Here is a 71,606-nt window from a genome sequence, read left to right on the forward strand (position 1 = left end):
CAAGCATATTTACCATGTGTAAAAGGATATGGACAAGTTTCATGAACCCCAAATGGTAGTAATTGCTCCCCCTACATATATGCTAAGAGTTTAGATTGTAGCTTGCACATATGCTTAGATAGGAAATATAGGAGTCAATGTCTACCACATGATGCTAAGGTATAAAAGATGGACCTTTGAAGCGTGATACCAATCGGAGTGCACCAATATACCATCCTTAGCACCATGGTTAGCTCAATACCACTTAGAAATATTTGGAAGTGAAATCACTAGATATCCTATACATGCTAGTTTTTCATTTCATCATTCAAACCTACAACTAGCATACATCACACAAGCATGGATGTTTAAATTTAATACTTGTGCCATGCAAGCAAACATATGAAATGCACATTCAAATGCACCAAACAAGTTTATGAGCTTGCTCCCCCTACTTGTGTGCTCAAAATTTTAGTTGATCCCTTGTGCCATGCAAGCAAACATATGAAATACACATTCAAATGCACCAAACAAGTTCATGAGCTTGCTCCCCCTACTTGTATGCTCAAAATTTTAGTTGATCCATTTCCTTTGTCATATCTCTCCCCCTATGTCATATATCAAGATATCTTTATGTTTCTCTCCCTTTATGATACTTCTCCCCTTTTCACTATTTTTACTACTATCTTTGTTTCTCTCCCCCTTTGTCATCAATGACCACAAAGGTTCTGAATATAGATAGTATTACTTGTGGGGTCAAGATTATCAATATCAATTAATGGGGTGAGGATCATTTTCCCAAATTTGGTCTAATCTAGATTATTTGCCAAAGATATGTAACTCGGTTTGATCCAAGGACAAGCTTCTTCACACCTCCAAATAAGGGTTATCTTGTACCATGTTGAGTTAAATACTTAGAGCTCATTTTCTAGATCAAACACTAGGTTTACAAGCCCATAAACATGTCATATGCTACCACTAGATCAAAATAAGCATAGAAGCAATAGTGATACCATATAGACATCAAAATCATTTGATTTTCATGAATGAGCCTAATAAAATAGAACCACTTGAAAGGTCCTAATAAAATTGAAAATATGATTAGATGCACTAATCATGTCCTTAGCAAAGATGTATGTCATGCCAATCAACTTTTACCTTAGATTGCTCGAAGGAGAGGCATGTTATGTGAGTGGGGGGTGCATCAACACATATTTGAGAAATCCAATATGTTCAACTCATTCCTTAGCTTGCAAAACCTTTTCTCATCCAATGGCTTGGTGAATATATCGGCAAGTTGATCTTCGGTGCCTACACTCTCAATGCAAATGTCCTCTTTTTGTTGGTGATCTCTTATGAAATGGTGGCGGACATCAATGTGCTTTGTTCTTACATGTTGAACCGGATTGTTGGTTAACTTGATTGCACTCTCATTGTCACATAGCAATGGCACTTTCTTGAACTTGATTCCAAAGTCACTCAAAGTGGCCTTCATCCAAAGTATTTGTGCACAACAACTACCGGCGGATATGTATTCGGCTTCGGCGGTTGATAATGCAACACTATTTTGCTTCTTTGATGACTATGAAATAAGTGATCTTCCCAATAATTGACAAGTGCCCGAGGTGCTCTTCCTTTTAACCTTGTATCCCGCATAATCCGAGTCGGAGTAACCAACTAGCTCAAACTTTACTCCTTTGGGATACCACAAACCTACATTTGGTGTATGCTTCAAGTACCTCAATATTCTCTTTATAGCCTTCAAATGACTTTCTCTTGGTGAGGCTTAAATCTTGCACACATGCATACACTAAATATGACATCCAGCCTTGATGCGGTCACATAGAGTAGGCTTCCAATCATAGACTGATATAATTTTTGATCCACCATATTTCCACTTGCATCACTATCCAAGTTGCCATTGGTTCCCATTGGTGTGCTAATGACTTTGCTATCAATCATGCCAAACTTCTTGATCATGTCCTTGATATACTTGCCTTGACATACAAATGTACCATTCTTCAATTGCTTGATTTGAAGACTAAGGAAGTAACTTAACTCTCCAATCATGGACATCTCAAACTCATTAGCCATCATCTTTCCAAACTCATCACAAAAGTCTTGATTGGTTGATCCAAATATGATGTTATCTACATAGATTTGCAATACAAATAGATCTTTTCCAATCTTCTTGATGAAAAGAGTGGTGTCAACCTTGCCTATTGTGAACCCTTTAGAGAGTAGGAAATCTCTCAATCTCTCATACCATGCTCTAGGTGCTTGCTTCAAGCCATACAATGCCTTCTTCAATTTGTACACATGGTTGGGCTTCTTGTCATCTTCAAAACCGGGAGGTTGCTCAACATATACTTCTTCATTGATGTAGCCATTGAGAAATGCACTCTTAACATTCATTTGATATAGCTTGATGTTGTGGGCACAAGCATAGGCTAGCAAGATTTTAATTGCTTCCAATCTAGCAACCGGGGCATATGTTTCTCCAAAGTCAAGACCTTCAACTTGTGTATATCCTTGTGCTACCAATCTTGCTTTGTTCCTTACTACTATCCCATCTTGATCTTGCTTGTTTCTAAAGACCCATTTGGTTCCAATCACATTATGTCCCTTTGGTCTCTCTACTAATTCCCATATATTGATTTCTTGTGAAGTTATTCAATTCTTCATGCATAGCATTCACCCAATCAACATCCTTCAATGCTTCATCTATCTTATTTGGTTCAATAGATGACACAAATGAGAAGTGTTCGCAAAATGATGTCAATCTTGATCTTGTTTGTACACCTCTAGAAATATCATCAATGATAGTATCCAATGGATGATCCCTTGCAACATTGGTTGATTGGAGGATTGGAACTTGATTGCTTACACTTGCTTGATCATTGGGTTGAGATGATGTACTAGCCACTTGATCTTGTTCATTGTCATGAGAGCCACTTGCACTAACTTGATTTGTATCATCTTGCACATTTGAGTTAGAGAGCACTTGCACTTGATCATCTTCATCATCATTTACTTGCCTAGGTCTCAATTCACCAACATCCATGTTCTTCATAGCATTTGAAAGTTGAATGCCTCTAACATCTTCTAAGTTCTCATTCTTTTCTTATGAACCCTTGGTTTCATCAAATTCAACATCATGAACTTCCTCAAGAGTACCACTATCCAAATTCCAAATTCTATATGCTTTGCTTGTGGTGGAATAGCCAAGTAGGAATCCTTCATCACATTTCTTGTCAAACTTGCCCAATCTTATGCCTTTCTTCAAGATATAGCATTTGCAACCAAAGACCCAAAAATATGCAATGTTGGGCTTTCTACCATTCAAGAGCTCATATGGTGTCTTCTCTTTCAATCGGTGATAATAGAGGCGATTGCTACAATAGCAAGCCGTGTTGATAGCTTTAGGCCCAAAAGGTTTGACTTACATTGCACTCACTAAGCATAGACATTGCCATATCAATGAGTGTTCTATTCTTCCTCTCAATAAGGCCATTTGATTGAGGTATATACTTGGCCGAGAATTGATATCTAATTCCAAATTCATCACACAACTCATCAATTCTAGTGTTCTTGAACTCACTATCATTGTTACTTCTAACTCTCTTAATGGTTGTTTCAAACTCATTGTGAATGCCTTTGACAAATGATTTGAATGTTGCAAATACATCACTTTTGTCCACTAGAAAGAATACCCAAGTGTATCTAGTATAATCATCCACTATCATAAAACCATATTTGTTTCCACCAATACTAGTGTATTGTGTTGGCCCAAACAAATCCATGTGCAATAACTCAAATGCTTTACTAGTGTTCATCATACTTTTCTTAGGATGGGTGTTTCCAACTTGTTTGCCTGGCTTGACAAGAGCTACAAAGCTTATCCTTTTCAAACACAACATCTTTCAAGCCTTTAACTAAGTCATGCTTAATCAATCTATTCAATTGTTTCATTCCAACATGACCAAGCCTTCTATGGCATAACCAACCCATGCTAGACTTAGTGAACAAGCATGTAGATAATCTAGCTTCACTGACATTGAAATCAACCAAGTATAGATTCTCATATCTAAAGCCTTTGAAGATCAAGTTAGAGCCATCTACACTTATGATCTCTACATCATCTACCCCAAATATAAATTTGAATCCAAGATCACACAATTGTGTCACGGATAGCAAATTAAAGTTCAAGCTCTCTACTAGCAATATATTGGATATGCTTATGTCATTAGTTATTGCAATCTTACCAAGCCCTTTGACCTTGCCTTTGCCATTATCATCAAATGTGATACTATCATAACCATCATTGCCATTGGTGTTGATTGAGTTGAACATTCTTGCATCACCAGTCATGTGTTGAGTGCACCCACTATCAAGAACCCAATGCCTTTCTCTGGCTTTGTAATTGACCTACAAAAGAAGATTAATTCTTTTTAGGTACCCAAACTTGCTTAGGTCCTTGAAGGTTAGTCACTAGGCTCTTTGGTACCCAAATGGCTTTCTTCTTTGAGCCTATCCATGGTTTACCAAGGAACTTAGCCTTTACACCATTTGTACCCCTAGTAAGCATATAGCATGAATCAAGCTTAATGGAGTATACATTAGCATTTTTGCTCTTGTTTTTGCATTCTTGCTATTTGTGATCAACTTACTTGCAACTAGTGCAAAACCGACCATTGTTCTTTATAAAACTAGTCTTGTGAGGAGCAAAGGTCGCCTTGCCTTTTTTGGAGGTATAGCCCAATCTCTCTTTATAGAGAGAAGCTCTTTGGCTACCCAAGCACATAAGCAAGCGGTCCTCACCACCATAAGCCTTAGCTAAGGTGTGAGTGAGCTTAGTGACCTCCTTCTTGAGGTTCTCATTCTCAATCACTAGTGAGGCATCACAAGTGAGACCATCACTATTAGATGAGGTAGAAGTGGAAGTGCTACAAGAAGGGTTAGTGAGAGCAACAATGATAGGCATAGATAGTGATTCATCAATTATATCACAAGTTAAACCTACATTGCAAGTTTCAACATGCTTCTTTTTATTTTGCTCTTTAAGCGAAGAAGAATGAGCTTTTTCAAGCTTTTTATGAGCTTTGCCAAGCTTCTCATGGGCTTCCTCTAGCTTCTCATGAGTTGCTTTGAGCTCATCAAGGGCTTGCTTAAGGGCTTTTACCTCCTTATTCAAGCTCTTGCATTCCCTTCTCTTAATGTCAAAGTGTTCTTTAGCATCTTCTAGCATGTCAAATAATTCATCCTTAGTAGGTTCATCATCATCACTATCACTATCATTTTCATTTTCATGTTCATTATCATCAACATGTTCTTTATCACTTTCATTATCACAAGATTGTACCTTAGTGGCTTTAGCCATGAAGCATGATGAAGATTCAAAGAGGGAAGGCTTCTCATTGATAGCAATGCTTGCAAGAACCTTCTTCTTGGTTATCTTGTTATCATCACTATCATCATCATCATCACTTGAGGAACCATCACTATCCCAAGTGACTACATATGAACCACCCTTCTTCTTCTTGAATGCCATCTTGTCCTTCTTATTTTTCTTTTCCTTCTTGTCCTTCTTCTTGTTCTTCTTGTTGTCATCATTATTGTCGCTATTGTATAGGCATTGAGCAACAAGATGATCTTTGCTTCCACTACTTGAAGCACCTTCTTGACTCTTCTTTGTTCTTGAATGAAGATTTCTTTCTTCTTGCATGGTAGCCCTTCTTCACCATGAACTTGCCAAATCTTTTGACAAAGAGAGCGATTATCTCATCATCATCATCATCCCAAGATTCATCTTCTTCACTTGATATTTCTTGCTTTGCTTTGCCCTTGAATGATGTGGCTTTGAATGCCATGCTCTTCTTCTTGTCATCATTCTTCTCATCTTTCTTCTCCCTCTTTTCTTCCTTCTCATCATCATCTCTATAAGCATCATCGGTCATGATATCTCTCAAGATTTGGTTTGGTGTCATTGTGTTCAAACCTGTCCTCACTAGTAAGGTGACCAACATGCCAAATCTTGCGGGCAAACATCTCAAGAACTTATTGGAGAAGTCCTTGTCCTCTATCTTCTCACCAAGTGCTTTGAGATCATTGACAATCACTTCCATCTGATGGAATATGTCCGGCACACTCTCATCTTCCTTCATCTTAAAGCTTGCAAACTTCTCTTTGAGAATATATGCCTTTACACCCTTCATAGCTTGAGTACCCTCAAATGAGTCTTCCAATTTCTTCCAAGCTTCATGAGCCATCTCAATATTCTTGATTTGCTCAAATGTTCTCACATCAATTGCATCATGAATGGCACTTAGAGCAATGTCATTATTTTGGAGAAGCACTTCTTCGGCCGCGGTGGGATTCTTCGGATCTTCAATCTCAATTTTTGTTTCCACCACCTTCCAAACCTTCCTATTGATTGACTTGATATAAGTTGTCATTTTGGCCTTCCAATAGGGATAGTTGGAGCCATCAAATTGGGGTGGCTTCTTAGTATTGTTGATTTGAGCCATTTTAACACCGAAGGTTGTTAAGCCTCAAATAACGATGACCTCGGCTCTGATACCACTTGAAAGGTCCTAATGGCTAGAGGGGGGGTGAATATCCTAATAAAAATTTCTACAACAACACTTAATAAAACAGTTAGACAATTATGAGGCGAAGCAAGTGTTGCGCTAGCCTACTCAAAATGCAAGCCACCTACCACAATTCTAGTTTAGATAGTATCTATTCACACAATAGCTATGACACTACCCTATGTTAGTGTGCTCTCAAAGGCTAACTAAAGAGCCACACCAACCAACCAAGCAAGCTCTCTCAACTAGTTACACTAAAGAGCTTGTTAACTAGTTTGCGATAAAGTAAAGAGAGTGATCAAGAAGATTATACCGCCGTGAAGATGAATGAACCAATCAATCACAAGGATGAATAACAATGAAGACCAATCACCTCGGAATCAATGATGAACACAATGATTTTTTACCGAGGTTCACTTGCTTGCCTGCAAGCTAGTCCTCGTTGTGGCGATTCACTCACTTGGAGGTTCACGCGCTAATTGGCTTCACACGCCAAACCCTCAATAGGGTGCCACACAACCAACACAAGATGAGGATCACATAAGCCATGAGCAATCCACTAGAGTACCTTTTGGCGCTCCGCTGGGAAAAGGTCAAGAACCCCTCACAATCACCATGATCGGAGCCAGAGACAATCACCACCCTCCGCTCAACGATCCTCGCTGCTCTAAGCCGTCTAGGTGGCGGCAACCACCAAGAGTAACAAGAGAAATCCATAGTGAAACACGAACACCAAGTGCCTCTAGATGCAAACACTCAAGCAATATACTTGGATTCACTCCCAATCTCACAAAGATGATGAATCAATGATGGAGATGAGTGGGAGGACTTTGGCTAAGCTCAAAAGGTTGTTATGTCAATGAAAAATGGCCAAAGATATGAGCCATAGTCGGCCATGGGGCTTAAATAGAAGACCCCACGAAATAGAGTCGTTATACCCCTTCATTGGGCATAACGCGGGCTGACCGGACGCTACAGTCCAACTGACCGGACACAGCACCAGACGCACCAGACGCGAATACCGGACGCGTCCGATCGCTATACCGGACGTGTCTGGTAGCTGCTAGACCGCCACGTGTCCCACTATTGCCTCCAACGGCTCTCTGACACGACGACCGACCGCTCAGCACGAAATGACCGGACGCACAGCCGCTGAAGTCCGGTCAAGTCCAGTGAGCCTCTAGGGCCGACTGGTCGCGTCTGTTAGAAACTGACCGGACGCTGAGCCTCAGCAGTCCGATCGAGTAAAATAAGTACCCTTGCCCGACCGGACACGTCCAGTGGTACCGGACCGGACGCTACCAGTGTCCGATTGGCTGCTCTACCTGTATACTGCCTTTTCTGATTCACACCGGACGTGTCCAGTGTGGCGACCGGACGCGTCCGGTCACTGAGTCTATCACCAAAATACCAGACGTGTCCGGTAACCATACCGGACGCGTCCGGTCACTCTGTAACCAGCGCGACTAACTCCTCTTCGACTCTATCTTCTTCACCCTTGCTCAAATGTACCAACCACCAAGTGTATCACCTTGTGCACATATGTTAGCATATTTTCACAAACATTTTCAAGGGTGTTAGCACTCCACTAGATCCTAAATGCATATGCAATGAGTTAGAGCATGTAGTGGCACTTTGATAACCGCATTCCGATACGAGTTTCACCCCTCTTAATAGTACGGCTATCAAACCTAAATGTGATCACACTCTCTAAGTGTTTTGATCACCAAAACAAAATATGTCCTATGGTTTATACGTTTGCCTTGAGCTTTTTGTTTATCTCTTTCTTCTTTCCAAGTCCAAGCACTTGATCATCATTATGATATCATCATCATCATGCTATGATCTTCATTTGCTTCATCACTTGGAGTGTGCTACCTATCTCATGATCACTTGATAAACTAGGTTAGCACTTAGGGTTTCATCAATTCACCAAAACCAAACTAGAGCTTTCAGCTGTCCTGGTCATACCAGACATGTCCGGTAGGCCAATGGCTAGTTTTCAAAAGCCTTGAGGGTTGAGAGTTCCGACGTGAGTCGGGAGTTCCGACGGTCGGAAGTTCCGGCATGAGTCGGGAGTCCCGACACCTCACATACTTTAACTGAGTTATATATTTTTCAAATTTACTGAGGGTCGGGAGTTCCAACGTGAGTCGGGAGTTCCGACTAGTCGGGAGGTCCGGCATTCATCGGGAGTTCCAAAGCCTCACAACTTCACTGTAACTTAGTTACTGTTAGCGCAGTGTAAGTCATACCGGACGTGTCCGGTATTGCATCAGCTATAAAACGGCTAGTTTTTCCAAGGAGGCTATAAATACCCCCAAGCCTCCACCTTTGGAGGCTGCTGATTCTGCTGATACACATACACGTTTTTGAGCCTTGCCAACTCTCACAACCCTCTCTTAGTGAGTGATTGATCAAATTTGCCTAAACCAAATTGTGGGTTGAGTGAAATTCAAAAAGAGAGCAATCCAACCACTTGAGCACTTGTGCATATTGTCAATCTCGTGATTAGCATTTGTTACTCTTGGACTCTTTGGTCCTAGAAGGTTAGGCATCGCCGGAGAGCACCCGAGAGATTGTGGTGTGCCTCGGAAAGTTTGTAACGGTCGATTCCGCCGCCTCGGAATCATCTAGTGGAAGGAGGAAAAGGAGTTGAAAAAGACTCCGGCTAGAGTGACATTCGTGGTATCCTCTAGTGCTGACCTTCGCTGGGTCACCCGCAGCCCCCTCAACGGAGAGTAGAACTCGAACGAGTTCCGAACTTCGGTAAAACAAATATCGTGTCTCAATTTGCATTTCATTTGATATTTGTGTTGCTCTAGCTCTTGTGCAGGTTCTTTGTGTTTACTGTCATCTCCAGTAGATACCTGCAGTTTGGTTTAAAGATAGAAATCGAAGGGAGCAAGTATGGGGCCGCTCTGCAGAAATCGTGTATACCGGACACGTCCGGTATTAGAGCTCAGTGCTGATTTTATTTGATCCTTGCGCTAATCGTTGTGTTGCAGGATTGTGGCTCCTAGATTTATTTAGTATCTTTTACATACTCTGTGGCTAACTTGTGAGGGGTGGTACTACTCTTTATTTGGAGTTTCCTATTTTGAAAACTCCCTTTACTAATTGTTTCCGCATTTAAAGGTGTTACTTTTCTCTAGGCGGCATCCTAGGTCCTTTCAGTTCCTAGCATCCTCAAATTATTTTTTAAATACACTAAAAGTGCCAACATTAGGTAGCAACAAATTCTTACTTATGTCGTTGTGCAAACATTGGAACGAGCTCACCACCTGGTCTTTTTATTTTTATGGGCGTATCCATAGGTATCATATCATCATCAGAAGCCCGAGAGAGACGGATTGAAGTAACAATGGGAGGAGAGAGAGAGCGGCTGATGCGGCCTGCAATTCATGTGTTTCGCACGAGCACGAGTCGCGTGGTGACACGTGGCCACATGGGACCCTCTATTGTTAGCCACAACAAAGAAGGGAGGGGGCACGTTGCGGAGACCGGTGTTAGTCCATGCCATTTGACAGGCTCCACGACTAGGCACTTTTCACCACAGGCTTATGTTCCGAACAAAGAGCGAATATCATTTTCATTGCCGGTTCTTTTTTTCATGGCTGTGTCTAATAGACACGTATTTTATTAAGAAGAAGTAGAAGTTTCAGTACAAGAAAGCCAACGGTAATCCAAGGATTACCACTAAACTCACAGAACAGCAAGACCAATAGGAAAAAGCAGGGGCCTCAGCCACAACCCCAAACAAAGCAGACTAAGCCTGAAAGACAAAGACATCGATGCAACGGTTGTCCACACAGAAAACATTGATGGCAAAAACCAATTATGTACTTCCTCCGTTTCAAATTACAGTTCATTTGACTTTTTTTTTACACTAAATTTAATCACCCGTTTTATTCAAAAATTTGTGCAAACCAAGAACGAAAATAAAAGCGAGACGGAGAAGCGGCAAGCGTCGGTGCGAGTGCGATGCTGGTGGATGGGAAACGCGGCTGCGTGGCTTGGCTTGGCTCTCGGCTCTGGGAATGGGAAGCAAACGCGTCTCCACCGGCGGCCGGGGCCGTCTGAAACGAGACGGCAAGGCCGAGCGCACGGCTGGTGCGGTACGGTGGGCGTGTGCGCTTTGCAAGTTGGAAGTTGCAACTAAACGCGGCAGGCCAGGGACCTGCAGTGCAGCTGCGCCGTCCCTTCTTCCTCCCTTTCCCATCGTTTCATTTCCAATTTCCATCCCCTGCAACTGCAACTGCAATCCCATCACAGAAACAAATAGCCTGTTCGGCTGGCTGATCAGCCGGCTTATTCTGTTTTTTTAGTCGGAGCACACGTTCAGTATAAACAGTAAAAATCCAGTTTAGCCCAACACTCTCGTCTCGTTGACCCTGAGTTCCAAGTCCTGTCTCTGCAATGGTGGTCAAGGTCGCCAGTGCGCTGACCGACAATACCTCATGCCTGCAGCTGCCACTAGTAGCTGCGGTCAATGGCAGCCCCCTGCGCGTTCACACGCACGCCTGCCTGCCAACTGCCATGTGCCATCGATATCCCGCCGCGTTCGCCAACCACTACTAGTATGTGCCTGCCTGCCATCAGCCTCTGCACTCTCCAGTCTCCATCGCTGCTGCTGCTTCCTCACTCGCAGCTGCATTGCCATTGCCACTGCTGTGCTGCCTACGCTACGCCTAGTCCATTACGGTTCCATGGACGCGCCCACGACGTCCTCGCCCTTCCCGGGCACGAGCTTCGTCATCCTCTCCGTCTCCATCATCGGCATCCTCGCCACCTCGCTCCTGCTCCTGGCCTACTACCTCTTCCTCACCCGCTGTGGCCTCCTCTTCTTCTGGCGCCCGGGCGGCACGCACGGCGACGGCCCCCACCACCGCCACCGCCACGTCGTCGTCACCGTGCACGAGCCCGCGCCGCCGCGCCGGAGCGGCCTGGAGGAGGCGGCCATCCGCCGGATCCCCACGTTCCGGTACCGCCACGGCCACCTCGTGCTGGCGGTGGCGGAGGCCAAGCAGGCCGGCTCCGAGTGCGCTGTGTGCCTCGCCGACTTCCGCGACGGCGAGAGGCTCCGCGTGCTGCCTCCCTGCCTCCACGCCTTCCACATCGACTGCATCGACGCCTGGCTCCAGTCCGCCGCCAGCTGCCCGCTCTGCAGGGCCGCCGTCTCCGACCCCGCCGCTATTCAGTGCTACCACCACCTCGACGTCCCGGTCCCGGTCCCAGCCCCGCGCGCCGCCACCGACGACATTGCCATAGATGTTATCAGTACTGTCATCTCCCCATCAGCCGCCGACGACGAACCAGCGGCTGCGCCTTCTCATGAGACCGCGCACCGGAACAGCAGCTGCCGCAGCTGCAGCATGGGAGGAGGAGGAGACGGCTGCTTCTTGCCCATGCGACGGTCGCTGTCCATGGACTCCAGCACCGACAAGCGCTTCTACCTCGCGCTGCAGAGCATCCTGCGGCAGAGTTCCGGCGGCTCCTCAGCTGTCACCGCAGAAGAAGAGGGCGGCAAAGCGGAGAGCAGCGATGCCGCCGCCGACACTGGCCCACCATCGTCGAGGAGGCTGCGCAGGTCCTTCTTCTCGTTCAGCCAGAGCAGGGGATCCCGAAGTGCCGTCCTGCCGCTCTGAACTCTGAATTGGCGGCATCGTCCCCACAATTCAACCGATTCTTCAACTCTTCTTTTTTTTCCTTGATTAACCTGTAGCTAGATACTATACTTGCTTGACAACATATGGTGTCTTTGGTTCGCGTTCAAATCGAAGCCGATCGTTGAAACCTGGCTAAGGGGGTGTTTCGCTGTCCATTCTAAATTTTAGTGGTTGTCATATCGAATATTTGGATATATATATGGTCTATTAAATATAGACTAATTACGAAACTAATTACATAGTCTGTGACTAATTTGCGAGACGAATCTTTTAAGCCTAATTAATCCATAATCTAACAATATTTTGATATAGTAACATATGCTAATGACGGATTAATTAGGTTTGAAAAATCGTCTCGTGGAGTACTGACGGATTATATAATTTATTTTTTTATTAATATCCGAACACACCATATAATATTCTCTCTACATACCTCCTAAATTTTAGTCACTGGATCCAAACAGCCCCTAAGCTTAGTGTGTTTTGGTTAGCTGATTTGGCTTACACTCACCCCTTTCTAAAGGGGGTATGTTCACCTCCTTCGAAACATTCCATCGGACAGGTGTGGTGCATGGTGGTGGCATGGCGCACGCAAGCAAGCTAGCTAGCTAGCGAGCCCCACACCTGAACCATGGACTTCAACGATGGAGAAGGCCACGGGCACGGCAAGGCTCGGGGAAGAACCACCACCGCGCGTTCGCTGGAGAGGACCCCGCCACCACGCCGCATGCCCCATCCGCGCCCTTTGCCTGCGCTTGGCTGCTCGTGCTGCTTGCCATGGCCGTTGCGCTCGGCTGCTGCTGCTGCTTGCCATGGCCGCGCGCGCACCAAGGAGGAGCTCCGCCCACGGCTCGACTGCACCTGGGACCCCACCTCCGACCGTGCCAAGAAGCACGGCAGAGCACCTCCCCTGCTCGAGTCACGAAGTGGAAGCGCGGAGTGGGGGCGCGGAGAAGGAGCGGCGGGGAGGAGGGGGCCGGGGCGGGGGTCTGCTCGGCCGAGCTCCGGTTGTCTTCTCGAGCACCGGCAGCGAGATTTGCAGTGCCGGGGCGGGATTCTGCTCGGGATTTGCAGGGGGAGGGGGACGCCGCTGCCGGGGATGGGGGAGGGTCTGCCGCCGCTGGGGATGGGGGGGGGGGGGGGGAGCAGTGCCGCCGCCGGGGAAGGGGGAGCAGGGCCACCGCTGGTTCCGTCGCGGTGGCTGCAGAACGGAGGGGTGAGCGCGCAGGTGCGGGTGAGATGGGAGGTGAGGAGAAGGGGGACCGGTGCCTGTCCAAAGCCAGGCTCCATAAAAATGACGTTCAATCTTGGCCGGGCTAAAGAGATACGGATGATCAGCTCTAACAAGATTTTAGCCTACTTTGGAGCAACCAAACAGACCAAAATTGACTCCAGAAAGCCAAATTAGACGTTAGCCACCTAAGGGCATGTACAGCGCGTCGGTTTGCGTCGTCTGCATCGTCCGATTTTTACAGAAAGAACCCTCGTGCGTAGCTTCCAAGGCGAGGCCGTCGTCTCGCGAGACGACAACAACGGGCTCGTGCTCCCAGGTATACTCGTCGTAAGACGCCGCGCTGTACATAGGGTGTCGTCTCTAGGCGACGAGTTGCGGGATCCACTGCGGCACTCAGGCCACCACGCGCGGGAGTCGCTGGGCCGTCGGTCTCGAGCGTCGCTGGCCGCCACACGCGAGCGCCGCCGGGCAGCGGCAGGCGTTGTCAGGCCACCACATGCGGGGGTCGCCGGGCCGCCGGTCGCGAGCGCCGCCGGCGCTGCTCTGCTCCGGTGTGCTTGGGTTGGCCATCCGACGCTCTGTAGAAGTACGGAAATTTGTTGCTGCAGATCGACATGCTGTAGAAGTATGCCGCTGTTCGGCTGGCTGGTACTGGCCAGTACACTCATGCAGGCACTGTTCACATAAACAGTGTCTTTAAGTCAGAACGGTATTTTTCTATCATAATAATTTAGTTGGAACAATATTTTAGCTTATTTTTTAGCCAGTCGAACAGCTTAATGGAGAATTTTATTTTTTAATCATTTTTTATTCAACATTTTAATAATAACCGTTCAAAAAAAAATCAGATCTAACCCCTTTGTCGCACCCGTCGTGCTGGCGTGACCAAACAACGTTGTCACGTCAACGCATGTGACGTGGCATCATTCGCCATGTTCAACAGCGTTTCTGACGTGGAAAAGTCTTGTCACGCCACGCTGGCGTCACAGTATTGTTTTATCGCGCCACGGAGAGTGGCGTGGCAAGACTGAATTTTTGAAAAATCATAACTCTTCGATACGACATTGGATGAAGATGATTTTTATATGAAAATTATAGACCACGATGAGATCTACAACTTTTAAGTTTTAAGTTTTTTTTCCGTTTGAGGACGTTAAGATGCTCAAAAAATAATATAAAATTTCAGCATCATAATAATCGCGTATCAGCGCTTGCTGCATTTTAAAAATAATATCATTTTTGTATGGTGTCAAATAAAGATACATTTTATATCAAAATTGTAGTCCTCACTAAGATCTACAAGTTTATAGTTTTGAGTTTTCATATTTGAGATCGTTAACATACTCTAATAATTAATATAAAGTTTTAGCAGCATATTAATTTTGTATCAAAGCTTATCTTTTAGAAAAATCGTATATTTATTGTTTGATGTCACATAAAAATACTTTTTAAATAAAAGTTGTAGACCTTATTGAGAGCTCTAAATTTGATATAAAAAGTACCTTCTTTGGACATGATAAAAAACGATATTATTTTTCTAATGCGACAGGTGCTAGTACGTGATTATTATGCTATTGAAATTTTGTATTATTTTTTCTGCATCTTAACGACTCCAAATGTTAAAACCCAAAACTGTAAAGTTGTAGATTTTATTGAGCGTTACAACTTTCATGCAAAAAACATCTTCATTTGACAGCATACAAAAAATATTATTTTTCTAATGCGACAAGTACTAGTGCGTGGTTATTATACTCCTAAAATTTTATATTATTTTTTTGGGCATCATAATGACTCTAAATATTAAAACTCAAAACTACAAAGTTGTAGATTTTGTTGAGAGCTACAACTTTCGTGTATAAAGTGTCTTCATTTGACAACATACAAAAATGATATTATTTTTCTAATACGACAAGTACTAGTACGCGGTTATTATGCTCCTGAAATTTATATTATTTTTTAGCTTCTTTACATCCTCAAATGAAAAAACACAAAAAACAAAGTTGTAGATCTCATTGAGAACTACAATTTTCATATAAATTTCATCTTCATCCGACGTCGTATCAAAGAGTTATGATTTTTTAAAGATTTTGTCTTGTCACGCCACTCCTGGTGGCACGACAGAACAGTACTGTCACGCCAGCGGGAGTGGCGTGACAGCGTTTTCCACGTCGAAAAACGCCGTCTAACGTGGCGGATGTTTTCGCGCCATTGTATGTGGCGCGACAACGTTATTTGGTCACGACAGCCAAAAGGCTTAGATTCACAAAAAAAAAGGAACTATTATTATTAAAACATTAAATAAAAAAGGATTAAAAATTTAAAAAAATCCTAGAAGTATACACTAGCGTATCTTATTCTTTGCAATTTGCACTGTCTAAGATCCTCGCTGGGATGCATGTCGCAGAAATCGTATCTTTTGTTTGTTAATTTATGCAATCTGGTTCTTTTCTAGGGGAACACACACCTTTCACATTATATATATAAAAATATAAATATTTGATGGTTTAAAAAAGGTGTAATGATAATCATTTTACTTTTTGTTTAGTCTACTTTGTAATGATGAATAATCTATTTTGTATCAACTAGCAACACAATGGTATATAGGAATGATATTTATAATTGATCATGATTATATTCAAGCATTAAATAACTTATTGATAGCTAAATAGACAACAGTTGTCTGTGGGTTATACCGGTTCTCTATTTAGATGTCTGTGTTGTAAATCCCAAAAACGTATAGACAGCCACTATCTGTGGGTTGTACATGCCCTAACTAAACATACATAATGCGCAATACTATACATACTGCTTACTATTTTCTTTCCGTCTTGAGGATCGGTAAAATCTCGACTGAACAAGGGGTATGTTATTAAGGTAAAGTAAAATTTACCCATAAAGACACATGCCTTGCTGCCGTGGACCACAAGATTCGCACTGAGATTCACAACTACAAGCAATAAAATGTCAGGAACAACTACAAATCTCAATGTTGGGCACGAATCTCAGTGCGAATCTTATGGTCCATACATGAATCTCAGTACGAATTTTATGGTCTAAATAGCAAGGCATGTGCCCTTAGAGGCTACGGCGTTGAACAAGTTCGATTCTTAATTGTCTTTTTTTTAGTCTGCCTATCAATGACTATGTGTTTTATGCAGTTTCAACACATGATTTTTTTTACAACATAGGATTAAGATCCAACAACCTCCACCCTTCTTCTACCTTCAACCTCCACAGATCACATATCACATATCACAATTTTTTTTCTATGAAAGAGGAAAAAGACAAAGTCAGTGACCCGTCCCCTTCCTGCTGTTAAGCCTATACCTGAACCTGAACTCCCTGCAGACCTTGGTGACACGCCATGTAGTCGGGCAACGGCCATGCTACGGATGACGGCTTGCTGAGCTTCAGGACTCAGGAGTCCTGGGCATGTGGTGCAAGCAGAAGTCCGCGGCGAGCTGCCAGTGCCAGAGGAGAAGACTCTCGTCGAATGGTGCTCAGGCTCCAGCCAAGGGCGCCGAGCAGCCCCTCGCGGCCGAGAGTCCACTGGCCACGGCTATCGTTGAAGGATAAAAAAATTTGTGTTTTTTCTTGCTAAAACATATGTGTGGTGTATAGTATTTCTATTTTTTTTTGTTAAGAACTTGGACCCCAATAGTAGCAACCACTTTGTAATAGGTCACGTTATTTGTCCGGGTGAATTCCATTTTTGGCCGTCAAATCATTACTACCTTTGTTTTTGGCAGTACAAATGTGAAAGCAGAAATCTTTGACCACCCGAGCTACAAATACAGGACAAATTTGGTTATAGCTGATTTAAAAGGTAGTTTTGCAAAAAAAAAAACAATAATAACTCATTTATTTTCTAAAAATTCATGACCAATTCATTTTAAATCAGAAAAAATATGAAGTGAGAAGTATAACCTATATGTTGGTGCTCCATTTAGAGTTATCGATCCTTTATTTATTCCCATTTCTAGTATTTTATTGCTAACAATCACAATTTTTAGTTATTTTAATCATCATTTTGCACTATATTATATGTGAGATTGACCAAAAGAATCCATATTAGATCACGAGTAAACTGAAGATCTGGAAGAGAATACCAACCTCGCAGGTGCTATGCTCCACCATATATAGATCATATTTAGCCATTGCAACTACTATATCATCGGTAGCACTTTAAAAATAATTTGATCAATTTAACTCTATCATATTTGGTACTCTATTGATCTCTAGGTTTAATATAACACAAAATAGTGATTTAAATAAATAGCAGGCACAACTACAAGCAATAAAACGCTAGGAACAACTACACATAAGATCAAATGACCCCACTTCTAAAACCAATAGACACATTACATTTTCATCTTTTTAGTAATTTCTTTTTTTCTAGTGTAAAATGAATTAGGAATTTCTATAAAATAAACAGGTTATTATTATTATTATTATTATTATTATTATTATTATTATTATTATTATTATTATTATTATTATTATTATTATTATTATTATTTAAATACAAAACCACATTTGAAATCAGCTAGATGGCCAAACTTGTTTATTATTAATAGTTTGGTTGTCAAACATTTTTGGTCTTAGAATTACATGACCACAGACAAACTCTGTCAATATTTGGAAATGTGAAAAACTGTAATATATCTCGCTCATGGCTCATTCATTTTGACCATTTCCAGCCGCGCAACTTCTCGCTAGCTCCATGCGTCAGAGAGAAAGAAGGCCTACGTCCCTGAACCAGCGTCGAATCAATCTTTGGCAAGAGCAAGACTAGAAAAAAGGCACATTCCTTGGCTTTGTACATCAGAGGGACAACGCAGATGATGAGAGATTTGTTAGGTGGGTACGCGGAAACACATGCCAAAAACAGTGTATTATTGGCCCGTTGCCAACCGCAAATGAAGCACTAGGCAGAGAAGCAGATGCTACCCTTCCTCTTGTGTTGTGTTCCAGAACAAAAACATGAAAAAACTAACTAAAAAAAAACACGAACAATTGAAGCAACTACGTGTTGCACGCGTCGTAACATGACACGGTGAGCATGAGGCGATTAAACAGCTACTGTCACTGGGCCGACAATTCAGTTGAGTTTGAGTGCACTGGGATCCCTGACAGATGTGACTACTGCTCTTTTCTAGAAGAAAAAAAAATGGGTAGACGTATTTTAGAGTAGAAATATTATTACATCGTAATCTTTCACTTGTTGCGCTGCCTTGGGTAGATGGATGAAGACAGATAGATCGACAGACAGACAAGCGAGGGTTGAGATGGGCTATGGCCTGATTTGCTAATTACATGACTACATGAGCCCAAGTCCAAGCTGAGCCCACCCTAATCTATCCAATGCTGTGTTGGGCCCGAGCAAATTGAGCCCATTATACATATATGAATCTTTGTTCGTGGTTAGTATTCCTTCTTCACGCGGCTATAGAGACCCGTATACGTGGTTTTTTCAGGAAAAAAAAGGAATGGTCTTTTATTCTGGCCTCTGCACGAGTTGTGCATCGTAAGATAACAAATAGGTTTATACAGACGCAAATGGAGTATTTATTCAGTCAACAACGCAACGAGATATGGACCATGCATCGCAAAAACTGGGATTGTGAATTACCTCCCCACGTACACGCGACATCACCGATAGTTGTTCATCAGGTTGTTGGAGTTCATAAGCCTACAAAACACACAAGGCGTGCATTCATACGAGACCCATCATCCGGGCATGGCTAAGCAAAAGCAGCACGAAAGCCGGTAGGTAACAAGAGTGTGCGCATTACCATGCATGCATCTGGGACTGCGTAGCAGAGTTATAGCTGTTCACCAGTGGCCCAGTGCGTGTTGTCTGTTGAAGTTGAGCACCGCCAAGACCAGTAGACCACCATACACAGCACCGTCCTTTTGCTCCTCAAGCTCCACGTGTGTCCACTACCGTCAAAGTTTGGGAAAACCATAGTTCAAGATCACAGGAACCGGAATACATACATGCAATGGCGACCGGACGGGACACACCGCCGGGCTACGGGACGGAGGTCAGACCTGCTGCTGTTGATACAGCGAAAAGGACTTCGTCTGCGCGTGTCATGTCCTGAAGCTTCTTCTTTTTTTTTTGTTTCTTGAGCCACGCACTAGCTTCCATCAGTCACTAATCCACACCACAAGATGCCAGATCATGACCATGCCATCTCGTCTCTCTCTCTCTCTTGAGTCCTGTACCTGCACCAACATCCGACAGTCAGTCGGTTGGTCAAAGATAGCTACCTGCTCTTCCGGCACGGCACGGGTTAATACAGATACAGACGATGCAACAAGTAGCTTTTCTTTCCTAACACCTGCTTGCTTGCAGTTGCAGTTGCAGCATCTGTGGACTGTGATGGAGAGCTTTTCACATGCACTATACTTACTTCAGTTCAATGCTCTCCCCGCTCAACATGGACTAAAATTGAGTTAGCAAGTCTTATCAGTGATGGGTTACAGCATAGCCTCCGAATAAGCCAAGCATGCTGTCTCTGTCCTACAAGCTGAAATTGAAACCGGCTCACCTATTTAAGTACTCTATCTACTAATGGCAACAAACTAATAACAACCGTACGTGTAAGAGTTGGCAACTCACCGGCCGGCCAAGAGAGAACGAGAGAAAGACAAAGGAAGGAAAACGACCTCACCTCACTGCGTCGTGCGTACCACCGGCAATGCCAGTGGCGGGGGGCCTCACATGTCCCCTGCACCAAGCTCAGTCGTTCCTGTGACGACGTAATCCAACGGCAGAGAAAGGAGTAGCTGGACAACTGATTCCTGGATTTCAGCAAAGACCAACATACACTTGTTTTCTGCAAGACGTGCCTCACAGGTACATACAGTGGAGCCCTGCATGCATACAAGCAAGGAGATGATCACAATCGCTTGTCTGCCAATCAAGCTTAATTAAACTACTAAACAGTAACTAGTCGTAAAAGCAAGCAATATTCAGTAGTTAAATAGATGCTTATGAGTCTCCACTTGAGTATGCGTCTATGCGACCACCTCCCCAACACTCCTCTGATAGAGGTATCAGATATGTCTGCCGGCCAATCATGCATACATGTGCAGATCAATTGGGGTTCTAATCTACTTACTGTCCACCATCTTGAATCTTGACCGATCCTATGCTATTAGTTTGGTGTATGCGTGCAGGTAACTCTAGCTTAATTTAATTTTTTATATGTATGTATCCACTGCTTACCCTAGTGCTAGCTAGTGCATCCTAATACTGACAAATTTGACCACCCAATCAGAGCCCCGTGCAATCAGCTGCAACTCACTGATGTTCACATTTTCACTACCCACCAGGCCAGGGTCTTACTTCTTCCGAAACACAAACCTGTTCCTCTCGGATCAAATGTGACATATCAGCCTAATCGCCCCCGTTGCCAGCTAACAGCCAACGAAACCAGGTAAATGAACACTCCACTAAAGCTATGGGGTTGAATTCCTTTTCTGTGTAACAAAAATGACGCATATCATGATACTAATAATACTTGTAAACGTACTAATGGCATGCACTCATAAAGCTGAACAATATTGCTCTAGGATGGTTCCATCTTTTAATCATCAACACCAACCACTTCAACTGGTTACACGTCCACAACAGAGTGTGCCCTTATCCCTCAGAAAACAGAGTGGTCCCTTCATCATACTCCGAAAATTAGAAAACAATGCTTCCATTACTAACTTACAATTGCACGTGGGTCTCTATTCACTAAAGATTTGGTATCTAACATGAGTTAGAGAATGCAAATTTTGCAGATAACTGCAGAATTCATGAAGACATGATTATTTCTCCATGCATCATTTCCCCCCTATAGGTGGTCTGATACTTTGCTTAACGATAGGCAACTAGGGCTGTGGTGATGTGCTACGATATCAAGACCCAAGACAACAGATCAGATTGGTGAGCCTTCATATTTTAGCTTGCTATATGACAATCCACTGGAGTAACAAATTACTGTTTCCATGATATGTTGCAATTATTTATTTGGTTCAATTTGCATGTTGTTCTTAATTTTTGGATCCTGAAGGTCTGGCACATACTGACGTACAGGATAATGAATATAAAACTTATAAACAAAAAGGAAGCAGAAAGCTTTACTTTAATCAAACCGAAAGAAAATTATGCTTATGCTTATGGACCCTGCAGGCCAATCCACAAACAAGTAGGTGTCTGATCAACCATCAACAAAAGATGCTGATTTATGAGGTGTACATTGAGCTTACGAATGATGCAGAAAGCAGTGAAATAGTAAGACCATTTCCATTATTGATAAAAAATCCAAAATTGAAAACATTTATCATACTCCCTTATAGGAAAAGAAAAGAAAATTTTGTTTATATTTATAGGTGATTGCCGACTAAAGATGCTCGACAGTCCACCGAGGGGCTACCCACGACGGTAGATTAATTCGTAGAGGTGCGCGTGATCAGAAATTAGATGGTAACAGAGACACAAGACACAAGATTTATACAGGTTTCGGCCGTCAAGATGACGTAAAACCCTACATCCTGTATTGATGAGAGAACCCTAGACAAAGCCCAGGATCTGTATCTGCATGCCAACTAGGGGACCTCTGCCTCTCCTTATATACTCTGGAGGGGTAGGGTTATAAGAAAAGTATCCTAGTTGGTTATATAGTAGGATTACAATATCTATAGTATCCGATCAGATCTTCTAGATGCCTTGCGGTGTACGCCGAGCAGTGCCGTGCGCCGCAAGTCTTGAATCTTGTGGGCTGGACCGTCCCTGACCGTGTGGCCCATATCCCTTGCCGTGGGTACCTGAGGTTATACCCCCACAGCTAGTCCTCGAGCGCCTTGTATCCTTTGAGCAGCGTCGTTTTGAACAAGTCCGAGCAGTTTGACGTGAAGCCGGTCATTTTAACTGGTGATCCGAGTGGTGGAAGTCGAAGCCGACCAGTTTAACTAGTGATCTGGGTGGTGAAAGTCGAAGCCGACTAGTTTAACTGATGACCTGGGCGGTGAAAGTCGATGCCGACCAGTTTAACTAGTGACCTGGGCGGTAAAAGTCGATGCCGGCCAATTTAACTGGTTAGGAGACCTCGGACTTAGCCAAGTAAGGATTGCCAAAAGGACGTAAAGGGCTCAAGATTAATTTTGAAAACTCTTCACCTCAGATGAAGTGTAGCCACTTAAACTCCGTTTGCGAGGTCGGATAATTATCATTCGTGCTTAGTCAATAAGGAGCGTAAATCAAGAAATAAGCACTACATTCACTGCCAGGTAAAGTGTAGCCACCTAGTCCTCGAGCCTGCTGGAAGATAAAGAATGAATCTTGTAGCAGGGTCAAAGAAAATAAGCCTAAAAGCTTGCTAACGTTATCTAACATGTGCGTATCAAGACCTCGGACGTACTGTCCAAGATCAGCACCCTAATCCGAACAGCATGGAGCAACTTGATAGCACACCGATGAGACATAGCAAGATCCAACCACCAAGGGAGTCTCCAGCTTAGCTGGCAACTCTTGCAAGAAGAATCCAAACGCTGAGAAGTCCCCAACTTAGCTGGTGATGCTTGCGCGAAGAACCCAAACGCTGATGAGTCCCCAACTTAGCTGGCGACGCTTGCACGAAGAATCCGAACGCCAAGGAGTCTCCAGTTTAGCTGGAAAGCTCCCAGCGTAGCTGACGATGAAGCTCAAGCGACGAGCAATCCGACCAGCTAGTCGGCGAAGAAGCAAGTACCGAGCTGTCCAACCAACTGGTCGACGACGAAGTGAGCGCTGAGTAGAAGTGAGCGGTGAACAGACCGACCAACTGGTTGGCAACGAAGTCCATGAACCTAGCGGTCCAACCAATTGATCGGTGGAGAAGTCCGACTGCCAGGTGATACAACCACCTAGACGATGATCCTTTTGTCCTTCCCGAGTGATCTAGTCCCCAAGCGTGAAAGATAAGCTCATTGATTGAATCAGGCCCCTGCAATACAAATATGTAGAACATGCAGTACATGATGTAAAAATAAAATATATAAACTCATGATGAAGGCAACAGAGTGGATAAACATTATGTTTGTTCGAAGTGTTCATATTGTAAATATGAGTAACTTCCTTCCAATTGGTTCCGTATCGCATCACCAGCCACGACTAGCTCAAACTCTATAGCGCTGAGTGGCCGGCACCCGTGTACGCGTAAGAGAGAGAGCATCACCAAGGAGCCGCTGTTGACTGTCCATAACATAGAGCGTAGCTCGTGCACGTGTAGGAGTGAAATCGAGGTTAGGGCTATTTCTGGGTGCCGCGAAATGTGGCTGGTAGGCGGGTCGAGTGGAGAATATCTTAAAGATAATTCGCATGAAGAACAAGTGGAGCATCTTAAGCATGGAGAATAAATGAAGCATATTAAACACGAAGATATTAAACGTGGAGAATGACCAGAGAAATAATAATTGGAGAAACATGACGAAAATTGTATTAAATGGAGATATATAAGAAGGGTACTTATCTTTAGTCAGAATGTCTAGTCGACGGCATATAGCATTATCTGGTCAGCGTGAAATTGCCCGGCCCTCGAGCTTTCCGGGCTGTCGTCATGGAGGCAGTCACGGTTGTCATAGCGTCGTTCTTTGTGGTGATCATCATTGCGGCGCGGTCAGAACGAGTAGTCCGAGTGGCGTCGCCCTTATGCCGCTGGGCAGCCTTAAGCGGATCAGATTTTGGGAGATCGTTGACGTAGGACTCGGGCGGCTTGCTTAGCGGCTCACTAGTGGCTCGACGTGGCTCGCTTGACGGCTTGGGCAGCTCTCTTGATGGCTTGGGCGGCTCACTTAGCGGCTCGCTAAGTAGCTCGCTTGTGGCTCGCTCGGTGGCCCGTGATCGGCGATGGTGTTGGAGCAGTAGGAGCCGCCTTTGTCGCTGCCGGAGTACTCGCCGCCATCGTTGGCTTGTGTGGTGATCTAGCTTGGACTTGTACGGATAGACATATAGCCCTGTCTTGATCGGAGTAGATGCCAGGACGTAGATAAGCAAGGGAATCGGTCTAACGGTGACATATACATGTATACGCACTCCATTGATGCATGGCCTTGTACACCACGTATATGCACTACAGGAGACGCGTCCTTTGCCGAGTGCAATTCCACTCGGCAAAGAAGGCTTTGCACTCGGCAAAGCCTTTGCCGAGTGCTGCACCCGGCAAAGAGCTGTTGACATATCCCTTCTCGGCAAAGGCTTCTTTGCCGAGTGTCGCATCTCGGGCACTCGGCAAAGGATTTACCGAGTGCCACAACGGCTCTCGGCAAAGAAAAGCCGCCGTGACTGCCAGGTCACGGTGACGGCCACTTTGCCGAGTGCCACGAGTCGGCACTCGGCAAAGAAATGTGTTTTTTATTTTTTTTAAAAACTTCTTTGCCGAGTGCCTGAATCTGGCGCTCAGCAAATCTTGTTTTCTTTTTTTTGCATTTTCTTTGCCGAGTGCCTTGACCATGGCACTCGGCAAAGCTGGGAAACTAGGTGTCCCAGATTTCCAGCTTTGCCGAGTGTCATGGTCATGACACTCGGCAAAGAAGTGAAAAAATTTAATTTTTTTGGTTTTTAGTCTTCCATCGTTGCAAACAAGATATACATCATATATATATAACACAACTATATATCACACAAATATATATATAATACAAATGTATATCACAATCCACCACAAACACAAACATAGCATACAAGTATCACAATCTCGACTCCCAAGTCCAAAGTCCAAACACACAAGCATAGTTCACAAGTGCATTATATCACAACGGCTGCCATTTGAAGCTCACGGCGACGGTCCGAGTTGGGATGGCCCAAAGTGCGATCCTAACGACCCTCCGAGGTGGTTCGACGCCGCCCCCGATTGATGCTGCACAAAATAGAAGAGATTGCACGTGAGCGACAAGAGAAGAGATAAATATGCAAGATAAATATCCGCCACTACCACCACCACCACATCACCGCCATCACCAACACTTCACCACCACCACATCACCACCATGACCACCACCACCATGAGCACCACAACACCGTGACCACCAACAACAACACCACACCACCACCACCACCATGACCACCACACCACCACCACCACCACCACCACTAGGTTTCTCTAGGTTTCACTAGGGTTCTCTAAGTTTCAGCATAGAAAGTAAAACTTCATACTTATACTCATCGGGGTAGAATCAAGACGTTGTGGAGGTGGATCTGGAGCAAGCAGCATCTGTGGGATCACCCAACCTTGTTCCTGGTCAATTTGCTGCATGAACTTGATCATCTCGGCCATCTGCCGTTGATCTTGCTCCCGCTGGGCCTCCAAAGTCTGTAGCCTCTACCACTCGTCCTCCCGCTCGGCCTGCAGTTCCTGCACCTGGGCCTGCAGCATTTGACCCCAATGTTTCAATAATGCATAGGTAAGGTATGCAAAAGTCAAAGAACAACGAATGAAACATGAATGCTTACCTAAAGTGCCAACACCACGGTCGACTGTTGGCGTATGGGCACGCTTGAGCTCATGCTCGTTGCTCGAAGCTGGTGGAGAGGGGTAGAGGCCGTGTCGAGGACGCCGTCGCCAATCCAGAACCGTCCATGCTTCTTGCCTTGTCCCACCCTCATCACGAGCTCAAGATCAAGGCGCTCCTCGGTTCTCGGATCGTAGCCCGGCCCATGGATTGACCTTGCCGCCTCCGTGTACGAAGAGAGGCGGGTGTGGATGCTGGAGTTGGTGTACGCCTCAAGCGGGGCATCTGGGTCGTACTCGATGTCGGCCGTCGCCTTGCCCATGTGAGCCAGAGCATATGCCTTGAGTTGACGAACTGGCTGGCCACCGTGTGCATCCGACTACGAGAAAGACAATAACATGTGGTTAGAAATGATGCGGAATTGAGCACGGCTAGATTAGAGCAATGGCGGAGACTTACATATGCCTTTGCATATTTGCTGAGGCTGCGGCTGCCCTGATGGTGAGGTACACCTGGCATCTGCAAACGCCTATCGCGGGCCTCCTCGTGCTTCTTCTGCCAGTCCCCGTCCAACCAGGTGTCCACAATATATTCCCAGCAATTGGGGTGGGTGACGCACCAGCTTGGAATCGCCTACAGGACATCAAGTAGACGACATATCAGAAGATCAAATTAGGCATACTTAATCTCAAAAGAAATAAATATTCATGTTTTGTATTTACCTGTATGTACTGCTCCCTTGTCAGCGTCATCCGTCTTGCCTCCTTTTTGTTGACACGCCTGAGTAGGAACTTGGCATTGTAGTCTATGTGGGCCTAGATGCGGGACTCGTAGTGCAAGTCCGTGACACGCTTTTTACAGGAAGCGTAAGCCACCTGATACGCACTTTCCTCCTGTCCCTCCTGGATTCTGAAGAAGTCCTGCATAAAGATACGAGGTATCCATTATTTTATTTCAAGAATGTCCAATGAATACGAGGAATTGAGGAATGTAGTGCAAGAAAGACTTACCCACAACTCCCTAATCACCCGATCTGCCTTGTTTCTACAGTAGATGCCATTATGATCTGGAGCATCCTGCACGAGGGCATAGTGGTCGAACGTCCAGGCCGGCTCCCAATCCTGATCTCCTTTCCTAACCAGGCCGGAAAGTGTTCCTTGCACAGAAGTCCCAGGATGCCATTCACATTGCATGCCGGGGCCGCCTGGTCCACAAGCACCCAGTTCCTGCACAAGTGGTCCACAATAGTTATTAGTTGTTATTATGATTTTTCAACATATCAAATGAAGAACATATGAAGTTACTTACTTATCGCCCTCGGGTGCAATCAGTGGGCGCCTCTCAACAGGTATCGGTCGCTTCGGGAGCTTTGTGGGACCTCACTGGTAGGGCTTCGATGTACCAGAGGAAGTGGAACCCCCTACCGTTGCCGCCTCCTCGTCCTCCGTCGCTGGAACCGCCTCCTCGTCCTCCGTCCGTGGACCCCCGTCCCCGTCCACCGTGTGCTGAAGGTCGTCGTCGTGCACAGAGTCGCGTGAGGAGCTACGCCTGTGGTCAGTCAACGGCTCCCGCCTGGGCCTGCCTCTCAGCCTCTCTGACGCCTCCGCCATGTCCCTCTGATTGGCGTAAACCGAGGGGCAGCTCCTCCTAGTGGGCCCCATCACCTGCAATTCAAAAGAGTAAACTAGTAAGTACAGATAAACGAGACGTACTTAGTAAGAGATGCAAAATAAAGAAAATCTAATTACAAAATAACAGGGACAGAATGTGTCTCTCGCTTGCAAAGATGTTCCCTCATGATCTTTCTTGTTTTTCTTTTCATGTTTCCGCATTCGCTACAGGGACAGAATGTGTCTCTCGCTCCATTAGCTGCCTTGCCAAATGCTTGGTTCAAGAAACCCTCGGTCTTGTCCATCCATTCAGGGGTGATTTCAGCCTGACTTGGGCGGCCCGTGTACATCCACTCACGGTTATCCATCATCTAGCATATACATGAGCGAGTAATTAACCACCAATTGCATCTGAACGGCGTGCCTACTATCTAATGGGTGAGGATATGTCCTAATCCCACCCGCGGATGCGTAGATGAGGTTAGTTTACATGCTCTACTCCGATTCAAGACAGAATTTCGGCAGCACCTCCCCATTGTTCTCTCAATACACGTCCTAGAAGGGAGAGTGTGTATCCGGAGAACAACAGGGAGGTGGTGCTGAAACTCTGTCTTGGATCGAAGCAGAACATGAAAACTACCCCATCTACGCATCCGCGGGCTGTCCAAAAAAGTGGACAATCTGAAATAGATACGGTCTTAGATATGCGAAGATCCGCATACCTCCAACCGTATCTGTTTCGAACGAGAGACGCCTAACTGGGTTACACCGATCTACGACAACCATAAGGAAGAGAGGTTATTTATACCTAGGGTGGCGGTGGAGTCAGGCTAGCGGGGCAGTGGCGAGGTGACGCTGTGCAGGCAGAACCACAGCACCGACAAAGATGATCGGGGTCGCCTACGTACTACGGGTCCCCTCCGACGGGTCCTGCTCTGCAAAAGAAGAATTATAATACTATAAGTTAAAAATTTCGGCAAAACCTCCCCTGTACGGAGAGGTTTCCAAAACCTGCAAGAAAAAAGCCGGCACGATGGCCGACAGCATATATACGGCACGAAGGCCCACACATCCACGTACGGCACGAAGGCCCACACATCCACATACGGCACGAAGGCCGTCAATGACATACAAGGCACGAAGGCCGACAACCGGGAGGCTTTATACCTTGGGTGGCGGTGGAGTCGGGCGACGCGGTGCCGGGGTCACCTTCGTCTCCAGCGAGGGGCGGGGACGACGACGGGGACGGACGACGAGGGGCGTGGCCGGCGGCCGAGGCTCCTCCTCCTCCCTTCTCCTTCCTCCTCCCTTCTTCCTTCTCCCTTCTCCTTCCCCTCCCTTCTCCTTCTTCCTTCTCCCTTCTCTCCTCCACCTCCCTTCTCTCCTCTACTGCCCTGCTCCTCTCCTCCAATCCGGCGGTTCAGGGGGCAGGGCACCAGTTCGGCGGCGGGGATGGCCGCGGCGGAGCGGTCGGGCGGCGGCGGGGCGGGGCCGGCTGCGGCGCGCGGCTGGGAGAGTGGGAGTTAAGTGGGGCGGTTCTTTGCCGAGTGCCGAGATGCGGGCACTCGGCAAAGAAATTTAGGGTTACTTTTAATCCAAAAGAATAAAAAAATCTGAGCTGTCTTTGCCGAGTGCTGCAAGCCTAGCACTCGGCAAAGAGGTTCCTTTCTTTGCCGAGTGCCAGTTCCAACACTGGGCAAAGTATTTTTTTTAATTTTTGTTTACAAATTTTTTCTGTGGCATTTATACAGTACCTTGAAGCACATGTTCCAATTTGGAACTTTTCTATGACTTTTTGGTATATTTTTTTAATTTTTTATGTTCACTTGAATTTTTCTCGAAAAAGTAAATTTGAACTGCAGGTGCATGAAATATTGGAATTTAGCGATTCAAAAAATGGTATTCATGTTTTTGAGTGTATTTTGAGGCCGTGTGCAGGAACATTCGTGAAATTTCGAACATCTGTTTCGCGAAACATGACCACCAACTTGTTAGAAAAGTGTTTTTTAATTATATAAAATGCATCGTAAACATTTGTTTCACAAAACATGACCAACTTGTTAGACATGTGTGGACATCTGTTTCACGAAACATGACCACCAACTTGTTAGACTTGTTAGACATGTGTGGAGGTGTTAGAAAAGTTGTTTACGATGCATTTTATATAATTAAAAAACACTTTTCTAACAAGTTGGTGGTCATATTTCGTGAAACAGATGTTCGAAATTTTACGAATGTCCCTGCACACGGCCTCAAAATACACTCAAAAACATGAATACCATTTTTTGAATCGCTAAATTCTAATATTTCATGCACCTGCAGTTCAAATTTACTTTTTCAAGAAAAATTCAAGTAAACATAAAAAATTTAAAAAAATATATACCAAAAAGTCATAGAAAGTTCCAAATTGGAACATGTGCTTCAAGGTACTGTATAAATCCCACAGAAAAAATTTGAAAACAAAAATTAAAAAAAAATACTTTGCCGAGTGTCGGAACTGGCACTCGGCAAAGGAACCTCTTTGCCGAGTGCCAGACTTGCAGCACTCGGCAAAGACAGAACATTTGCCGAGTGCTAACGGCCAGCACTCGGCAAAGGATGACGGAGGGGCCACCGGCGTCGGCTAAGGTATTTTGCCGAGAGTTCTTCTTTGCCGAGTGTCTGACACTCGACAAAGAGGACGTTTGCCGAGTGTTTGGCACAAGGCAAAGACGGCCTTTGCCGAGGGCCGGCTTTGCCGAGTGCATACTCGGCAAACTGTCTCTTTGCCGGGTGCCCGTGTTTCGACACTCAGCAAAGCTCCGAGCACTCGGTAAAGAGCGCGTCTCCCGTAGTGATGCTTCCTTGCTTGCATGGCTCTGTAAGATAGTACGGTGGTTCCTTATTTGCTTGCATGCCTGTGAATCATAAGCCCGATCGTGGTTCGTGTCGTAGACAGGCTAAGCATCACGATAGGATCAGATCCAATCAGCAAGGGTCGGGGTGCTTCGTACGCCGCTGCTGACGGACCACGCGTACGCCGTGATTTGTCTTGGATTAGGAGAGTCCGAGTCGGTCGGAGCAGATTGCCCTCGTGTCGAAGTCGGGCTTGATCTGGACGCTTTGCTTGTCGACGATGCTGCCGACGATTCGACGAGTGCTTCACGAGCGAGACGAGGTGGTAGCACATGGGCCTGGTGTTTTGCAGGTTGAAGCGCGCAAGGAGCCGAATCGCGGCAAATGACGACGATGGAGAAATTCCCGTACCAAATTGAAGGTCGATCCCGCCGAGAACGTTATGTTGATCTGAGGTCCATCTGGTTCATCAGGGGATCAGCATGCACATCTCTACCTGGCACGCCAACTGTCTACTAAAGATGCCCGGCAGTCCACCGAGGGGGTTACCCACGATGGTAGATTGATTGGTAGAGGTGCGCGTGATCGGGAACTAAATGCGGTAATAGAGACACAAGACAAGATTTATACAGGTTCAGGTCGTCAAGATGAGTAAAACTCTACATTCTGTGCTGGTTTGTATTGATGAGATGACTCTAGGCGAAGCCCACGATCTGTATCTCCATGCTGACTAGGTGACCCCTGCCCCTCTTTATATACTCTGGAGGGGTAGGGTTACGAGAAAAGTATCTTAGTTGGTTATATGGTAGGATTACAATATCTATAGTATCCGATCAGATCTTCTAGATGCCTTGCGGTGTACGCGAGCAGTGCCTGTGCGCCGCAAGTCTTGAATCTTGTGGGCTAGACCGTCCCTGACCGTGCGGCCTATGTCCCTTGCTGTGGGTACCGGGGCTATACCCCCAGTGATGCTATAGGCTAGTCAACATAAATGAAAATACATAGGTGACTAAAATAACCAGTAAAGTAAAAACAACAAAAGGACCAGCTTTCTCATCAGAATTTAATCAATTGGAACCAGCTAAGAGGAAAGTTTAGATTGGGAAAAGGCATCATTAATTATGCTCCGTTTGGTCTACAGCACAATTTAGTTGGGAAGAGGAGAATGATAGTAAAGGCTAAGTACATGCCACTGGCGTGGCAGGTAGTGACAACTGATCATTTCATTTCCTTTATATACTTTCATTAGTCTGGAAAGTGGCACACTTGGTGTGGGCAAGCTTTATCATTATTTCTGCAAATTGACAAGCAGAAGCACCACAATTTACATAATGAGCAGTGTGGCCTCCATGAGATTCTAACTAAACAAACTAACTACTGTTAGTACTACGACAGCACCCAAAAATGCGACATTGAATAAAGCTAATATTTGTGGTGGTCTAGGCAGCCTAGTAGGGTAGAATAAATATCATCAGAGGTCCACCTGTTTAGCCATATAGGTGGGTGGTACACAAACTTGATGGAAAGTGATTATCTAATTCTAATCTAATCATGTGATAATCTCAGAAACAAAATGCAAAGCTTCTAAACATGTACTTAGAGATGACAATAACATAGAAAATAAATAAATTTTGTTCAATTTTTTTTGATATTTCTGTCCTTACTGAACTAGCAAAAGGAGGTAAGATTAACACATAACTTGCATATGAGTAAAGTTTATCAGAAAATGGGCGTTTAGGGAGATGGCTTAACCTCTCTCCTTGTATTTTTTTCCCTCCTCTTGATGAAATGGCAACGAGCTGTCCTGCGCAGTCCGGGAAAAGGATGTAAAGTTTATCAACTAATAAACAATCAACAACAAAATTATAAATAATTTGGAGTGTTACATCATTTGTCATTTAACCACTTTGGAAGGAATCTGAAGCAGAATACAGAGTTAAATGAACATGAAAGGAGTGGAACAACCATGATTAAAATAATAATTGAACTTGTAGTCCACTAGGGAGACCAAGATGGATTAATTATTCAATATACTAAGTTACTCACAGCATTAGCTAGTGTCTATAAATAGCAGAGAATGATGACCCCATGATTCATAGCATTCACATCAAGGAGTAAGAATAAGACTAAGAACAGCATCAACAAGAAGATCCAAGATGACAGGCCTTGGCTCACCATGTGGTGCGTGCAAGTTCCTACGCAGGAAGTGTGTGAAGGGGTGTGTCTTCACTCCATACTTCTGTCATGAGCAAGGGGCTGCACACTTTGCTGCTATCCATAAGGTCTTTGGGGCTAGCAATGCCTCAAAGCTCCTAATGCATCTCCCAATAAGTGACCGCTGCGAGGCTGCAGTCACTATGTCATATGAGGCGCAGGCTAGGCTTCAGGATCCCATATATGGCTGTGTTGCTCACATCTTTTCTCTGCAACAACAGGTAAGCAGATTCTACATTAGCACTCATTTCCAAAAATAAAGTTATGCATAAATGAGGTGTTTGGTTCACATTCAATATACAAAGGGGAAATGTCACTCGAGCAGTCGAGCTGCAGCCTCGCAGAAATGTGATAGTTTGGCAAATGTTGAAAACTATAAGCCTCATCTGAAATAACACTCACAACAAACTTAACTATAGCATGAAAAAGTTTTGGATTATCATATAATTTCATAAATGCAGCTAACCATTATGTGTGATGATATAATAGACATATCTTCCTATCTTATGAGACTGCTGCTTCTTTACTTTTTTTTTATAATGCATAAATTTATAGTATTCTTGGTTATTTAAAAAGCTCTCTCTATCATAATAATTCACACTGCAAGGAAATCAACACTTACAAAGTGTATTACTTGTGACATTTCATAGGTGGTCAGTCTGCAAGCAGAACTAGAGTCTTTCAAAGCTCTAGCAACACAAGGATATGGAGATGGATCCTTGGCACCAAACCCTCAGAAAGAAAACTGTGAAAGATTAGCACCTTACATTCAAGACGGGCAGCTCTTTTTCCACCCAACAACGGCAAACAATTCTTCAGTAAAGAGTGAGAGGCAGTTATACTTTGCAAATGACTACTTCACATCAACATCAACTCAACATTCTGAAGGTTATGAGCCAGATTTATGCATGCCTGACTACTACAACAACAGCAATCCTTCTTGCACCACGCAAGGGAGTGGGTATCATGATATGGATGACCTTCAGTCAGTAGCCTTTGCCTATCTGCACGAAGCATGACAAAATGAGGCATTTGATAGTTATTGTACAAGTTTGAACAGTTTTGGTAACAATATCTTACAGATGTCAATCAAGTTTTCTAGCATGGGCATTGAGTTACTGAAGAAGCTGTGTGATGATGAACTCATAACTAAAACATCAAGCTGCACTTTTGTAGTTTAGCAATCCTAGTTTCTGCGTGCTGAAGTCCTGCAGAAGTGAAATTGCTTTTCAGTTAGAAACACATCATTTGGTGCAGCTAAATAGAACATTGAAGATAAATAGACGGTAACGGTACTGCATTTCAGTTTGTTATGTGGAAACCAGATGGTTCTTGAGTGTATAATTGTAATTTTAGTGCTTGTACTGAACATCTGTTGGACTCTGTAAGCAAGTATCTTTAGCTATTGCTTATCCCTCTTTTTTTCCAAAAAAGATAACGATGGTGCTAATAAAGTATGGTTACATGGACTGAAAAATCAAGAACATTATGTGAGCCTGAAGAAAGGGGGACTGAAGGCGGACTCAAGTTTTTTTTTTCAGAACAAAGTCTCTTCAAGTGAAAGTTATAAAACCTTGTAAGCTAGTGGTAATAGGATCAGTTGAAATTCGTGCTTACATTACATGTCAACGTCATTTCATATTTAGTGTTACCTGCAGCAACAACCCATAATGTATTTAGTCTGGTGTTTTCGCAGGCTCTTTTGTATTTAGACCTTCTATCAGAGCAAGCCATTTATATCACCCAGGATAGGCTTTTTTTATTGTTGGCATGCCTTTATTGTTTATGTTATGCAAAAGTCACCCAAGTAAGTTACAGATTTTGAGAAGAAAACTAAAGAAACAATAGAAGACAGGTCTTTTTGGTTCTCTTTTTTTTTTAGATGAAAGGTCTTTTTGGTTCTCTTTAGAGAATGGGAGAGAGAGAAAGGGGGGCCCAGGTATATAGTAACCATAACAGTGCGCAAAACACCTGGGAATCTCGTTTCACAGCAGGTCCTATGTTGAACAGCGCATAAGCTGCTTCTCCACGCTAAGCAGGGTCGAGCAGAATAATACGCAGTAGTTTAAAAGGCGGTTAGGCGTCCAGGCGAGTGCTTGGTACGCCTGGACGCCTAGGCCACAAGGCGCCACTGTTTCCCAGGCGAGCTGGGTACGCCTGCCTAGGCATCGCCAAGGCGACACCTTGAAAACTATGGCAATGACAGACATACCTAGTTGTCAGACACCGACGTTCATAGGATGTCGGTGTGGCATACGGGTCTGATGAAGCATATCGTCGAGCAGGTGTTGGGCGTGGCCGGTGTAAAACTAGCGCCGACGCAGCAAATGCAATGCAGCATCGTTGGATAGCAATGTCGCCGTGCGAGTGAGGTCGCGCGTTACCTGGTGTAGAGGAAGTCTCGTTTCGGCGTCGGGGCTGGAGACTGCGTTTCTTGGACGCGGGAGGGCTCTCCCCTCCCCGGCGGCGTCCATCGCCGGAAGGCGGAGGCGGAGCGATTCGCCGCGCAGAACAAATGGAACTTCTTCTTCTCCAATTGATTGAAATGGGCCGCAATGTAACCGACACGCGATGGGCCCAGCTCTCGTAGCAGTAGTGTGCATGCCACCCAACCCGAAAAACAAAGCAGGCCCGCCCTCCCGCCCAATATCGGCTGCGATTTGGGCCCAGTCACTCCGGCCCCTATTGCGTCGTCTTGCTCCGGAAGGACGGAGGAGGCGCACCAAGCTTTCATCAGATCTCGCCGCCCACCCGCACCGGCAGGCAGGCTCCATCGGCTTCTTCGCGCACTCGTGAGAACTCTTCCGCGAGTGGAGGTCGCGTCCGATGAACTCGAGGAGGTCAGGATCTTTAATAGCCCAAACCTAGCTAGCAATCCCCAGGCCATGATCTATCTATCTCGACTATTAGTGGGTAGCTCGAACCATTCCGCGTTTTTTTTACAGGTTCATTCATGCGCTTGCTTGATGTCATAACGTGAGCTTGCGTGTTTAGGAATGTGGCGTTTTTGAGACGAAGGACTGTGGTATTGGTGCCGAACAACTCTGCCCATGCAAATCTGTATACTTGATGCCGTTCGTTGCGCCATCTTTGGATCCTATTACCCATACCTTACCTGCTGAGTACTATCTGCTGCGCCCCACTTGTCCGTTTGTGCCTGGGGAAGGAAATCCCATTGTTCTTGTGACGCCTCAGCTAATTTCCCAGTACTAGTGCTTGGTGTTGCCGAATTATGAATTTAATGCCATTTACCCCTCTGGATGCCCAACTTTAGCAGCGAGTTCTTTCGAATCAGTAGATTGCCACATCTATGGCTCCTTTGTCCATCATGCATGATCCTTTCCCCAGGCAGCCAGACAACCAGTTTAGTCGTATCTCAATTTGATTGAACTTATTCAAAGCTAAATGCTGGGTTTTTGTTTTCTGCTCCTAGCACCTAGCAGAACATGGCAATAGTGTAGGATACGATAATCTTCCAATTCATCGCCTTACTAAGTTAAGCTTGTCTGTTCCTGCCTTCCTGGTGTCTCATTTTACTTGCAAATGGATGGTTACATTCAGTTGTGGCAATGTTTGTAAACGTTGTTTTCATTAGTTTCTCATGATTTTCCCAACACTAGTCATTTCGCATGGCAGCAGCGATACTAACTAATTGCACAGGCATACTCATTCAGACTGCCACTGTCCCTGGTCTTGGCGTACTGGTAGTTTAACTTACCTACTGAAATTGCTCGTTCCTTCCGTTTAATTGGTGAATTGCAGTCTAATCGTAATTCAAGAAAATCAACAGAGCAGCAACTAGCAAGTGCTTGCATACAGCCTTCCTTTTTCCTCATCAGATTGTAGCTCATCCTTATTTTCCAATTTACCATTCTTTCCTCTTAATTTCATTTATAGGCTTTGTGGTAATGGCTTCGTACAAAGTTACCTTTTATCCATTAACGATCTAAGGAAAAGGTGTGGTTACATGCCATCTACATGAAATTTGACAAGATCCATAAGATATGAGACTAGGCATCTATAAAGTGCCGTATTTTATACAAAAGTGAGAAAAGAATAGACAGATACCATGAAAAATGACTATTTTGTCCTATATTCTTTATGCAGTCATTGGAAGTACAGACAACCAGTAGATAATTCCACTACTTTGGTTAGCAAACCGTAATGATTCCATTTATCCATTTTTGTTCTTTGCAGGGACTTCCGCAGCCATAGAGCTGCTTTATTTGATGGCATTGAAGAAGGTGGGGTGAGAGCTCCTGCTTATTCTTCTCGTGAAATTCATGAGCATGAGAATGATCAAGCTCTGGACAGTTTGCATGATAGGGTCAGCGTTCTCAAAAGAGTACGTATGCTGTACTTTCCTATCTTTGCAAACCATTTCAACATTTTGTTGGGTTCAGTGGACCTGGCAGAACCTTAATATCCTACTAAAAACAGGAAAGCAAAGTGCCACAGTGTTGAGTATGGTAATAATTGGAAATATTTGAAACAGCTTTCTTTAATGTTGATAATAAATAAACTTATGCTACATCCTCCAAAAGTAAAGATGAGATTATTTGTCAATTTGATAGACAGATGTTGGACAGAATTAGCAATTCCTGACAAATTACTAATTTGTGTACAAAGATCTTTAAGATGACTATAAAGCAATGGTTTCGCAATTGGAATTTTCATATAATTCATATAGGTATGCTAGTACTGGTACAGGTTTCTGATCAACCAGCTGGTATGACATGGTTACATATACCATTTTGCAGTTTTTCTGCCATAGGGATCGACTTAAGATTACTTTCCATCTCGTGTTTCATGCATACAATCAGTAAATTGAATAAGTAAAATTAAAATGCCATTTTCCCATCTGGGTGTTATAGTGTTTGCAGAGCACATTAAATTGCAACAGTAAAATTCAACATTTCCATCTGGGATTTACGCATACAGTGATACAGGTCATCATGTTTAAATTTTGCGTGTTCTACTCTGTTTCACCCATTTTATTGATGCCATTTTGAGTTTTGGGTATATTGTAACTGCGCTAAATTCTGTTGTATGTTCAGTTGACTGGCGATATACATGAAGAAGTGGAGAATCATAACCGGATGCTGGACAGAATGGTACTGGTTTCCTTCCTGCAACACATTATGTTGTTGTCAATGAAACCCTGATACATTAATTTCCGGTTCAGGGTAATGATATGGATGCTTCGAGAGGATTTCTTTCCGGGACAGTGGACAAGTTCAAGATGGTGAGCATTTCCGCATCTGTAGATCAGTTGCTCCCTCCAGTACCCTATTTTTTTCTCACTATAACTTGACAGGTTTTCGAGACAAAATCAAGCCGCAGGATGGCAACCATGGTGGCATCCTTCATTGCTGCCTTCTTGCTCATATACTACCTTACCAAGTAGCAGCATGGCTGTTCTGGCTTTAAGGTTGCAGCCCCTGTGTGTCGCTGCGTGTGATGATGTATATTGCCTGATTGTATGGTCCCATTTTTCCACACTTGATGACCAGAGCGTTGGTTCTCATAAGAAAGGGAGCATTGGTGGAATTGGGAGTTGTGAGATGATGTGTGCTGCTGCGATCTGATCTCTCACATGGTGTTTTTCAGATACAATACATGGGTGTACATCGCTGAAGCCGCCTGGGGCTGGTGAATGTTGCGTAACTTTGTGAAACGCAAAAGATATGCGATGACTTACCATCGTTGTTGCCGCATTTGTACCAATGTCTTTTTGTTTTTCGTTTCATGTAATCATTTGTGCTCTTGCTGGGAATTCGGGTATCTGGCATCGGATTTTTCTGCCGGAGATGCAGCCTGTCGAAGGACTGTGTAGAAGGTGCAAGTGGGGCTGGGACTGGGAGGAGGGGTGCGGAAATCCCAAATTTGACTTTGTCGTGGTGAGTGAATCGAACCTGAACCTGAACCTGAACCTGAACCTGATTTTTTCTAGTGCATTCCTCTGACGCAACCAGCATTTTGATGGCGATGCCGTGTTGTTTACTTGTTTTGCCTAGGAGCATTTTGCCTTCCCCTTCACTGTGATTGCGACTAGAGGTACTGTAACCTGCGCCTAACCAGACGACTCCAGGCTGCAGGAGATGCAAGTTTTACTGTGTGTTAGGCTCCAACCCTACCCTGACCAAACCTTAACATGACTGATGACAGTTCTCAAAACTAAAGACTGCTGGGAAAGGGTTAAATTAGCTTTGATGATGCAAAGCTTATCTGATGTAGCAACTCTTTTCCACATTGCATGCCCGGGGAAGGAAGGGATGGTAATTTTTACTACTTGTGCTTATCCTAATCCAAAAGGCCTTAGTAAAGCGACGCCGTGAAAGGAGCACTTTGTGTGTACCTTGAGGCTCCAACTGACGCCATGCTGCTGCACAACCAGACAGCAACTCTTGGATAATGACATGGTCCAGCTACTGCATCTCAAGTACAAAAATTGAATCGTGTGATAGCCAGATTTCCACTAAGATAGTATTTTTACTAGGAGTAAAAAAAATAGAAGAAGAAAAAAGGACATAACACAAATATATGGTAACATGCATGACACTAGTTCTATCTATCTACACCAGATCGCCAAATTTAAAAGGGGAATTTTGCTGCAGGACATCGCTAAAAAGCTTAATATGCTGGACACCGCCAAGAGCGAAATTTGCCCAGTACCATTATAAAATCACGTCCATTTGCTGAAACACACCGCACCAAATATTTTATTCATTTATCAGATTTGCGGAGAGAGAAGGTGAGGAAAATGACTCTTCTGTCCTCGTCTTCAACCTCTGGCTGTTCACTAATTTTTGCCAAAACACACTGCTGCCTTCTCATCGTCGTCAGCGCTGATCGTCACATGAGTCGTGAATAGGTCCTTCCTCCTCACTCCATGGCCATGGAAGCCATGGAGAAGCCATGAATGAAGGGTGTGCCCCGTGCTACGTACAAAATTGGCACAGACAAGCACCGACGAAACAGCGGCCAATTCCCCAGCCCGACCAGAGGTTGTGGCTCACAGGCTCAGTTCAATGCTGCCTCCTGGTTCTGCTGCACGTACGCGATGCCCTTGTCGATGCTGGACTTGAGCTTGGGCTTGAGAGCCTCCAGCTCGCGCGCCTCGTAGTCGGTGAGCACCCTGAGCTCGGAGCCTAGCACCTCCTCCACGCCGTCCCTCCCGAGCTTCACCCTGCACGCGAAGAACGGGAGCTCCGGCACCACCTGCGACTGCACGTACGCGCACTCGTACACGTCGTCGTGGCCGTCGAGGCCGCGCAGCGACGCCTCGAGGAACCGTGCGGCGGCGTACGCCATGGACAGCGTGGCGGACCCTGCGCCGGCCTTGGCCTCTACCACCTCGGTGCCGGCGTCCCGGATCCTGGCGGTGAGCTCCTCCACCTCCTCGTCCGTGAACGCCGCTGCGGCCGCCTTGGGCCGAGCCTTGGACAGCAGTGGCAGGATGGTGGCCGCCCACGACCGGCACGTCCACGTCCGCGACCGGGAGGCCCCTCCTCGCCGCCACGAACGCGTTGGCGCGGACCACGTCCAAGGTCGTGACGCCGAACAGCCTCCGCGGGTCGTACGCGCCCTTCTGCTTCAGCACCTCGGCGGCGATCGGCACCATCGAGTTCACCGGGTTGCTGATAACGTGGACCAGCGCGCCCGGCGCGTGGTCCGCCACCGCCGCCACGAGGTGGCGCACGATGCCCGCGTTGACGCTGAACATGTCGTCCCGCGTCATGCCGGGCTTCCGGGGCACGCTGGCGGGGAGGACCACGACGTCCGCGCCCGACAGGCAGGCCGCGAGCTCGTCTTTACCGGTGAAGCTGGCGACTTGCGCCGGGGTGTTGCAGTGGCTCAAGTCTGAGCAGAGAGGACGTCAATGCCGTCCATGGAGTCCTCGCCGGAATTTTGGAAACAGACGGTGCATCGGCAGCGTTTGGAGATGGGGAACGAAACGTGATTCGCGGAGAAGGAAACTGCTACGGGGGAAGGAAGCGGAGAAGGATGCCGAAGGCAGCGGGCTGGGCCTAGCGGCGGAACCGGTTGAGGTGCTGGTGCCGGAGTCCAGTGACGACAAAGCCACGAGTGAGCATAGCGCCGCCCAAGCCACGCCGAAGTCGTCGCGGGCAGGTCCTAGCCATCGAACGGAGGCGAACATGTGGATTTGACAAATGAACAGATTCACGACGTAGAGAGGATTGAGATGAACCTTCTGGTGGAGACGGAATTCTAGGAACGCGATGAACTCGCTGGCGAGATGGAGGCGTTGTCGCTGAACATGAGACTGTGTGTTACGGCAAAAAAAAATCAGTGACCAGCCCAAGGTTGAAGACGAGGGCAAAAGAGTCATTTCCCCACCTTCTCTCTCCGCAAATCTGATAAATAAATAAAATATTCGGTGCGGTGTGTTTCAGCAAATGGACGCGATTTTGTAATGGTACTGGGCAAATTTCGCTCTTGCGGTGTCCATCAGCATATTAGGCTTTTTAGCGATGTCCTGCAGCAAAATTCCCCAATTTAAAACTACTTGCTTGCTACTCTATTTATATACATACAAAATACAAAAGAAAAAGAAGACATGTACTCAAGATGTATGGTAGTAGTAGCAGCAGCTCTAGATGTAGTTGGATTAATTGTGCTTCTTTTGACGTACACGTGTCGGCGATAACGGAGCTTGGTGCTTATCCTAATCTAATCCGAGGGGATTAAGTTAAAAGAAAGGGGAGGAGAGGCGTGACAGGCCTCCCCGGCGCCCTTGCAGCTTGTACTGTTGCTGCGCAACTTGTGCATGGACCACCATTAGCCTAGCCACACACTACAGGAATCTGTGCCCATTTTATATATGAGCACGCAGCTGTCTGTCATTAGGAGCTTTATATGGGCTGTTGCCACTAAACTAATCATTCACTTCGTGTTGCCCTTTGCTCTCTCATCTCATGTATGCTAGCTGCCCGGCCGATGTGGTCATATATATATACATCCAGCTTAGCTAAAGTACTCCTACACTACACTACTAATAGCTAGGACTAATAATAATAAGAGTTTTCAACTTGGAGATGTACCAGAACTTAATAAACTACCCAAGATGTTACTGTGTGTTTTTTTTTTCATGGGGTTGGGGTGTTTGTCATCACAACGCAGCAAGTAAAATTTTGGGGTACCCACACAGTGCAACACCGTTAGTTGAAAACCTCATATTATCCATAGTACATGAACCATTTTTAGTTTGCACAGTGGGTCCTCAACTCAAATCTGTCTTTTTCCTTTATGTTCAGAAGTAGGAGTAGAAAATAATCCGGTTGAAGCCTCGTTCGGTCACTGGGGAATCATTCCCTGCCGAACGGTTTCTTCACAAATTTGTATAGCGCCGGAACCGTTCCAGACGCGAAACAGCCCGTTCCGGAAGAACCGAACGGAGCCTTAGCCATCGGAGGCTGATAAAAAAAATCAATTAAGAAATTAAGATTCTTTCAGGTGATTGGACGGTAATGGATGCTTTGGATATATATAAGCATATATGCATGTATGTATATCATATGAATCCGACCAGACAAAGCCATCCCTTGAAGCAAAACAAAGTTTCTCCGTTGTGCAGGGTTTGACATCTGATCCGGCCGATCCAGCAGTACGGATGATCGGATCTAATTTTTTTTTTCCATGGAACTAACTCTATATTTTTCTAACACAAATTAAGGGCCTCAAGGAAAAGGCCATTCATGTTCTTCCATGATAATCCACAAGTCGACATAGCAAGTGCAATTTTGGGGTACCCACAATGCATGACCGTTAGTTGCAATTGCAACCCTCATATTATCCATACATAAACCATTTTTAACTTGAACACAGTAGGTCCTCAACTCAAATCTGTCCTTTTCGTTTTTTGCTCAGAAGTAGGAGTAGAAAAATAACCCAGTTTAGCCGTCGGAGGCTGATTAAAAAAACATTTTCAGTTAAGAAATTAAGATTCTTTCAAGTGATTGGACGCTAATGGATGCTTTGGATATATACAAGCATATATGTATCATATGATCCGACCAGACAAAGCCATGCATCTGAAGCAATGCAAAACAAAGGTTCCGTTCGTTATGTATGGTTTGACATCTCATCCGATCCAGCCGTACGTATGATTGGATCTTAATAATTTTTTCATGGAGTATTAGTTTTATTCACTAACTCTGTATTTTTCTAATACAAATTAAGGGCCTCAAGGAAAAGGCCATTATTCATGTCCCATGGATGCTTTATAATCGACAAGTCGACGATTAATAAATTCTTCACTGTCCTCAAGTTGAATGTGTCATACTAATCGTACCTAAACCAACTCTCCCTTTCTGCTGTTAATAAGCAAGCTAATAAGGCCATGTTTGGATTCAAGGCGGTAGTGGTTAGCTGCTAATAATTAGTTCTTTAAATCCAAACAGGTCTGGCTAATAGTTAGCTGAATACTCAACCGGCAATTACTTCACTAGTTGAACCAAAGTAGTTAATAATAGTTATTGTGACCTACGGAGTATTAGCTAGCTAACTAGTAGCTAATAAATCCAAACAAGCCCTAAATAACTTGAATGTTGTATGATCTCGAAGACAAATGCATGCTTCCATGCTCACCATTGTTCAAGCCCCATGTACTTTCAAATTTAATCCGGTTTTCTATTAATTTACATATTTGTTGAAGATTTTCAATGAAGAATACACAGATCTATCTGTGGAGGATTTTAAAAAAAATGCAACATCCTGTAAACATGCATGTACTTTGTTTTCTTTTTTGCCCTGCATATGCATATAAAAGTGCCTCAAGTTTCACAGGAGGGTTATTGTGACTATAACAAGATGATGGACCCAGTGACAGAGGTTGGCTATTTGAAAGTATGCATTGATTGCAATAGCGTCCTGTCCATGCATATTATTTGAAAGTATTGCATGAAAGTACATCTACAAATGAAACCGCATATATATACTACAGGTGTTATGCTGTGATTTTGTTTGTTCTGTGTAAACTGAGATACCCTATACATACATCCTACTGAATTTTGTGAGAAATAAAGGAATTACTTGCTCACCTCACCTACCCAGCAGCCCCTATGCATGCGACACATGCGCTAGCTAGCGAAGTAGCAAAGGAACCTTGGTCTCCCACAAAATAACGGGGTGTTTGGTTCCCACGAACTAAAGTATTTTAGATTAAAATCTGCATTTTAGTTAGACTAAACAGCTAAACACTTGCACTAAAAGTGGACTAAAGTTCTTTAGTCCACAAAACTGGACTAAAATTGACTAAAAGGTGTTGGGGACACCCATGCTCCTCATTTATTGTCCTCTCTCTCTCCCAGGGTAAAAAAATGGGTAAAAGGGTCTTTCTTCCACATCATTTAATGACTTTAGTCCATTTTAGTTCAAGGAACTAAACACCACTTTAGTCCACTTTTAATTCATGAACTAAAGTGAACTAAAATTTTAGTCCATGAACTAGAGAACCAAACAGGCCCTAGCCTCCAAGAGTCCTAAATCCTACCTAAAGCACAGCTGGCAGCAGGTAAAAGTATGCCTCACCAGCAACACACCAAAGCATCTTATAATAATAATCTGAAGCGGGGATCCATGCATGACTCCTACACACTACCTATTGATCGATCGAATATGCTGCAATTCTTTTTATATATGCTGCCAAAAGATGCATGATGCACCAGATTAAAGTTAAATAGGAACAGTTAGGTTTGTTTTAGATTTTCACCAGCTACTATTTTTTGCTGACAATCTTTGATACATGCATGTTTGTTAAAATTCATGTGGTTTGAAGAAATATTACACTGCAAATTAATAAGTGAATGAAATGTTCTTTCTTTTGGATAAGCACCACTCAAGGATTGCATCTCTTAGGTGCAGCATGGTGATGAAGCTATAAGATAAAAGTATATTGCACATTCGGTTAGGTGGTACGTTACTATGACACATATGTCTAAATTAAATCTGAACTGTATGTATACGGCAGCAGATGGTTGACAGGTAAAAAGACTTCTCCCCATATATAGCAGAGGGAAGACACACCAAACCTTCAAGGAAAAGTAGCAAAAGAGAATTACAAGAGGGAGGAGGAGGGGATGGAGGGGGCAAGTCTCCTTTGATTTCGTTCTTGCCTCTTTGCCTCTCTCGAGGTCAGCTCTTGGTGGATTCAGCAAAACACATGGTAAAAGTTTCTCGATGATCTTTGCTCTTGCTTGCTTAATTCATCAATTCTTCGGTCCAATCGAACTTTAGTGTTCTCTTCTCGTTCAGACTCATATGCATGCTCCCATCTTTGATGAAAACATATGCTGCTTGGATCTTTGACACATGGCGGTCGGCTAGCTAGCTAATATGTTTCTCTTATATTTTGTTTTGCATCTGCAAAGGCGTAGAGCAGGGAGCAAGAGATTTCCTTCAAGAATCTAGAAGTCGATCGAGGATCCGTCGAGTCCGGCTGTTCTAAGAAAGTAAGAAGCAGCTCGATTGTCGAAACCCTACTAGCAACTAGCAAGCTAGCTAGAAGAGAATTGAAGCTGGCGAACAGGTGGTGGGACGAGGGGCGGCTTGGCCTGCCGGAGCCATCCCTTGGCAAGAACCAAGAAGAAATGGCACCTTACTCCAAGGACGGCGCCACGGAGCAGCCGACGAGCGGCGGGAGCGGCGACGACCGGGAGAACGGCACGGGCGAGCCCAAGGAAGGCGCGGTGGTGACGGGCAACCGGCGGCCCCGCGGGCGGCCAGCAGGGTCCAAGAACAAGCCGAAGCCACCCATCTTCGTGACACGTGACAGCCCCAACGCGCTGCGCAGCCACGTGATGGAGGTGGCCGGCGGGGCCGACGTGGCCGAGTCCATTGCGCACTTCGCGCGCCGCAGGCAGCGCGGCGTGTGCGTGCTCAGCGGCGCGGGCACCGTCACCGACGTCGCGCTCCGCCACCCCGCGGCCCCGGGCGCCGTGGTCGCGCTCCGCGGCCGCTTCGAGATCCTCTCGCTCACGGGCACGTTCCTGCCGGGCCCCTCGCCGCCGGGGTCCACAGGGCTCACCGTGTACCTTGCGGGCGGGCAGGGGCAGGTCGTCGGCGGCAGCGTGGTCGGCACGCTCACCGCGGCGGGGCGCGTCATGGTGATGGCGTCCACGTTCGCCAACGCCACCTACGAGAGGCTGCCGCTGGACGACGCCGAGGAGGAGCCTGGGCAGGCGCCGCCGCAGCTGCCTCCCGGCGGCCCGGGCGGAGGACCGCCGCTGATAATGGGCGGGATGGCCGCCGATCCCTCGGCGATGCCAATGTTTGGTGATGGCGCCGGCGGCGTGTCGCCAAGCCTCATGCCAGGGGGCGGCGCCTTCTCCGGTGCGGGCCTGCAGCTCGGGCACGAGGGGCTTGCATGGGCTCATGCACGGCCACCGCCATACTAGGAGGGGATCTCCATGCCATGACCGAGGAATTGAAGTAGAAATGGAGGATCGTTCGTCGCCGACAGCTCAAGGACGACGACTGCGTCTCATCAATCATCATATAGTTACTTCTAGCTAGAACTGAAGATCGAATTAAGCATGCTGCCAGGACAGGAGCTAATAAAAGGCTCTTCGATCAATTCTAGCTAATACAGTACTCTCTACTCTGCTAAGAAGGTAATATAAACTGCTGCTATATTATACTACTACAACAAACTGCATGCATGTGACTGTGTGGCTGTGCCAAATGTCAGCGCAAGATACGATCGAGCTTGCTGCTTGCATTGTTTCCTCATTGCGATGTTTAATTTAATTAGATGCAGCATGATAAATAGATGATGGATGTTTATTATATACTGTATGTCTCTTTTATCTCTCTTGTGCAAAACTCTGCCGCTAAGATGATCAGCTCCACTATGCACTCATGTGAGATTTTTGTGTCGATTTTTATCACTTCAAATAATTGTGGTATGATATGATGAGAATATAATATATATATACTGACAACGTCACACTGATGAAGTACAAAATGAAGCCTTTTGGTAAAGATGAACTTCTATCTAGCTTAGTATTCCCAGTATATATATGGTATTTTTTGTGAATGGATGCATGCTTCAGCTAGCGATGATTATGCTAGGTCTCGCAAGGGGTTAATATACATAATAATGTCTGCCTATATATGCATACACACCCGTCAATATGTACGTATACTATAAATGGGGGTGTGTAGTTCGTTTGAAGCGTGACATTTGTATTTTTAAACTCTTCTAGCTTAATGCAAAAAATACACAAAACTATTGCGTATTCAAGAAAAAAATGGGGCTGTGTAGTACATGTTTTAACCATGCTTGTTATCACTTATCAGTGGCGAAGCTAGAATAAATTAGAGGAAAGTCCACTTCATTACATTATGGGTGTATATCATAGAGGTACATATATTGTGTAATCTTAGCTAAAGTCGCTGTTTTTATATTTTTGAGGGGGTGCACCCCCCTAAATACAGTATAGCTTCAGCCCTGTGGTTGTTATATATGGTGCTCTACCGTTGTTTTAATTCATAGGTATTCTCTTCTATAGAAAGACTATTTCACTACCGGATTCAGCTTTTTTGTCGAGTGCCTCAGACACTCGGCAAAGGCCGATATACACTCGGCAAAGGACGCTCGGTAAACAGTTTATCGGCAAAGACCTCTTTGTCGAGTGCACTTTATCGGGCACTCGGCAAAGCCTTTGCCGAGTGCTAATCTGACACTCGGCAAAGAAAAGTACCGTGACGGCGAGCGCCACCGTGACAGCGGCTTTGCCGAGTGTCAAGGTCAAGCACTCGGCAAAGGTATCCGCTTTGCCGAGTGCCGTTGACTCAGACACTCGGCAAAGGTGGCCGCTGTGCCGAGTGCCACCGGCAAGACACTCGGCAAACAGGCGACCTTTGTCGAGTGCCTTGCCCGTGGCACTCGGCAAATCTGTGATGTTTGCCGAGTGCAATGGCCTTTGCACTCGACAAAGCATGTTCCTAGGTAGTCACTTTGCCGACTGTTATGGCCATTGCACTCGGCAAAGTGACTGAAAACAACCTTTTTTATTTGTTTTTTACATCCCATCCAAACAAACAGAAGATATATATAACAAACATCACCAACATCACATATATATCACCAACACCACATATATATCATCAACACCACATATATATCACAAACATCATATGTCTCACAATATAACACAAATAAGTTCACAAGTAATCCAAGTGCTCCATCATCTATAACCACAATTGCAAATAGAAGTACCATTAACAACCACAAGTATCATCATCAAGATGGCCAATGAGACTGATTTGGTGAAGGATTCGCTGAAGCATGAGGATCGTTCGATGCCGCCGATTGATTTTGCACAAAGGAGAAGAGATTGCATGTGTGAGACAAGATAAATACATACCATACATGAATAAAACTTTCATACTCCACTAGGTTTGACCGTAAGCATGAACATACAAACTAAAACATTTATACTCACAGGAGTAGAATAGTGAGGAGGTGGAGGTGGAGGTGGAGATGGAGCGAATAGCGAAGGTAGCGGAACTACACCCATAGCGGCGCCAAGACTTTTCATGTATTGAAGAATGTCTGCCATCCTCCACTGCTCGGCCTCCCGCTCGGCCTCCACCCTCTCCATCTTCGTCTGCATCTGCTCCCATATCCTCCTCTCTTGTTCCAGCTGGGCCTACAATATATTCACCCCAATGTTACAATAATGCAAAGGAAAGGTATGAAAAAACCAATGAACGACGAATAAACCAGGAATAACCTCGAGTGCCTCCACCCGGTGGTGTGAAGTGTCCTGCCGAGGTCGTATGGCCGGGCTCGTGCTCGTGCTTCTTGCTCGAATCTGGGAGAGACTGGAAGTAGCGGCCGAGTTGATTGCGTCGTCGCCAATCCAGTACCGCCCATGCTTCTTGCCTCCTCCCACCCTCATGACGACTTCTCCATCAAGGTCATCAGTGCTCGGATCGTATTCTGGCCCATAGACCTCCCTTGCCATCGATGTGTACTCACTGAGGCGGTTGTGGACGGTCGCATTGTTGTACGCCTTGGGCCCGTCCTCCGGGTTGTAGTCGACATCGGACGTCGCCTTGCCCTTGTGGGCCATAGCAAATGCCTTGAAGATGGAGCAAGGTTGGCCACCATGTGACGCTGACTGCGAGAAAAACAACAAGATGATTAGAAATCATACAGAATTGAGCGTTAGAATAAATAAATGAATTCGCGTACCCATGTTTCTACGTATCCGCTGAGGCTGCGGCTGCCTTGATGGTGTGCTACACCTGGCATCATCAAGCGCCGCTCCTGGCATAAGTTGTGCGTCTCCTCCCACTCACGTGAGCACCACTTGTCCACCATCTGTACCCAGCACTGGGGATGCGCAGCGCACCAATAAGGAATTATCTACAGGCCATCAAGTACATGACATATCAGAAGATAAAATTAAGCCTACTTAATCTCAAAAGGAATCAGTATTAATGTTCTGTATTTACCTGTAGGTACTGGTCTTGGGTCAGCGTCATGGTTCTTGCATCCCTTTTGGTGACCTTCGTTCCAAGGATGGTCCCATGGTAAGTTACGATGGCCTAGATGCGCGCCTCGTAATGCATGTCCACAACTACGAGACCATCTATCTGTTCACGAACTGTGGCACCAGTCATTATCGGTGGTGCAGGGTCTGTCACTATGACACCTTTTGTAAAGTTCTTGATGTCTCGTCTGAATGCATGGTCAAGAGGGAGGAATTGTCGATGTTTGTCAAACGATGAATACTTGCCACCCTTCTGCAACCAAATGAACCTCAGATCTTCCTTGCATACTAGGCATGGGAACTTCCCGTGAACACATCAGGCGCAGAATATCCCATACGCCAGGAAGCCATGCAGGGAGTAGTGGTACCAAACATGCATTTTGAAGTTTTTCTTTGTAGCTCAGTCGTATGTCCATACCCCTTCCTCCCAAGCACGGACCAATTCATCAATCATAGGCTCCATAAACATACCCATATTATTCCCCGGGTGTCTAGGAATTAACAACGACAAGAATATGTTCTGTCGTTGAAAGCATACACCAGGGCAGAGATTGAGGGGGATAACAAACACGGGCCAACATGTGTATGGGGCAGCCATCATTCCATAAGGATTGAACCCATCTGTCGCCAACGCAACACGTACACTACGAGCCTCTTTAGCTTTCTCATGATGAATGACATCAAAGTGGGTCCATGCTTCACCATCGGATGCATGTACCATCCTGCCAGGAATGTATCGTTTCCCATTTTTGTGCCATGTCATCTGTTTCGTGGATTCCTCGATCATGTATAGTCGTTGGATCCTCGGTATGAATGGAAGGTGCCGTAGGATTGTCATGGGAATGTCAAGCTACCTCTTCTGGCCATCACCAGAATCTACCTCTAGGAACCTAGAGGATTTACACTTTGGACAATACTTTGCTTCCACGTATTCTTTCCTAAATAGGACACACCCCTTCGGGCAAGCATGTATCTGCTCATACGGCATCTTAAGTGCACAAAGGAGTTTCTGTGACTCGTGCATGCTCTTTGGCAGAAGGTGACCCTCCGGAAGCAGGCTGCCAATAACTGTCAACATACCATCGAAGGTGTCTCGACTCAGGCTATACTGGTACTTTAACGCCATTATGCGTCAAATGCATCTAGTTGAGAAACCTTTGTCTGGCTGTGAAGGGGTTTCTGTGCCGCAGCAAACATGTCATAGAACGCCTTTGCGGTTGCCTCTGGCTCCTCCATACATCCTTCAACGAACTGTGCCTCGTGATAGTCATTTAACATGTCTGCTACCCCGGCATCAGCATCATAATCCTCGACGCGTGGTCTCACCACCTCCTCTCTCATACGATTGGCTTCACCATGATAGACCCACCAGGTATAGTCTGCCGTAAATCCATTCTTCCAAAGATGTTCCCCCATGACCTTCTTTGTTTGTCTTTTCCTGTTTGCACATTTGCTGCAGGGACAACAAATTTTACTCGCTCCTTTAACAGCCACGCCAAATGCCCGTTTCAAGAAAGCATCGGTCTTGTCAATCCATTCATTGGTGACCTAACCCTGACTTGCGTGGCCTGTGTACATCCACTCACAGTCCTCCATCCTCTAACATATATAGCGACGAGTAATATAAACATCAATTGCATCTACACGATGTTCCTACTATCTAATAGGTGAGGATAGGTCCTAATCCCACCCATGGATCCGTAGATGAGGTTTGTTTCCATGCTCTACTCCTATCCGAGATAGAATTTCGGCAGCACCTCCCCGCTGTTCTCTAAATACACATCCTGCCGGGGAGATTATGTATCCGGAGAACAATAGGGAGATGATGCCAAAACTATGTCTCGGATCGGAGCAGACCATGGAAACTAACCCCACCTACGTATCCGTGGGCTGTCCAAAAAACGTGGACAATTCGAAACAGATACAATTTTAGATATGGAAATATCTACATATTTCCAACCGTATCTCTTTTGAACGGGAGACGCCTAACTAGGTTACATGATCTACGACCATGATATGGAAAGAGGGGTTATACCTAGGGTGGCGGTGGAGTCAGGCTAGCGGGGCCGTGGCGAGTCAGTGCAGTGGCGAGGTGACACGGTGCAGGCAGACCCGCAGCGGCGAGGAAGGCGATCGGGGTCACCGAGGTACTCCAGCTCCGCTCCGACGGGCTCTTCTCTACAAAAAAAGAAACATAAAACTGTCAATACAAAATTTCGGCAGCACCTCCCCTGCACGGTGAGGTTTCCAAAACCTGCAAGAAAACCAACGGCACGATGGCTGACATGCACATATATGAACGGCACGATGGTCGACATGCACAAGATTATATCCAACCACACATATATAACAATGTCACAACCACTACTCCACTAGTAGAGAACAGACCTTTCATCCGAGGTCAAAATGGGCTCTAGTCCCGGCATTTTTTGCGCCCGGGACTAGAGAGACCTTTAGTCCCAGTTGGTGTCTCCAACCGGGACTAAAGGTCCCTGCCCAACGGCTACTGCGGTCGGCACAGTGGCAGGGGACCTTTAGTCCCGGTTGGAGACACCAACCGGGACTAAAGGTGGACCTTTACTCCCGGTTGGAGCCGCCAACCGGGACTAAAAGTCCCCAACCTTAGTCCCGGTTGGTAACACCAACCGGGACTAAAGGTAGACCCTTTACTCCCGGTTGGTAACACCAACCCGGACTAAAGGACCCTTTAGTCCCAGTTGGTAATACCAACCGAGACTAAAGGTCCCCCGATGGGTTAGTTCAAAAGGGAAACATCCCATCCTTTGTCAGATGTGTTGTGTAGGTGGGGTGGTAAGCTACGCGCGAGGCAATGCATGAGGTCTTGGGTTCAAATCTCACGGGACGCAGCGGTGGGAGGCATTATTTTTTTAAAGCTGGGAGGACCTTTAGTCCTGGTTGGTGTTACCCATCGGGACTAAAGGTCCCCCTTTAGTCCCGGTTCCTGACCTGGGACTAAAGGACCCCCTTTAGTCCCGGATGCTTGCTCCCGGGTGGGGAACCGGGACTAGAGGGGGTTCCCCACCGGGAGTAAAGCTTTGTTCTCTACCAGTACGACTCCTACGACTACCACCACTGCTACTCTACCACCACTACTACTACTGCAACTACTAGTAATACTACAACGATGACGACGGTAGGGCATACCTAGTGGACATCATAGGGCGGCGATGGTGAAGGGGTCAGGGTGCCGGTGGACAAGGCGACAGCTAGGGAAGCGCTGGGGACGTGGCAACAGCGGCCGGGGCGCCCCCTCCTCCTCCTTCTTCTTCCTCCTTCCTCCTTCTTCCTCCTCCCACTTCTCTTCCTCCTTCCTCCTCTCCTCCTCTCCTCCTCCTCCTCCTCTCTTTCTCCTCCTCCTCCGGCGGCGCTGGCACGGGCGCAGGCGGGGGCGGCGGTGGCCGTGGCGCGGGTGGCGCGGCCGCGGGGGGGGGGGGGGGGGCGCGTGGGCGGATGTGGCGGCGGCGATGGCGCGGGCGTGCTTGCGTGCGTGTGTGCGGTGTGTGTGGGCCGGTGGGTTAAATCCTCCCTTTGCCGAGTGCCCCCGATCTGGCACTCGACAAAGTTTTTTTATTTTTTAAAATTCTTTGCCGAGTGCCACCCGGACTGGCACTCGGCAAAGAGGATTTTTTAAAAAAATTTCCCTTTGCCGAGTGTCTTCTCCAGACACTCGGCAAAGCGCTGATTTGCCGAGTGTCATTTTTTGACACTCGGCAAACCATATTTTTTCACTTTTGACCTCCAAACTTTTTCTGCAGTCCTCATACAATATCTGGTACTCCATGTTCCAATGTGGCACATTTCTCGAACTTTTTCTATATTTCTTTAATTTATTTTATTTAATTGAATTTTCTTGGATAATTCAAATTATAACTGCTAGTCATTCGAATAATGAAAAAAATGAATGAAAAAATGATATTCATGTTATTTAGTATAATGTAAGGCCGTATCCAGGAACAGACCACCAATTTCGAACATCTTGTTCACGAAACATGACCATGAACTTGCGGTCGAGTTGTTTTTAAATTCTATAAAAAGCAAACGAAGACCGAAAATCTTGAAACTTATTGAGATGTCATGATATCATATGTGGAGGCTGTGATAAAAAAATTGAGAAGGTTTCGCGCAAGTTGTCACGTACGATACTTGCAAACCGAAGAATCTCAACTTCTTCGGAGATTCTTCAGTTTTTTGGTAAAGATGAACTCCTATCTAGCTTAGTATTCCCAGTATATATATGGTATTTTTTGTGAATGGATGCATGCTTCAGCGATGATTATACTAGGTCTCGCAAGGGGTTGATATACATAATAATGTCTGACTATATATGCATACACACCCGTCAATATGTACGTATACTATAAATGGGGGTGTGTAGTTCGTTTGAAGCGTGACATTTGTATTTTTAAACTCTTCTAGCTTAATGCAAAAAATACACAAAACTATTGCGTATTCAAGAAAAAAAAATGGGACTGTGTAGTACATGTTTTAACCATGCTTGTTATCACTTATCAGTGGCGAAGCTAGAATAAATTAGAGGAAAGTCCACTTAATTATCTTATGGGTGTATAGACTTGTGTCATAGAGGTACATATATTGTGTAATTTTAGCTAAAGTCGCTGTTTTTATATTTTTGAGGGGGTGCACCCCCCCTAAATACAGTATAGCTTCAACCCTGTGGTTGTTATATATGGTGCTCTACCGTTGTTTTAATTCAAAGGTATTCTCTTCTATAGAAAGATTATTTCATGTCTTGATACATGCATGTCCCGGCAATAAGGAATCTATATATAGAGCTCAAATGCATTTCTTCTGTAGTGAACTTTGGCTTCGTGTATGCATTTGTTAGCTTAATTCCTGGAAGAGGTATATGTCACCATGCAGCCTTCTTTGTTTGATGAAAACACATCATCAGCGCTCAGTTTTGTAAATTAATGCTTTGGGGTTTACAGTGTTATATACACTGCTACTGATGCTAAATCTAGGGTATATAACATGTGCACTACTGAGGTATAGCTTCTCCTGGTTGTGTGATATAATAATTCGGGATAAGAAGGGGGGTCCTTTCATTTACAATGCAATAAAACCAACCAATGCAAACTCCTGCCGAAGAAAATAACAACCTTCACAAACTAAAAGAACAGCACACACTATATATGGCAGGGTTTCTTCATTATATAATATATACATGTCTATATCTGCTCTCAAAGGTTGCACAAATATGCCAACAATTAAACACGTACATACATATCGATATATGTATAGTCATAATAAAACAGATCAACGATTTATATGCTTGCTGTTAACTAACATGTGCACTAGCACATGTGTTTATATTAATTCGTCACATTTAGGTTACAAATGTTTAATTCTTTGTAGGTATTTTATATGTTTTAGGGATGTAGGGCGAGTTATCTGTGAACCTGCACATAGACTTAATTTTTGCGGGTAATGTGGGTAACCTGCAAAATTAAACATAGTATATATTTGTGGGTTCACGAACAACTGCCTAACATCCCTATGTTGTCTGCTAATTAATTAAAATGTCAGCAAATGTTTCATTCTTCACATGTGCAGAAACTAAGTACTAGCGTCTCTACATATTTCGCTCTCTTTTTTTGGTCGATATGTGGCCACTGTGTATATTATGTGTGTGCCTATATATATACTGAAGAACTAAGGCAAAACTAAATATTTTTTTTGGTTCCGACCAAAACTACTTTGCAAATTTATAAATTGAGATATTTTTGCAGTAAAATGTAGTACATCTGATAGCTTGTTTATTTGACAATCCATTAGAAAGAGTAGTTATTACTCAATGGGGATACGCGGTACCCTTTTTAAGATCCACACGATGCATGTTGTCATTTTGGAACGGGAAAAAAAAAGAACAGTGGCATGCATGCGCGGTACGGTGCGGCCGGCCCATGCATGAGAGCAAACTAATACTAATGCTCGAATGCAATGCTAGATCTTTGAGATTAATAAAGGACACACAGCAGTTAAATAATCTTTATTAATTAATTTGATAAAGTATACTCATGGGCACATGGACAAGAACATGCATGCATGTCTACATGAGGTCAATTAGCTTTTCAGTTTGTCGTACTACCAAAACTTGTGTACTTTGATATTTTCCACTGTATGTATATATACATGCGACTCTCCATCCTATTTCTGAAGCCCCATATGAATGTCGTCACGAGCAGGGTTCAAAATTTCGGCAAAATTTCGCGAAATTCGGTAATTTCGGTGGTGGCCGAAAGAAAAATCTAAAATTTTGTAATACACTAATACATGTGTTATATAACATTAGACTCAATTTTTTATTGTTTATATTGCATATTTTTTGTATTCAATAGATGTGTAGTCATAAATCATACTAATATTTGTTTAGATTTAAATGTTTTTTTAGAAAAAGCATACTTCATGTGCTAGTCTCTAAAAAAAAATTCACCGAAATTTCGGCCGAATTTTGTGAAATTCGGTAGTTTCGGTGGTGGCTGAAATTTTTGCAATACTGAAATTGAAAACCCTGGTCACGAGTTACCTGAGTTGTCAAGCTAAAAATATAACTAATAAGTTGCCATGGAGAATTTATGCATACATACATACATGTATTTGTCACTACCCCAAATCAGGACATCATCGTCGGTTCAAAATTCCTCTTCACTACCAGATTTTAAACCAGCAGTGGCATATCAGCAGTAATGTGGAGTTCACATCACTGCCGGTTCTGATGTGTAGACAATACTGTCGGTTCCTGGCACCAACCGACAGTGTTAGTTAAGCCAACACTGCCGGTTTGTGGCTCGAGCCGACAGTGATGCTCAAGCAAACACTGCCAGCTTGTGGCACGAGCCGACAGTGATGCTCAAGCCAACACTGCCAGCTTGTGGCTCGAGCCGACAGTGATGCTAAGCCAACACTGTTGGCTTGTGGCTCAAGCCGACAGTGATTCGCAAGCCAACACTATCGGCTTGTGGCTCGAGCCGGCAGTGATGCTCAAGCCAATACTGCCAGCTTGAGTTTTGAATCGACAGTGTTGCTCAAGATATCATTGTCGGCTTGTACATGCAAACCGGTAGTGATCTCTTTTTCATATTTTATTGTTTTATATAATTTTTTTTTGTGGAATCGGGTTTCGCTTTATATTCGCTACGTAGACGACAGGTCCATCAACATTAAACATTACAAATGTACTTATGAAGTTCTCGATCCCTTGAAATAAAAAAGAAATTACAATAGTCTAGTGAGCCGCTCTGGCCCGTACTGTGCCTTGTACTTCACGAACTGTGCAATGGAGAATGTTCCTTTTTTCCAAGCACTCTGATACGACGAAGGCTGCTAGCTCTGATGATAGTGCTATGACCTCCATTTCTAACAGCCTATTGTGTTAAATTTCTTGCGCTGTCATTCAAAAAAAACCTATTTCAAAAGGCAGAAATGTTAGAGAAATAAGTAGATTGTTTTGTTGAATTAACATATATAAATGAAATAGGGATTATACACACCAAAGCATTTGTCGCCTCCGATTTTATGCCAATGTAGCGAAGCATTGCCCACATTACGTAGAACCCACATTCATTGTTTCCCGTCGGCTGGTCTTGGGTCTCCAATTGCATTGGTGCAACCTGGAATGGGACCTTCGTCCCACAAACCATTCTTGTCTGGACACTGTGCCACATTATAAAGTGTGAAAAAGGGACAACATTAGAATATGCTATGTGCGATTAGAAAATAATATGTTATTAGGTTCGTTTACGCATTAAGCACTTCGCCTAGGGGATCGAACAAAGAAAGTGGCTTTTTCTTCGAGTCCCACACCTTGATACGATTTCTTTTAATATCGACAACAATGAAGACAAAATGGTTGCTGCAATCACAAAACCCTAGTTAACGAATAATCATAACTACAAAAAACAAGCATAAAAATAAGAGCAGAGAACACATACTTGTAGTTGTAGGCTAGAAGTATTTCGGTTTTATTACTCATCTTGAAATTTTCAAAAATGGCAGTTAGCGTCTTCATCAGATCTTCCACTTTATTTCCATACATGCCTCTGCATGTTCTCTCGTTGACTAGCTCAGGGTCCAGGAAAGACATATGAGCGTACTTTGTTTTGAAGCAATGTTTTGCTATACACCTGCATAATTCATGGGGAATATGCAGTCATTAACTATTTGTGTATCGAGAGAGTAGTTAATTATAATATCGTACGAGTAGAGTACTTACATAGTCCATAGCATCAACATTTGTGTATCGAGATCGCGTCTCTGGAATAGCTGAAACAAGTGATCCCAACCAACAAAGTGCTTCTCTTCATTAGGATAATGGAAAACATGCGACGGACGGATAATATATTCGAAACCCTCCTGCCCTATCTCAAGTGCTTCGGCCATGTAATAATCATGCAAGTCACGCATATATGTTGTCAAATTTTTATACTCCTCCTCGTCCACCAAGAAATTGCCCCTTTGAAACTACACTACCGGTCTTGCCGTCTCATATGCTAGTGAATCATAATAGATATTCGTGGCATCATCCCTGCTTAATCCAGGGTTGTCCTCGATAAGCTTGTTTATCTTCCTTTGATCTTTATGGTGTATTTCTTCGACTCTTAATTGATTGTGCTTACTCTCTGTTTGCCTATTGAATTCGGATTGCACCCTCCACTTAGGCAATGAGGCAAATAGATTCCAGAATCTAACTTTGTCTTCCTTGGAGGCTACTTTTGGCTTTTGTTGGTTCATCAAGTTTGTAACGCTGCCACTCATCGCCCTTTTGTTTTTTTGCTGGTCCACTTTGGGAGCATTAGCTATCGAATTCGAGGACCTTTTCTATGACTGCAAGGATGCCTTAGATCTTGTTTTGGGCTATTGTGGAGGAGGAGGACGAGAATTATGTTTTCTCAGGGGTGATGAAGAGGGAGGAGGAGGAGGAGTCTTCTCTTTTCCTAGGGCTGATGAAGATGGAGGACGACAAGGAAGAGAATGAGACTTCTGTCTTCTCAAGGGTGATGGCAAGGAACCAGGGAAGGTAGTGTGATCTCCTCTATTGGGAGATGGTGAGTGATCATCTCTATGCGACGAAGATTTGTCGTCGTCCTCATCATCATCTGAAGAAAACTGGTGATCAAGCTTAATGAAGCACTTGCGCCAAGCCACATGAGCGCCCTTGTTCTAAACAAGGCATTGCATGTCTTCCTATGCAGGGTAATCAATGTGTATCTTGTTATACTTCTTATCAAGTATAGTATCAATGCTGACATGGGCATACCCCGTTGGAATTGGGCGACCATTAATGGTCCTGTCTCCCGCAGGCCAGGCCTGGCCGACCGCCACCTTGTTAGTTGCCCATTGCTGACGGATGTACAGCCTGACATTAACGGGTTTAATGATGCTATCCACTAGATGAGGCGCATTCACCTCTTCATCGTCGAGCGGGGTTGATCCACAGCTACGGCGACCCCTGAACTATGGGTAAAGCTAGTCGAAAGAGGCTCTTGTGGTACTACTCCCGATCCCATGGATGCCATAAGTACATTGACTTTTTCTTGAAACCTCTCATCAATTCATTTTTTGAATTTATCTTCCATGTCTTTCAGAACCCTCATATACTCTGCCTCTTGTGCCGCTCTACCCCTCGAGTGGCTCCGATAAGTGGAAGATTCTTCCTCGAACGCTATTTTCTAAGGAACAAGACCGACTCCTCTTGTGCGACCAGGGTGCTCCTTGTTTCCAAGTGCTTGGGTGAGCACATCATTCTCCCTATTAGTACTATGGGTCCCTTTCCTCACCTCATATCTTACCTCAGAGATCCTCTGAACGAGGCTGCTCATGGCTGGATTTGTGGAGCTAAAGCTCCCATCCGGGTCGTGGTGTACCCCCTCGCCATACAGAAATATATCGATCTGGGCTACTAATTGATAGTCTCAGGCTCAATGCCAAGCATTCCACCTCCTCAAGTTCCCTTTCAAATGCATCCATCTTACTGGCGTAGCCACGAGAGCTGAGTTTATGAGGATTCATCGCTTTAAGCGAGTTCTCCTTATTCTTCCTGCTTAGTTCTAAGTACTCCTCGGATTGCCTATATTGCTTGAATTCCTGCCATAAGTCCTTCTGCTTGGTGTACTCTCCACCATCCCAATTTGGCTCTTTATCCTCGAGGATAAATTTCTTATACAATGTCCCCTTGAAATTCTTGAAGCATATCCCCATGATTTCTTTTGCTTTTTTCTTGACTTGCTCCTTGTCATAGTCCTGTGGGAAAGTGAAATACTATGGGATCCATTTCTCCCATATGTCATCCTTCTCACTTTTGGGAACCCTCCATGGGTTATCATCTTTTCCAATCCACTTCCTGTACTTAATCGGGATGTAGTCCCTTACAAGTGCCCTGATGACAGTCTTGTACTTGGCTGCAGCTTTTTTAGGTGCGAGTGGCTCACCGACTTGGTCAAACTCAATGATGTGCCAGTGTGCATTCCTACTAGTAAGAAACTATGACACGCCTTGCTTGGTTCTGGCCTTGCTGCTACCTGAACCATCTGGTTGCTCGGTCGGCTCAACCTCCTGCTGGAGACACCAAGTAAGCTAATGGACTCTCAATTAATCAGCGTGTGTGGCTACCTAGTCACATAATACCTAAGTTACCTAGTCATCTTGGTCATCTTGATCCAGCTCGAGAAGAGTGGTAGGGGTCCATGGTACCTCGTTCTCACCGTCCTAATTATTACCACCACCGTTTGTCGGATCATGCTGCTCTCCTGCCCCACCGATATCAGCAGCTTCTTGTTGCCTATCAATTCTTGGGTGACGGGTTAACGGGCGACGACGAGTCATGGCTGTGACATGATCGTGGTTAGTTTTGGCTGCGTACAACTACTAGTAGCATTTGTGCATATATATATTACCCAACTAATAGAGATTTAATGCAAAGTCTAATAATAAGTCCACAAACAGTTCACGTACAACAAATGCATTGTTTGATTGGTTCTATACAACAAAGTCTACCTACTATTCTACGAAACAAAGCCTACATCAACTTCCAAATTAGAAAAGCAATGATCATAGCCATAAATAAAAGCATGGCATCTTTCCAAGACCAAGGAGCAATTCTCCTAATCTTCATATCTCTGATGGGTGGCTCCTCTTCAATCTCCACTGCTGGTGGATGGCCATGGTTTACACTCATTGGATCATAGTAGGCCCTCAAAGCTTCAGCTTCTATGTTGTATTTTTTGTAACAATTACCTGGGTATCGATTGACTTGAGCATAGCAATCTTCCCAGGTAAGGTAGATCCCAGGCATCCGACAAGCATGCACTACATACCATGCCATGGTTGCCTATACATGTAACCAAATTATGTTGATAGTGTTATGTCATTCAAACATGTTGTAGACTAAGTTTAGTGTATCGAGCAAAGTTGTAGACTATATTCAAATATTCAAACTTCAATTTGCAACACATTTAGCTAGGCTTCATCCCATGCATATTGGACATGAAAGTATTATAGTAATTGGTAGTACATATAAGACATAAGAAAACAAATATGAAGAGGCCATGTTCGACTGTCTTCCAGTGAATTAGCTTGTAAGTGACCTATGTTAAATATTTTTCTCTGGACTACTTTGTTCATTCCTTTTCTAATACCTTTGCATTGAAAAGATCCGTGTATAGGTGCTGCCATGCTATGTTAATTTGCTATTTATCAGGAACTTTAATTAATTTATTCATTAGCTAGCAATTTTTAGAAGATTCTACAACCTAGCAAATTAGCAATTCATGAATACACACAGCAGAGCCTGTCCAAATGGCAGACAGTAATAGTATGCAGAGCATGGTGAAGCGGGTTAGCGTCGTTTACCTCATGGAGAAGAGCCCGTCCAAAGTGATGGTGACCTTGGTCTTCTCGCATCGAGGAAGACAAGGGCACAGGCAGCGTCGATGCTCCGGTGGCGTCGAGGAAGATGATGCCGCTGGCGTGCCAAGGATGACGTCGGGCATTGAAGAAGAGGATGGCACAACGGCTATAGATGATGGCATGGGTGGTGGTGCAGCTCTATCAGTGTGGAGGAAGACGATGGCGTCGAATGTTGAAGAAGAGGATGACGTGATGGCTACGGATGGCGGCACAGGTGGCGGTGGAGCTCCATCGGCGTCGAGGAAGACGATGGTGTGGGCGTGGCTAGGACGACAGTGATGGTTAGCAGCAAACCGTCGAACACCTAAGGGGCACAGTGAGGGAGGCACTCACCGTGTAGCATGGTGATGCCGCTGTCCGCGCGCTCCTTCAAATCCAAGTTGTGGGAGGGTGGAAGGCTGCGTGGAGGACCGGGGGTGGGGGACGTCGGTGCAGAGGACTGTGGTGTAGGGGACGTTGGGGTGGAAGACCATGGGGTGGGGGATGTCGGGATGGACAACGGCGTCATGGGTCTTCCTCGCTGGTGTTGGCCGTATGGGGACGCACAGACATCGGCGTTGAAGAAGAGGAGGGCACTCGGGCTGCGGATGGCGGTGCGTGGGGCGGCGGTGCTCCGTTGGCTTGGAGGAAATGGATGTTGTGGGCTTCAAATGACTTAGAAAATTTTCAGCCCGCGCTACCGGTTTATATACTCATGGCACATCACTATCGATTCCAGAGGCAAACCGATAGTGATGACATAGCATCACTGTCGGTGCCAAATCCAACCCGGCAGTGATGTGCACTACCACAGCCGGTTGGAGCACAATGTTAAAAAGATAAAAATAACATAAGCTAACGAATTCCCTATCCTAGCGCAGCGGTTAAGGCCGCACTCACGACCCCACGACCCGCGTTCGAATCTCAAGCGGGCCAAACTTTTTGTTTTTTCTTTTAAGTTTGAATCACCTAACTACACTATGTATAAATAAATAAAAATAAAAAACTACTCCTACTGCAATTACATAACTAGCGTAGCAGTGAACATTGTACTCTCTGGAGCACGAGACTCGGGTTCGAACAACAGGGCGGGGCAAATATTTTTAATTTTTTTTTATTTTTGAATATAAACTAACTACACTATAACTAAATAAAAAAAATAAAAAATTAAGCCTAACACAATTGCTATCCTAGTGTAGCGGTTATGGCACTACACTCTGGAGCCTGAGACCCCAGTTCGTACCCCATGCGGGGCACAATTTTTGGATTTTTTTAAAAAAATATATCTATCACTGTCGGTTTTCTTTTCAAAATGAAACCGACAGTGGTAGTTGTCATCACTGTCATTTTCTACCCATCTCTGCCCTTTTTTAAGCTGACAGTGATGATTATATATTTTTTGTTTTTTAAACTGAATAAATTCACGCATTTATATTCCTATTGCACCTATGTCCAAGTGGCTTCAAATTTTTTTGCAAGCATGTACATCCAAATTATGGCCCCACACAAGATCTTAGTTTTTCTAATTATTTTCTTTATTATTATATTTTTGTGCTAAACAGGACAAAAAAAAGGCCCAATTACATGTTGGGCACACTAGAATTTTGCATCCGCCTCGACCAAAAATTGGTCCCTAGTGTGTTGGTCAAGGTTCCCAGTAGTCATACCCACGTCTCTCCATAGCTTGGTCTAGAATGGCTGACAAGCCTAATGCAGCATAGGTAATGTCATGGAGCATCACCTGCAAGCGAGCAAGAAAAATGAGAGATCATTATTACAATAACAATACAATAAATAACCATGACTCAGGTATCAGTGACGTTGACTTTACCACATCTGTTTAGTTGTAGCTCGCCCAGTATTCGCTTACTTGCGGAACGGGGACATCACCAGCACGCAAAGCTTCTATCTTGAAGTGCGAGAAATTGGGCACCTGATAGCAAATGTACTGAAGTGCCACCAAACAGTTGCGCACTGCAGAGAACTAGGTGCTTCTCCTGCTAGGCATCAGTGATCCTGTCTGCCGGATAAATTCATGATGCCCTGATGGTAGCCTCGAAGGGATGTAGAAGCTTAGTTCACACGTCCAAGTTTGACCATCATCATCAGATGTCGTGTTCTCAACGATGTCCCGTCGTGTTCTCAACGATGTCCGACACCATGAGCAAGCTAAGTGCTGCTTGCAGCCACTCTATCAGGGCTATCATCTATGACATATGCAGCAATGACATTATTTGAATGAGTCCATACATATTTTGAAAAAACACTTATTACATAATTTAAACTACAATTATTAATTAATTAGCATCCAAAAATAAAATGTTGGAAAATATTTCATACGATAGCTGGAATAAGGTGGTTTGGAATGGCCACATCAGGATCGAATGGATCATCGTCAGGGTAGAAACCTGGTTCTTGTGGTGGTTATAAACCTGGTTCATCCCACCTAATAAAATTCAAGAAATATGACTATAAATATATATTTCATTATATAAAATGTGCCAAGTAAAATGTAGCAAACTAAATAAATATAGATCGATGCATATATATACATAGCTAGAATATTGAAGAGGAGAATATATATATTGCATTGTACCTAATAAAATTCAAGAAATATGAATAGAAAAATATATATTGCATTATATAAAATATGCCAAGTAAAATGTCACAAACTAAATAAATATATATCGACAATGCATATATACATAGCTACAATGTGAGAGAGGAGAATATGTATACCTGCAATAAAATATTCAGGAGCCATGACCACGTAGAGTGAAAGGAGTGAGAAGTGAGAGTACGTGAAACTGAGAAATGAGAGTGAAGTGAGGGTGTGTACGTGTGTATGTTCCTGATTCCTTTTTATAGGGGGCAGACACATCACTGTTGGTTTTAAAACAAAACCGACACTGATAATGTCCATCACTACCGGTTTTGTAATGAAACCGACAGTGATGTAATCCTATCACTGTCGGTTTTGTACGAAAATCGACAGTGATGTGGCTGACAGCACGCTGTTCATGGATGCATGCAGCAATAAAGGTCATTACTTACGAAAAAATAATAATCATGTGATCTTTATTTAATGCTCAAATAATGTCCAAAAATTTTGTATCAATTACATAATTTCATATATGGGTACAAAAACACCATCGTCCACCCAAAAATGCTAGATAATTAATTATTAGCGCACCATATATATGTAAAATATCCATACATGCATTGCCATTTGAAGAGACAAACATCGATATATATATATATATATATATATATATATATATATATATATATATATATATATATATATATATATATATTGGTTACGGAAATACAATATAAAATAACAGAAACTTTGAAATAAAATTACATATATGATAACAAAGACATGACACTAAAATTAAATATACGATAACAAAAACATTTTTCTATCTAGGTTAATGTTACAAGCGAAGTGTACAAACAAATTATAAGATAACCACCTCAGAAGCATTCTTCTAGAACCTAGGTAGGGTCAAATAGCCGTTAGAGAATGCCAGAGATGGATGACGAGCTATACCTTCGGGAGAAAAGTGAAGAGGTTGATGGGCACTGTTGAACCTATGCCTCTCCGGACTGACAATCCAGAGCACGCGGGATGGTTGCCGAATAGCGATGAATCCATGTCGCTCTGGTCAGACAGTCCAGAGCACACCGGAAAGGATGACTGTCAACATCGCGGCATCCCCAAGCTTCGGTGTTGCTTTATCTTTAGAAACATTCTTCTAGTACCTTTTGATTGCTCCATCCTTGCGGATGACCACGCTTATTGAAATTTGTATGTGGAGGGTTTTCTCCCACAGAGAGGCCATAGATGTGTATACTAGCTAGAGAGAACGAAGTGAGAAATAAGCAGCAAGAGGGTGGAAAGACTTGGCTGTTGAGAGGCTAGCTCCCGACCGAGGACTATTTTATAGGGGCTTGCAGTCGTGGTACGTTTTTGTTTTTTAAAAAACTGTCTGGGTAGGTGGGAGCAATGCTCCTGCTGTGGTGGTCAGCAGGAGCACCGTAGGCTCATGAGGAGCATCTTTAGATCATAGTCGGTTTTAGTTAAAAAGCCAACAGTGAAGGTGCTCATCTGTGCCTATTTTGGGAACCGACAGTGATGAACCCTGCCATGCTGCAATGTTGCAGTTGGGCTGCCTGCCATCACAGTTTTTAAAAAAAATAAAAAAAATTGTCTCGTCACTGGGATTCAAACCCGGGTCTCGAGGTACATAGTTTAGTGGCTTAACCGCTACACTAGGATAGGGAGTACAGTTGGTTTCATTTTATTTTATCTTTTATCCTATGTGCAATATTAATTAATAAAACAAAACATAAAAAAGTTTGGCCTGTCTAGGGCTCGAGCGCGGGTTTCAGGGTCCAGAGTGCGTGGCCTTAACCACTGCGGTAGTATAGGGAGTTCAATTAGATTGTTTTTTTGTTTTATCGCTAACGCACTATGAATTAATAAAACAAAAAATGTACTCGGATTAGTTTATATTCTATTTTCTTTTATTTAGACACAATATTAAATGTTTTGTTCAATTTTCTTTTCTTTAGACTGGGATTGGTTTTGTTTTTTCTTTTATTCGTTTATTGTTTGTAAATAAAATTAGTTTATATTCTAAAATAACACAAAAAATTATGTCTTGATTATTTAATTCTATGATAATTAATTAATGGTCTATAATTATCAAATAATAGTGTTTGTGAACATCATCTCAATATTTGATTACATAGTTAATAATTAAATTATAGAGATACGTACAAAATATAAATTAGATATTCAGTGCGAATTACTGATACAACGTCTAAATAATGATTACATAGTTAATAATAATCTAACTATCTTCATCGGGTCCAACAATGAGGGCCTCATCGTGATGACACTAGACGTAAGCAGGTTCGTCACCCTCTTCAAGAATAGGTAGGGGTACGTTCGCCCCAAATGCAGACATTTTCTGATAGCCCCTGTAGTCTTCTTCGTCCATCACTCCATCAACACTGATAATCTTCCTTTTTCCTTCCAGGACTACTTTTAGCTTTGCTTTTGTCTTGTTGTCCCCTATATAGAAGATTTGCATAACATCTTTTGCAAGGACGAAGGGGTCGTATCTATATGCGGTCTTGGTGAGATCAACGGTAGTGAACCCTTCTATGTCGATGGTAATATCCTCGAGTCGAACCCACTAGCAGTGAAAAAGAGTTGTCTTCAACCGATCGTAGTCTAGCTCTCATATCTACTCTATGAAACCATAGTACGTCACTTGCACGTTGTCATTTTCATCATGAGCATCGAAACAAACACCACTATTTTGGTATGTGCTCTTTCCATCTTGCTTTTTTGTGTAAAATGTAAATCCATTGATCTTATATCCTTGATACTTAAGAAATGTACTCGAAGGTCCCTTAGCTAAGATATCCAGTTGATTATCCAACGTTGTTCCAATCAAGCGGCATCGCAACCAGCTGACAAATTCCTCCTTACATTTTTATCAAGCCAAGCCTACGACCCGCTCGGATACAAAGTTTGCAATGATTGTATATGCTCGTCAATGTATGGCATCACATCCTCTGCTTTCTGGAGAACAGCGAACTGTGCCTGTCTAAAAGAAACGGGGTCATCTACTATTATATATTTCTCCCCAATCATTCCTTTACCACCTAGTCTTCCCTCGTGATGAGATTTTAGAACTCTAACCCTATTGATGTCCAGATAATATGTGTAGAACTCAATGGCCTCCTCCATTGGCCATCCTTCAACCATGCCCCCTTTTGGCCTGAATCTGTTCCTAACATACCTCCTAAAAACTTTCATCAACCTTTCGAAAGGGAACATCTGATGTAGGTACATTGGGCCAAGGGATCTAATTTGGTCAACAAGATGAACAAGCAGATCACTGAGATATCAAAGTAAGTCGGTGGGAAATGCATAATGAGAGTTTTGGCTATATCTCGCTGTAGCTGGTCCAGCGTGGACATGTCAATTACCTTTTTGAGATCACATTGAAGAACGAGCATAGCTTTATGATTGGGGCGCTGACCTTTGAGAGGAGGATACCATGCAGGACAATAGGGAGCAGCTGAGTCATAATAACATGACAGTCATGGGCCTTCATATAGCCATAGTTGAACTTGAGTTCTCTCATGTTCACTAGTCTCTTAGGGTTCGCACAGTAGCCCGTTTGGGACTTTGAATTTATTGAAGAAAGAAATAAGCGCATACTTTTCTTCCTTCTTCAAGGTCCACCACGCAACCAGAAGTTTGAACTGGCCATCCTCTACCGCCATAGGATGCAACTCCTTCTAGATTCTCAAGTGTTGCATGTCTAGACGTGTGGCTAGTGAATCCTTCGATATCTCTCCGTTGTCCAAGGTGTTAAGCGTGTTACTGCACATGTTTTTAGTAATGTGCATGGGACAAGACAATGGTGTACACTTAGCACTGCCTAGTAAGGTAGTTTTTATAAAACCAATTTTTTCTTCTAGATGCTCCCATTAGGCGCTGCTACTGCATTGTGCTGCTTCCCAAGGACAACCTCTAGTTTGTTGACTTCTCGAAGTATCGCATGCCCGTCTCGATATTTTAAAGGTAAGCGTTTCTCAATAGTCCCGTCAAAATCTTTTCTGTTCCTATGGTAAAGGTGATCCTTAGGTAGGAACCTATGGTGTCCAATATAAACTATCTTTCAGTTCTTTGGCAAATATACCGCATCGGTGTCGTCCAAGAACTCGACACATCTACTATAGCCTTTTGTCTTCTCTCCGGACAAGCAACCTTGACCTAGTAGGTCGGTGATTGTACCGATAAGTACTGCCTTGATTGTGACATGTTCCTTTTTGTACTCATCCCAAATATCCTCCACAAACTTTTCAAACATCTTCACTAGTTCATCGATCACTGGTTCCAGAAACACATCAATGTCATTCTCAGGTTGTCTTGGCACTTGGATCAGTAGTGGCATCTAGATGTACGATCACTTCATACAGAGCCAAGGTGGAAGGTTGTATATACAGAGCATCACTGGCCAGGTGCTATGATTGCTTCTAACCTGGTCGAAAGGATTCATCCCATCTGTGCTCAAACCAAACCAAAGGTGCCTTACCTCTCTATCGATGTTCTTATAGAACACAGTATTGACTGTCGTCTAGTCCTTTCCATTGGTAGGGTGCCTCATTATTATATTTTTCTTACGCTCTTCGCCATGCCAGCGCAATAGCTTGGCTGACTTTGCACATGCAAACAGCATATGCACCCGGGGAGCTATAGGGAAATACCAAACGACCTTCACGGGACCTTCTCTGGTCATGGTACCCTCATCTGACGGCCCTTCCTTGTATCATGGAGCTTCACACTTGGGGCACACATCCAAGTCTTTATATTCGTCTCCATGGTACAATATGCAATCATTGGAATATGCATGGATTTTTTCAACCTCGAGGCCGATGGGGCAGATCATTTGCTTGGCTAGGTATGTCTTTTCTAGCAACTCATTTTTTTTCTAGGAGTATTTTTTATTATATCAAACAACTGATCGAAGCCTTTATCGCTCAATCCGTTTATCGATTTGAACTCTAACAGCATGATGTCGGCTTTCAATTTGCTCATTGGACAATTCTTATATAATGGTGTTTTGCCATCTTGTCTCATTTTCTCTAACTTTCTCAGCTGTCTTTCACTAAGACATCCGGTCTCTACATTACGTAGCAGCTGAGAAAGGCCATCGTTATCCTCGGTGTCGTCAGCTAGCGTGTTCCTAAACACATCATTAACTGTGGCCATAGGTTTCATGTTGACACCGGGTTCCTCGTCAGCATCGTGGATGGCTACGTCAGGCATGGCCACATCATCATCGTTTTCCTATAGAACATTCACACCAACCTCGACCTGCATAGTCCATATAGTATAGTTTGGCATGAACCACCTAGTAATCAAGTGCATTCATATAGACAATTTGAGCCCATCTTCTTTGATTCATGCAATCTTTGCATGGGCAGAAGACAGGGTTCTCATTCCCAGCATGGGCTTTGGCATCGGTGAGAAACTTGTCGACGCCAACCATGTACTGCTTGTCCGATCAGGACCCATACATCCACTCTCGATCCATTTCTGCACAACAAAATATTGAGACAGTAATTATAGAGAAATTAATAACAAGTGGAGCTTCATGAACAACAATTGTTGCTCGAAACAACAATTTATTCTACACTTATTTAATTTAGTCACCCTATTTTTGGAAAACATTATTGTACACTAATTATAGGAATATTGAAATTGGTAGCCTCAGCCATATAAATTGAAAATAGTAGCACAATTAAAAAACAACTATTTCACAATAATAAAGAACAATTATTCTACTCCATGCTACATAAAAATGGAGACACTAATTAAAAAACACTAAAATTAGAGATATGATCATGAACAACAATATAACTCCAAACAATGTGTTGGTAGGTGGCACATGGATTAATTTGCTCACCAAAATTGTAAAAGAATCTACTCTACTCCTATCAAGAACTAATTATAGCATCACATACTAATAATGATCTTGACCATCATGTAATTAGCTAGGAATTTAAATGTGTTCAAAGACACCAACCTTTGGATGATGGATTCACCATAATTTGCTTGCAAGCCTTGCACAAAGTCCAATTGGAAAAGTGCTCTCTAGAATGGAGAAAGAACTAGAATGAGAATCAAGCACTATAGTCGTCAAAACAACGCTAATTAAGCAACAAAATCAAAGGAGTGGATGCTTGTTACTAACCTTAAAATAAGAAGATCAAGCCATTCTTCCAAATCCAAGAGCTAGCTTCATGGTCAAGAGCAGCCGCAACAATGGAGGGAGCGGCCCAACACGCGCCTCTGTGCTCGGGATGGAACAGAGGAGGAAGGAGAGGACGTCGCCAACTTTTTGTACTATGATGTTATCACCGTCGGTTCTTGTCTAGAACAGACAGTGATAGCCCAACATCACTAACTGTTCTTGGCTAGAACCGGCAGTGATAAGCAGACGTCAAGCCACTACCGGTGCAAGCCACAAACCGACAGTGATGTGGACCTTTACTGCCGGTTTTGGCCCAGTCCCAATCATTTTCTAATTTTCAAGCTCAGAACTGACAGTGAAGGTACATCACTACCGGTTCACCCTAATCCGGCAGTGATGTCTAAATTTGTAGTAGTGTGTGGCAATGCATGATTTCATTGGTGTACTCTCTCCTAGTCATTCTAACTTACTATCCTTTGTCAAATCATCCTAAATTTGACTAAGTTTAAAGTATACACAATGAAAATATATTTCATGATAAATCTATTTATTGGTGTTGATATCTTTTTTTTATGAACTTAGTCAAATTTACACGACTTAGAACATAATATGCTTTCTTTTATGAGCAGAGAGGGAGTATACAGCTGGATCGAAAAATATATATAAGAACATAGCCTAGAGAAGCTATAATTAATTGGGAGAAAATGGGAGAAGGAAAGGAAAACAAACTTCAACACAATGCCTCCTGACAGCCGTCGAGTATAAAAAAACAGACGTCATTCTAAAACTTGAACTAAATTTAAATTAGTGTTGTGGATGCTAAGATAATTTTATAGACAAATACAGTCATAAAACTTCTACACCCTCGCCATTCCACGTTATAAGACATTCATTTTGGCTTTTCTAGATACGTGCTCTTTGCAATGTCCTCGTATGTACACTATGCCTATAAATACATAACAAAAACAATGTAATTGGGGACTGTGGAGTGGGGACGACTCACCCCCTATACGTTATACTACACTGTCTGCCAGTGCAAATGCATCACCACAATTGAGAATCCATTTGAACCTAGGGTTTAAACTCTATCCATCAGCTGCCTGCCTATCTCTAGCTAGAGCTAGTTTATATTTAATTTACTGTAGTCGCCCTGTTCGATCGGGTAAAAAAAATATTATAGTAGTATAGTATTAGTAAACTCGAAGTAGCTTGTACGTTTCTCTTCTTGCTGCTGGATTTGCCTAGTTTACTACTGATGCATGCTCTTCCGCCAGTTGCTGGATTCGTAGAATCTTATATTAGATGAGTGTTGGAAGTTACTCATCAAAATTGATTATCTTTATTCTCCCTATTTAGATAATATACACTATCTCAGACGAGGACATCACTGTCGATTCAAACCCCCTATCACTGCCAGAATTTAAACCAGCAGTTCCAAATCTCGACAGTGATGTGTCGGTTCTATATCGCTACCGATTTAAAAAAAAATTGACAGTGATAATGGCCTTCACTGCCGGTTCGTGGTGCCAACACTACCGATTCAGCACCTTAAGTCGGTAGTGATATTCTTGTGATCACTGCCGGTTCAGAACTGCAACTGGCAATGCTGATCGATTTGAGCAACACCGCCGGCTTGTTGGTGAACCGACAGTGATCTAATTTTCCCATATTGTTATTTAATAATTTATTTTATGATTTTTGTGTTACACTTTTTTATTTCCGATGGTTACGGCAATGTATACTATACTC

At 44.2% G+C, this 71,606-nt stretch overlaps 5 protein-coding genes and 1 pseudogene across 9 annotated transcripts; 4 read left to right on the plus strand and 2 right to left on the minus strand.

Moving 5' to 3' along the window:
- The first annotated feature begins 11,009 nt into the window (after positions 1 to 11,009).
- On the plus strand, positions 11,010 to 12,370 carry LOC136501672 (RING-H2 finger protein ATL16-like). Its single transcript, XM_066497188.1, has one exon. The coding sequence runs from the start codon at positions 11,030 to 11,032 to the stop codon at positions 12,215 to 12,217; it is 1,188 nt and encodes a 395-aa protein (XP_066353285.1). The 5' UTR covers positions 11,010 to 11,029; the 3' UTR covers positions 12,218 to 12,370.
- Positions 12,371 to 25,171: 12,801 nt separating this feature from the next.
- LOC136501063 (uncharacterized) lies at positions 25,172 to 33,342 on the minus strand. Of its 5 annotated transcripts, none has more exons than XM_066496556.1 (11): positions 33,240 to 33,342; positions 32,579 to 32,826; positions 32,156 to 32,207; positions 28,377 to 28,503; positions 27,267 to 27,939; positions 26,969 to 27,184; positions 26,681 to 26,878; positions 26,418 to 26,591; positions 25,960 to 26,337; positions 25,738 to 25,873; positions 25,172 to 25,366 (listed from the first exon to the last, which is right to left on the minus strand). In XM_066496556.1, the coding sequence occupies exons 7-9, from the start codon at positions 26,708 to 26,710 to the stop codon at positions 25,960 to 25,962; spliced, it is 582 nt and encodes a 193-aa protein (XP_066352653.1). In that variant the 5' UTR covers positions 26,711 to 26,878; positions 26,969 to 27,184; positions 27,267 to 27,939; positions 28,377 to 28,503; positions 32,156 to 32,207; positions 32,579 to 32,826; positions 33,240 to 33,342; the 3' UTR covers positions 25,172 to 25,366; positions 25,738 to 25,873. The 5 variants fall into 5 exon arrangements, with proteins under 5 accessions (XP_066352653.1, XP_066352649.1, XP_066352650.1 ...); XM_066496552.1 differs by having other exon boundaries at positions 25,663 to 25,873; XM_066496553.1 differs by lacking the exon at positions 33,240 to 33,342 and having other exon boundaries at positions 25,663 to 25,873; positions 32,156 to 32,202; positions 32,579 to 32,693.
- Positions 32,536 to 33,667, plus strand: LOC136501062 (LOB domain-containing protein 29-like). The gene is made up of 2 exons (XM_066496550.1): positions 32,536 to 32,838; positions 33,268 to 33,667. Exons 1-2 carry the CDS (start codon positions 32,560 to 32,562, stop codon positions 33,634 to 33,636), a joined length of 648 nt encoding a protein of 215 aa, XP_066352647.1. The 5' UTR covers positions 32,536 to 32,559; the 3' UTR covers positions 33,637 to 33,667.
- Positions 33,668 to 35,300: 1,633 nt separating this feature from the next.
- Positions 35,301 to 38,496, plus strand: LOC136501064 (bet1-like SNARE 1-1). Its single transcript, XM_066496557.1, has 5 exons — positions 35,301 to 35,457; positions 36,815 to 36,962; positions 37,675 to 37,731; positions 37,803 to 37,862; positions 37,935 to 38,496. Exons 1-5 carry the CDS (start codon positions 35,444 to 35,446, stop codon positions 38,022 to 38,024), a joined length of 369 nt encoding a protein of 122 aa, XP_066352654.1. The 5' UTR covers positions 35,301 to 35,443; the 3' UTR covers positions 38,025 to 38,496.
- Positions 38,497 to 39,640: 1,144 nt separating this feature from the next.
- Positions 39,641 to 40,490, minus strand: LOC136500013 (malate dehydrogenase, chloroplastic-like; annotated as a pseudogene).
- A 4,204-nt stretch (positions 40,491 to 44,694) lies between these two features.
- Positions 44,695 to 46,476, plus strand: LOC136501669 (AT-hook motif nuclear-localized protein 20-like). Its single transcript, XM_066497185.1, has 2 exons — positions 44,695 to 44,804; positions 45,010 to 46,476. Exon 2 carries the CDS (start codon positions 45,229 to 45,231, stop codon positions 46,033 to 46,035), a length of 807 nt encoding a protein of 268 aa, XP_066353282.1. The 5' UTR covers positions 44,695 to 44,804; positions 45,010 to 45,228; the 3' UTR covers positions 46,036 to 46,476.
- The last annotated feature ends 25,130 nt before the right edge of the window (positions 46,477 to 71,606 follow it).

This window comes from Miscanthus floridulus, chromosome 13, assembly GCF_019320115.1.
Source record: "Miscanthus floridulus cultivar M001 chromosome 13, ASM1932011v1, whole genome shotgun sequence".
NCBI classification, from domain to species: domain Eukaryota; kingdom Viridiplantae; phylum Streptophyta; class Magnoliopsida; order Poales; family Poaceae; genus Miscanthus; species Miscanthus floridulus.

Excerpts from the sequence above, each read along its gene's own strand:
- LOC136501064 (XM_066496557.1), top strand. Across the intron at positions 36,963-37,674 it reads GGGTCAGCGTTCTCAAAAGA|TTGACTGGCGATATACATGA; the intron begins GTACGTATGCTG and ends TTGTATGTTCAG. Across the intron at positions 37,863-37,934 it reads CAGTGGACAAGTTCAAGATG|GTTTTCGAGACAAAATCAAG; the intron begins GTGAGCATTTCC and ends ATAACTTGACAG.
- LOC136501672 (XM_066497188.1), top strand. The coding sequence starts at position 11,030 with ATGCCTGCAGCTGCCACTAGTAGCTGCGGTCAATGGCAGCCCCCTGCG.
- LOC136501669 (XM_066497185.1), top strand. The coding sequence starts at position 45,229 with ATGGCACCTTACTCCAAGGACGGCGCCACGGAGCAGCCGACGAGCGGC.
- LOC136501062 (XM_066496550.1), top strand. The coding sequence starts at position 32,560 with ATGACAGGCCTTGGCTCACCATGTGGTGCGTGCAAGTTCCTACGCAGG. Across the intron at positions 32,839-33,267 it reads TCTTTTCTCTGCAACAACAG|GTGGTCAGTCTGCAAGCAGA; the intron begins GTAAGCAGATTC and ends GACATTTCATAG.
- LOC136501063 (XM_066496556.1), bottom strand. The coding sequence starts at position 26,710 with ATGACGCTGACAAGGGAGCAGTACATACAG. Across the intron at positions 26,592-26,680 it reads CAAGGGAGCAGTACATACAG|GCGATTCCAAGCTGGTGCGT; the intron begins GTAAATACAAAA and ends GATGTCCTGTAG. Across the intron at positions 26,338-26,417 it reads GCAAATATGCAAAGGCATAT|TCGGATGCACACGGTGGCCA; the intron begins GTAAGTCTCCGC and ends TCTTTCTCGTAG.